At 36.2% G+C, this 72,089-nt stretch overlaps 2 protein-coding genes and 1 long non-coding RNA gene across 53 annotated transcripts; all 3 read right to left on the bottom strand.

Moving 5' to 3' along the window:
- Positions 1–14,203: 14,203 nt before the first annotated feature.
- Positions 14,204–18,305, bottom strand: LOC122052110. 2 transcript variants are annotated; one of them, XM_042613521.1, is made up of 12 exons: positions 17,874–18,297; positions 17,666–17,721; positions 17,459–17,596; positions 17,090–17,213; positions 16,763–16,882; positions 16,577–16,593; positions 16,366–16,507; positions 16,181–16,197; positions 15,574–15,715; positions 15,145–15,319; positions 14,712–14,773; positions 14,204–14,464 (listed from the first exon to the last, which is right to left on the bottom strand). In XM_042613521.1, exons 2-10 carry the CDS (start codon positions 17,704–17,706, stop codon positions 15,242–15,244), a joined length of 819 nt encoding a protein of 272 aa, XP_042469455.1. In that variant the 5' UTR covers positions 17,707–17,721; positions 17,874–18,297; the 3' UTR covers positions 14,204–14,464; positions 14,712–14,773; positions 15,145–15,241. The 2 variants fall into 2 exon arrangements, with proteins under 2 accessions (XP_042469455.1, XP_042469456.1); XM_042613522.1 differs by lacking the exons at positions 16,181–16,197; positions 16,366–16,507 and having other exon boundaries at positions 17,874–18,305.
- On the bottom strand, positions 17,666–48,866 carry LOC122052105. Of its 50 annotated transcripts, XR_006131819.1 has the most exons (26): positions 48,575–48,866; positions 48,411–48,493; positions 48,252–48,307; positions 44,220–44,334; positions 43,870–43,951; positions 41,601–41,738; positions 41,425–41,450; positions 41,173–41,355; positions 40,877–41,018; positions 40,697–40,722; positions 40,486–40,627; positions 40,299–40,324; positions 39,689–39,830; positions 39,508–39,524; positions 38,351–38,456; positions 37,107–37,245; positions 36,929–36,995; positions 35,989–36,078; positions 34,385–35,734; positions 33,699–34,026; positions 32,469–33,112; positions 31,709–32,111; positions 31,537–31,615; positions 29,392–29,657; positions 29,118–29,151; positions 28,911–29,048 (listed from the first exon to the last, which is right to left on the bottom strand). XR_006131819.1 is itself a non-coding variant. In XM_042613508.1 (18 exons), the coding sequence occupies exons 2-18, from the start codon at positions 48,446–48,448 to the stop codon at positions 21,179–21,181; spliced, it is 1,527 nt and encodes a 508-aa protein (XP_042469442.1). In that variant the 5' UTR covers positions 48,449–48,493; positions 48,575–48,866; the 3' UTR covers positions 21,139–21,178. The 50 variants fall into 50 exon arrangements, 2 of the variants coding, with proteins under 2 accessions (XP_042469442.1, XP_042469444.1); XR_006131830.1 differs by lacking the exon at positions 39,689–39,830 and adding an exon at positions 40,088–40,229 and having other exon boundaries at positions 31,709–33,112; positions 38,351–38,447; XR_006131841.1 differs by having other exon boundaries at positions 31,709–33,112; positions 37,107–37,250.
- A 15,617-nt stretch (positions 48,867–64,483) lies between these two features.
- Positions 64,484–66,112, bottom strand: LOC122052139. The gene is made up of 3 exons (XR_006131918.1): positions 65,718–66,112; positions 65,577–65,646; positions 64,484–64,877 (listed from the first exon to the last, which is right to left on the bottom strand). It is a non-coding gene; the product is annotated as an uncharacterized LOC122052139 (long non-coding RNA).
- Between the last annotated feature and the right edge of the window lie 5,977 nt (positions 66,113–72,089).

Below are 72,089 nucleotides of genomic sequence, written 5' to 3'. Positions count from 1 at the left end.
GATTCACCACTTATTCTTGGGTTTAGACACCAGTACTACATTTGCTAGCTAACTCAGGAACTACATTTAAGGAATATGTCTGGCCTCGAGTAATTTGTCCACCTCTTCTTGGATGATTCGGTTCTGCTCTGAAATCCCTCTTTCTTTGCTTAATGGGCCGTGTGTTTGGTCAAACGTGTAGCGAGTGTTCTATTACTGTCGGTGAGATACCCGGGAGCTCATGGGTGATGCAGGCGAAGATGTTGTTATTGCGTATTAAGCAGGAGATCAACTTTGCTTTATTCTCTAGGCTCATATCGGCAGCTATTTGTGTGATTGCCTCCGGTAGGCTAGGGTGGATTTGTACTTCCTCATTCTCTTCATAAACTAAGGTCGAAGGAGTTTCTTGAATTTCATTAACCTCCACTCGTTGAATCTCTCGAGCGGCGCGAGCCTCGGTCTTTACTACCTCTATGTAGCACTTATGTGCTACCAGCTGATCTCCTTTAACCTCGCCGACCGAGATATCCACTGGGAATTTTATTCCTGATAGAATATGGAGACGACAACTCTGAATTCATTCAGCAACAGTTGGCCTAAGATTGCGTTATATACCGACGGTGCATCCACCACGATGAAGTTCGACCAGCGAGTTCTCATGAGCAGCTGGCTCTTCTCCCAGAGAGATAAACAACTAGATTTGTCCGATCGACTGCACCTTGTTACCTGTGAACCCGTACAAAAGTGTAGTCATTGGCTGGAGCTCGTTTTTGTCTATCTGAAGTTGCTCGAATGCCTTCTTGAAATGAATGTTGACCGAGTTGCTTGTGTTAACAAAAGTACGATGAATATTATAATTGGCGATCACAACTTTAATAATTAACGCGTCATCGTGGGATATCTCCGCCCTCTCTAAGTCTTTGGGGACAAAACTGATCTCTAGTCCTTGCGCTTTCTCTTGGCTACACTCGACCGTGTAGATCTCCAGCCTGCATACATGTGATTTTTTGGCCTGATTGGAATCACCGTCGGTCGGGCCACCTATTATCATACCAATGTCACCTTGAGCGACATTGTTATGATTTTCTTTCTCCTGGGTGGGTCATCGCAGAGACCGCTCGATGGATGCCCGAGCCAATGCTTGGTTATTTCTTTGTTGGGGTCACTACTGGTTTCTGTCAGCTCTTGCAGGGTTCCGACCCGGGGGTCCGTTCGGTTGGTAGTGACGTTGGCGGTTAGGAGAAGGGGATAGTTTGCAAAATTCCTGATTAGCCGGTCGGTGCAACTCTTGATTATAATAGTAGCAATCTTCTATATTATAAGTTCCCGAGTGGTGGTAAGTACAAAACATAGGAGTCCGTTGTCGGGGCTCTAGGAAGCGCATGCGATTGACCTCTACATGTTGAACTACGTGCGACCTTGATTCATGATGATGTGGAGGAGGGCTCAGTCGGGGCCCTTATGGAGGCAGGGCATTGGGGGTCGCTCAACGATCAGGAGCAGCGAAGGGAGCAGTAGGAGCCACCTCTTTTTTCCGAGTGGACTGAGTTTCTTCAACATTGATGTATTTGGTGGCTCGTCCGAGGAGATTATCAAAATCCCTCGGAGACTTTTTGGTAAGGAATCGAAAAAAATCACTATCAATGAGTCCCTAAGAGAAGGCATTCACTAAAATCTCCTGGGTGGTCTAGGGGACGTTCATGACCACCTGATTGAATTTCTTGATGTAGGCCCTCAATATCTCCTTGGTCCCTTGCTTGAGTGAAAACAGACTTATCGTCTTCTTGTGATAACGATGGCTACTTGCAAAATGATGGACGAGCGCCCGACAAAAGTCTTTGAAATAACATATGGACTCAACTAGGAGTCGGTTGAATCATCACTGCGCCGAGCTGGACAGAGTGGTGAGAAACACTCGACACTTGACTCTGTTTGTATATTGGTGGAGGATAACATTTTCAAATTTAAGGAAGTGGTCCTCGAGGTCGGTTGCGCCTCCGTATTCCCCGATCGACAGGAGTCAGAAATGAGCCGACAGTTTATCTTCTAAGATTTCTTGGGAGAATGACATGCTCGCCCACTTAGGGGAGTTGCTGGTCATTGGCACCTGACCTTTACAACGGTCCTAGTCGGGCACATCTTCAAATGAAGAACCTTGGGGCCTTTCCGCTCGACTCATATTATCAAGAGGCATTCGGAACAACGCTCACTGATATGCAATTGGTGATGGGGACATGAGTGGACGCCCAGTTGGCTGCACAGGTACTTGAAGGAAGGCGACAAGGGGAGGATGGATCAGTTCGAACCCCGTTGAGCCTTCCACTCAGATCCCTCAGTCAACCTACTGGCCAGTCACAGATAGTATACGGGGTTGTTCAGCAAAGGGCACTTGATTACCGCTTGATGTTGTTGTATCATCCTTGTCGCTCGGGTGGTGATCAATAGGTGTAAATCTTCTTGCGTCAGAGTCATAGTGGTGAGTCGTCCAGTCTCGTCCATCTTCACATTTCGAATGCAGGTAAAGTTTCCACAAACAACGCTAAATGATCCTGTCCAAAAATAATGAATGTGACTGGTTGGGAAGATAACTCTGATGTTGACTAAACGGGGACTCCTCGATATCCTGCGTGTCAAAGGGAGCATTTGCAACCAGGCTAGGGAAGAGAACCCGATGCAGGCCTTCCGATGCAACGTGATTACATACGCTCATTTGCTACTGTTCATTCCACTATTCACTGTCTTCAAGCCGATCACTGACTTGAGCGTCGGAGGGCCTGCGCCAGAGATCTCTTCCCTGGCCCGGTTGCTAACACTCCTTTTGACACGCAAGATAGCGAGGAGTATTCGTTTAGTCAATATCAAAGCTACCTTTCTAGCCATACACCTTCACCGTTTTTGGACAGGATCATTTACCATCAAAATGATTCAGATTTTGTGCATATATGCTTCCTAGAAACCCTATTGAACTTAATTCAGGACTATGTTTTGAACTCTTATTGAGAATACTTGTGATTATACCAACCTTCCAGTGTTCCCCTTTGACCAGAAAATAAATGACAAAAGATCTCCTTTTCTTCCATCAGTATTTCCAAAACACTTGAGCTTCTCAAAAAAAACGTAAAGGTGTGAGTTTGTATGCGAGAGTAAAACTCCATTAGCAATTCTAAACGAACTAGGAACTCAGGGATAAATTGTTAATGAGAATTAGAAATTACTTCAAACATAGAGGCATATGCTATCACAACTAGGAAGAAAAGAAAAAGAAATAAATTTAACTCAGCTCAAAATCCATCAATTTTGATTTAAATTTCTCATAAACATAACAATTATGGCATTACTTGCTTCTTTTTCTAATTAAGATGGGCAAAAGTGGAGAGTGAAATAATGTAATTACTTTTTTGCTTTAAAGCAGGTGTCTTACTTTCCCTTCAAACTACATAAATAAGAAGCCATATGGGCTACAGTTTAGTGATGGGAACAAATTAATAACTGAACCATCAATTATAGAAAGAACTCGTTTTATTTCAAGGGGTAAGGCGCACCTAAGATAGAATAACTCGTGACAAATGTATCCTAGGCCATCCCCATTTTCTCCAAAATTAGTAATATCGTCTCGACCACATAGATAATTAAGGTTTGTTATCACAGACGAATTGGACATTTCCATGTTCACATCATCACAGTTACTACTATGCCCCTAGTTCTGGTATTTGTTGTTACTTTGACCATGCCTCTCAGCCCATCATGATGTTTTGGGCCGACACTTCATTCGTGACCATTACTTTCATCATTGTGTCCCGATTGGGACCTACAAAAAAACAATGACAAAGCAATCTAGCTCACATTCTTCAGTCAATATTTATAATTATAGCACTCTGGCTTTCAAGTTATAACAGTTTAAGAAAAACAATTAGCTTCTGATTTATGTAAAGATGTGACGTGTGAGAGAGTAAATGATCCAGTTGTCAATCTAAAAGGACTCGGAACTTGTGTATAAATTATTGGTAAGAATTAGAAATTACTTCAAAGATAATTAATTAATTATCCAACAATTTCACCTTTAGGCTTAAAAATAACATCCTTTCAGTATGGTCAAACTTCGTTGTGAGCTCGCCAAGGGGGTTGCAAGGAGCAGCACACCTTTGCTGGAGGTTCAGGGGCAATGCCCTTCAATATAGATAATTTCAGATGGGTCGGATCCAACTTAGAGTTCAACCTACCTAATCAGCTGGAGAAATTCAATCTAACCAACTTATGATGTTTTTATCGATCTATGTCCATCAGCCCATGTGCCACCCACCCTTGGCCCAAACTTGGATGGATGCATGAGCCTGAGTGGCCACCAATTCCAACGAGGAACTAGTTGACCGCTTTTTTCAAGGCATCACTGGGGTAAGCTTCATTTAACCTTCTTCTTACTTTGATAGTTCTCGGTGGAGGGCTTAGTGCTTTGCTAGAAATTGGCTACATTGAGCCACGAACATAAAGCTCTCCAAGGCTCGGTCGGTGAAGCCAGCACTTCACACAGCGCGGCCGAGCGGCTATCCACAGAGGTAACCCAGTTAAAGAAAGAATTAGAGAGCCAGGTGGAGATATTACCGACGGCCGAGCAAGTGCTCTCAGTAGAAAAAAAATAAAAAACATGATCATGCCATCCAGCATGAGAGGCTACAGAAGAAACATGCTCAAACTTATGATTCCCATTTCCAGTCGGCCAACGCTCAGAAGCTTAGAGCCATAGACGACTTAGACCTCAAGAACAAGGAGGCTCGAGCTTTGGCCAAGAAGTTAGAAGAAACTGAGGCCAATCTTCTCACAGAACAATCTAGGCAAGTGGCTGAGAAAGTGGCTAGAAAGCTTCAGGTCGAGGAACATCAACAACTCCTCGCTACAAAAAGATGCTGAGCTGGAGGCGCTAAAGGCTGAGCTAGAGGCATCAAAAGCAAAGTTTGCTAAATATAAAGAGGGAGAGCCCGATCAACGTGAAGCTTTCAGAGTGGAGTATCTGCGTTCCTGAAACTTCAATCAAATGTTGGCCGATCAGACCAATAAATTGTTTGTCTATGGCGCTAAGGGAAACATCAAGTAGTTAAAGGACGGAGGCTATCTAAGTATAGATGTTCCCAAAAATTTCATTAAGCATCAAAAGATCTTGGAGATCATTCCCGATGACACTTTTGCCAACCTTACTTAATGCTCTTTTCAAGTTCTTATGTGGTTCTATAAAGACTTCAACAGCTAGTATATTCTCCTTTATGGGTATTCAACATTTTTATGCCTTAGCATTTTGCAATGCTCCTTACTTCCTTTTACTTGTCAAGTTCATTTGAATGCTAAGAATTTGAGACTCAGTTGTAGGAGCCAGCTCACTTATAACTCAGTAATTCAATGAGAGAGGTTGGGACTTGGTCGTGAGAGCAATCTCACTTATAACTCGACTGTTCGGCACGAGAATCTGGGACTTGGTTGTGAGAGCAAGCTCACTTATAACTCAACCATTTGAGGCCAGAGTCTGGGACTTAGTCGTGAGAACAAGCTCACTTATAACTCGGCCATTCGACGCGAGAGTCTGGGACTTGGTCATGAAGCAAGCTGACTTATAACTCAACTAAACGATCTGAGAGTCTGAGACTTAGTCATGAGAGCAGACTCATTTATAACTCGGTCGTTCGGTGAGAGAGTCTGGGATTTAGTCGTGAGAGTAGGCTCATTTATAACTCGGTCATTCGACGCAAGAGTTTAAGACTTGCTTGTAAGAGTACGCACACTTATAACTCAGCCGTTAAGAGTCTGAGACTTGGTCGTGAGAGCAAACTCACTTATAACTCAGTCGAAAGGTCCGAAAGTCTAGGACTTGGTCATGAGAGCAAACTTATTTATAATTCGATCATTCGGTGCGAGAGTTTGGGACTTGATCGTGAGAGTAAGCTCACTAATAACTCGGTCAAATGGTCTAAGAGTCTGAGACCTAGTAGTAAGAGTAAGCTCACTTATAACTTGGTCGAATAATTCGAGAGTTTGAGATTTGGTTGTGAGAGCAAGCTCACTTATAACTCGACTGAACGGTCCAAGAGTCTGGGACTTGGTTGTGATAACAAGCTTACTTATAACTCGGTCGATCAGTGCGAGAGTCTAGGACTTAGTCGTGAGAGCAAGCTCACTTATCACTTGGTCGATTGATGCGAGAGTCTGGGACTTGGATATATCAATTTGAACTCGCCTACATTCATTGAGCATATAAGCTTTTACAAACTCTTAAATTTAGCGCAAATGCACTTTTAAGCTTGATAGGCTTGTAGATGATTTGCACTCCAAGGTCAGTCTAAGTTTTTCCCATTTGTATCTTGCAGGTAATAGGAACCCAAGTTGAGTTGCAACACCACCTTATATGCCCACCTGACTGTGGTTTCAATTTGCTGACCTCGCCGACCGACTTAATTCTTTTCCATACTAGGTCGCCGATCTGAAAAAATCTCAGGATGACCCTCCTATTATAGTTTTGCTTTATACGCTGTCGGTAGGCCATCAGCCGAGCTATTGCCTTGTCTCTGATTTCTTCTATAAGATCCAGCTCCATAAGACGACGATCGGAATTATCTTCATTATATAATTGTCTCCTATAAGACTCAACGTCAATTTCCACTGGTATAACTGCCTCTCCTTCGTACATTAAATGAAAATGGGTTATGCCTGTGGCCTCCCGAGGTATAGTGCGATAAGTCCATAATACACTGGAAGTTCCTCGACCCAACTTCCTCCGAGATGGTCAAGCCGGGTTTTGAGTGCTCTGATAACTTCTCTGTTGGTAACTTCTGCCTGGTCGTTGCTTTGGAGATATGCCATGAAAGTTAAAACTTGCAGAGTGCCAGAACTCGTGCACCATTCTCTTATCCTCCGCCCTTAGAACTGCCTTCCGTTATCAAAGATAATCTTGTAAGGAATACCGAACTGACTCACGATGTTTTTCCATAGAAACTTGATGATCATCTACTCTATTATTTTAGCTAGTGGCTCAGCTTCACCCACTTGAAGAAGTAATCTACTACTATGAGGAGGAATTTCCTCTAACTGGATGCTATTGGGAAAGACTCTACGATATCCATTCCCACTAGTGAATGGGTTGTTGGCACAGTGGCGGGGCCAACCAGAGGGCATGACATCTGTCAAAAAAAAACAAAACCTTTCCTTATTCCAACTAAGATTAGTAGTACTATCACAATAATTATAAACTCAAAAATGAACAACTAATATAATTAAAAGAGGCTAACAGATTTAACTTGGTTATAACCTTGGTGGTTGTTAATCCAAGGCGGTTGCAAAACTCTACTAGAAATATCTCCTTTGTGTAGGTGGAGAAGCCTCTTGCAATCTATGAAAAGCTCAGAAAAGACTAGGAAATTGATTATAGAAGTTATTAATTTCCTAGGTCTAGGAGTCTTTTTATAGCCTTTGGAAAGTCTTATCCGCAGGCGGGCCTCCATCGAGGCACAGTGGATAAAGCTTTATCCATTGCCAATGTCTAGTTTGACTAGCTGAAGGCGTCTTCCTTACTCATGGAGGGCGCCTTCCATACTCATGGAGGGCGCCTTCCATACTCATGGAGGGCGCCTTCCATGCGTATGGAGGGTGCATTCCATTCTTATGGAAGGCACCTTCCGCCCGAAAGTGGTGGAGGCGCTGGCACGCCTCGGAGGCGCTGGCACGCCTCGGAGGCGCTGGCACGCCTCGGAGGCGCCTTCTATTCCTATAGAAGGCGTCTTCAGTAGCCTTTACAGTCTCTCTCTGCTCCGTTGCTGCTCTGATCGCCTGGGTGATTGCGGCCAAACAAAATAGGGCTCACCCAAACCCAATTTCCAGCCTTCTCCTTGAGCATGCTTCCGCTTCGGCTTCTCATCTCTCGTACGTCACGTACGTTCTTCTAGTCCACCGGTATGCTCTTCCGCAACCCTTTCATCCCTTGGATGCACCGAGCCCGTTAGCTCCCTTCCCGTGCCATCCTTCTCGCTAGCTGCGTCTTCTGCTCGACTTCCTGTGCTCCTAAGCTCCTGCACACTTAGACACAGGGATCAAAGCCAAACAGAACTTAATCTAACTTGGTTGATCACATCAAAACAATTACGAGATCCAACATGGGCAAGTGATATTGATGTCTTCAATAATTCCGTGGGTCAATGCGATATGTTTTGATGTTTTTGACATGATAAACAAGTGATACAAGTTTAGTCGAGTCCGCTTGCAAAGTGGACCAAAATATCTAGCTAACAAAATCTTCCGTGCGAGTGACTGGCTGCCCGGATGGCTTCCACATGAACCCTGATGTACTTCTTGCAAAATGTACTGGGCATCGTCCGATTTGATACACTTAAGCAGCGGGCATGAAAATGCTCTCTTATATAAATGATCTCCAATAAATGTGAACTAACTGACTCACTTTTTTATGATACATGCTTGCTCTTGGTCGGCTGGTAAACTTCCCTGTCGGAGGAAGGTAATCAATGGTGCTCGCCAATCACTTTAGATTTCTGCTACAACTGGTCATTCGATATGAGCTACCAATAGTGTTTGCTCGATTGGATTATCCATCGACCAAGGGCTCAAGGAACTAGCCAACTTAGGTAGCTCATCTCCATATTCTCTGCTCGAGGAATTTTCTGTAACACCACCTCTTGAAACCCCAACTTCAAATTTTCAAATGTAGAAGCATACGACTTTAATCATTCATTATTTATCTCGAAATTACCCGAGAGTTGTTGAGCTGCTAATTGAGAATCCAAGTAAATTAGGACCCGGGCAGCTCCTACATGTCTCACTGCCTATAGACTAGCTATCACTGCCTCATGCTCTACTTCATTATTAGTGGATCAATAGTCTAATCAAACAAACAGTTGCATTCTATCTTCATGCTGTGGTATCAAAAGGATTCGAACTCCACTACCATGTAGAGTGGGCAATCCGTCCATATAAATTTTCCAAATTTTCTCTGGCTCAGGATTTTGCATCTCCGTCACAACATTAGCTACGACCTCAGTTTTGATGGTCACTCAGGGTTGGTATTATATGTCGTATTCACTTAACTCTGTAGTCCACTTGATTAATCTTTCGAATGCCTCTGAATTGATGAGTACTCGGCCTAGTGTGCTATTAGTTAAAAAAATTATGGGGTGAGAGAGAAAGTAAGGGTGTAACCTTCGAGCAGCTAAAATAAGCCCGTATGTCAATTTCTTGAGAGCAGTGTAGCAGTATTCTGCATGTTCAATAAATGACTTAAAAAATACACCAGCTACTATTCATTGACCAATGCTGACCCGATAGCCATTTTGGTGGAAGACAAGTATATCCACAGTGGCTCACCAGCGAAGAGCTTCTTGAGTACAGGTAAAGAAGATAAGTAATTATTAAGCTCCGCCAGCGCTTTATCACATTCAATGTCCCATTGTAATTTTATGGCTCGATGAAGTACTTTCTAAACTCTGATCGAATGACTTTGAGATGAACCGGGAGAGAGCCATAATGCATCCAGTTAGACGTTGAGCTTCCTTTAGATTGTGTGGTGGGGCATATCTTGGAGGGCCTTCACATTGCTTGGGTTGGCTTCAATTCTCCGATCAGTCACAATGTAACCGAGAAGTGTCCCCTCTTAGCCCCCAATAAGCATTTGTTGGGGTTGAGCTTGACTTCGTATTTCCTCAGAGTCTGGCATGTCTCCTTAATATTTGTACATAAATTAGCAGCTCGGAGGGATTTGATTAGTATGTCATCAAATCCTTGGATCTATAATAAGCCTTCTTATCATCTCTGTTGGCCACATGTCCTAGAATATCCCTTGACCACACATTGTTAAAGATTCAACTGCTATATATATTCTGTAAGTACCCCGTGTCGATTTTGATGTAATCAACCAAGTCAAGTTAGACTCCACGTTATTTGATGTCTTATGTCTGAGTGTTGAAAGACTTTGGAATGCTAGAAGTCGAGCGGAAGATGCGGCGAACGAGAAGGATGACACGGGAATAGAGTCGACAGGCTCGGTGCATTTGAGGAATAGGAAGTAGCGGAAGAGTACACCGGTGGAGCCAGAAGGACACGGGTGGCGCTTTCTAGGGACGAGAAACAGGAGTGGAAGCCTGCTCGAGGAGAAGGTCAGAGTATCATCCAAGCGACCGGAGATGAAGCCAGCGATCAGAGAAGGCGTTGGACGGTTAGCACGAAGTTGACTTCTCCGGGCGCCTGGACCAAATGGTCCGAGTGCTCAGACCGTCTGGGTGCCTGGACAAGATGGTCTAGCCGCCCGGACCACCAGGGTGCTCGAAGGGCTCCTTGTCGTTGCGGATCAACTTTTGGGCCCATGTTAACACCGATTCGGGTGCCCGGACATAGTCTAGGCGCTCGAAGATGAAAAATCAATCTCAAAGCCATTGCAAAGACCGTTGCATGACGATAAAGTTTGCCACGCTGGGGTGCTTGGAGAGGGTCCGGACGTTCGGATCGTGCCACGTTAGTAAACGATCATATTTGACCAGTGGGCTATAAATAGAGCACTGGTCTTCTTCATTTCAAACAACACTTTCTGTATTCAAATTATTACACTCGATTATTCATTTGTCTGTGCGTTAATGTTATGTACGAGGCTTCTCCACCTCCGATTTGTGTCAAAGGAGTAGAATAGTTGAACTTCATTTGCCTTGGATTAGCAACCTCCCCGGTTGTAAACCAAGTAAACCCTTTGTTTTTTATGCAATTTAGTTTCATCTTTTTACTGTTTATCTTACTTAAGTTAGAAGCTCCGAGAAAGGTTATTTTTGTTTTTTTAGGGCAATTCACCTCCCTCTTATCAACCGCACGAGACCTACAATTAGTATTAGAGCGAGGACACTTCAGAAGGACTAATCGCCAACCGAAGCACACAAGAATGATCGGACCAAGCATCTACCCGCCTAAGTTCGAGGGAGAGTTCGTCACTTTGAAAAGAAAATGAAGGTATTCTTCAAAACTGATTTTGATTTACTTTTAATTATGAAATATAATTTTGTAACACCTAAGGATCAGCAAGGAACTGGTAAAAAAGAATATTTTGTGGACGAAGCAGGTGCAAGCTAACTTCGTGGAAAATGGAAAGGCAGAATTCCATCTGCTAAGTATTTTACCACAACAAGAAGTCAAGCAGATTGGAGCTTACGAGTCAGCCAAAGAGCTTGGGAGAAATTCCTGGAACTGCACGAAGGTACCTCGGAGGCGAAACTCGCAAGATGGGACCTACTTCGGAACCAAATCATCAACCTCCAGATGGAAGAAGGCGAAACAGTCGCACATCTACACTCGAGGATCAAGGAGTTAATCACCAGACTCACGAATATAAGAGAAATGGTAAGAAACTAAGATTCGTTAAGGTATGCTTTAAATGCATTTCCGAGAACACCCGAGTGGACTTCGATAGTCGACTCGTTCTACATCTCTAAGGACCTTGAGATGAGTATCTTAGAAAATTTATTTTCTACTTTTGAACTTCACGAATCAAGATATGTAGACATAAAGAATAAAGAAAAGAAGGCTCAAAACCTAGCACTGAAGGCTAACTAGAAAGGCGAACTAGATTCAGACACATCGCTTGACGAAAACGAAGCTACTTTCATGGTAAGAAAATTTAGTAAATTTTAAGTCTAACAAGTCGTAGGCCAAGAAAATGTCAGGAAACAAACGAAAGGTGCGATGCTATAATTGACAAGAAGAAGGGCACATCAAGGATAACTGCCCAAAACTGAAGGACAAAGACAAGAATAAAAAATTGACCCAGAAAAAGTACAAGAATCTAAAGGTGACATGGGACAAAACGTCGTCATCAGAGTCGGAGATTGAAGCCTATGCCGGACTTGTGCTGATGGCAAGTCACCAAGATGATGACAAAGCGAGTTCATTCGAAATGAGTTTGGAGATCATTGACGAAGGAGGAGCCACTTCAGAACAAAATAGCAATATAGAGGGAGCATCAGATAACGAGATCGACAAGGTAAGTCATGTACGGTTTCTACCTCCTAGCAAATTATATAAATTTATAAAAATGCTACCTAAAAATTCTTGTAAATTAGAAATGGAAAATGAACAATTTAAAAAGGAAAATGAAGAATTAAAAATAACTTTAGCAATATTCTGTCGATTAGAAGATTTTGATAAGTTAAAAATTAAAAATAAAAAATTAAGGGATTAAATAGAACAACCTGAAAAGAATCAAGTTCATAGTTCTAGGAATTATTCAGGGCTAAATTGATATTTCAAATATCACAAGAGTCAAATTAAAAAAATTATAAAAAAAATTTATTCCTAGAAAGTAATTAATTAATCCAGTAGGTCGGAATCTATATTGAGTTTCAAAATCATGTTTATATTAAATTTTCATGCATGTGTTAATTTTAATTTGATTTAATATTTTTTATTGTCTAACTATTCAAATAAATTCTTTCACATCATTTCTCTTTGAAATTAATTACATCGTAATTTTTCTGAGATAAAGGATTTTATTACTTATATTTAGGAAAATTTATAAATTTTTTTGACTATTGTATTATTTTTTATGAGTTTTTAACAAAAAATATAATTTTAAAATTAAAATTATTTCACAAAATAATTTTTAAAAATTTGATTTTTTTTGTGAAAAACATCATGTTTTCTATAAAATAAAATTTTGTTAAAATTTCTTCTTATTTAATTTTCTTCTAATTTTTTTTTGTCAAAATACTAATTTTTAATATTATATATTCTCAAACATTTAGTTTTCAAAACTTTATTTTTTTTCAGAAATACTTTTGATTTTTACATTCTCAGCAAATTTTTTAAAAAATTTCAAGCTCAAAATCTATTTTTAAATATTTTTTCAATAACAAATCTCTATGAATAGAATAATTAAATTATCTACTTAATTTAATTTTGTTAATTCATGACAATTTTATCACTATTTTGGATAAATATATTTAACTGTTAATAAAATATAGAATTTTTCAATGATTAAAATAATTTTAAAATATGTTTTTCTAAATCAAACTTTTAAATCACAAAAATTCAGTTTTTTTAAAAAAAATCTCAAAATTTTTCTAAGTATTGATCATTGTTTTAGTAGCCCTTAGAATTTTTCACAGATTTTTTATATAAGTACCCCTATTTTTGATGCAATCAAAAGAGGAGAATATTAGATTAAGTCTAGGGAGATGTACATTTTTTTTTTTTTTTGCATATTAATTGTTTTAATTGCATTAAATGTTTATTAATTGCAATTATTATACTATTCTTTTTAACCCCAACTTAACTTGGGTTGATTATATCAAAAAGGGGGAGATTTTAAGTACCTCGTGTCAGTTTTAAAGCAATCAACCAAGTCAAGTTAGGCTCTGCGTTATTTGATGCCTTGCGTCTGAGTGTGGAAAGACTTACGAACGTACAAAGTCGAGTGGAAGACACGACGGACGAGAACGATGGCACGGGAATAGAGTCGACGGGCTCGGTGCATTCGAGGGACGGGAAGCTGTGTAAGAGTGCACCGATGGAGCAAGAAGGAAGCGCGCGACGCTTTCGAGGGACGAGAAGCCGGAGAGGAAGCCTGCTCGAGGAGAATGCCGAAGGTGGGTTTGGGTGAGCTCAACTGTGGAGGGTCAGAGCATCACCTAAGCGATCGGAGACAAAGCCAGTGATCATAGAAGGCGTCGGACGTCAACACGAAGTAGACCAGTCTGGGCTCTCAAATGGTCTGGGCGCTCGAACTGTTTGGGCTCCTGGACAAGATGGTCCAGGTGCTTGGACAAGATGGTTCAAGTGCCCGAACCACCAAGGTTCCAGAAGGATGCCTCGTCACTATGGATCAACTTTTGGGTCAACTTCAGCATCGGTTCGGCGCTCGAATATGGTCCAAGTGCCTCTTAAATCACATGCAGAGCTTTTAGAATCAGAATCGCTTTCCATTTGTGTTCTGCACAAGGAGATTGAACTAGTTTGTTCTATTGTTTTTCATATTTCCTTCACGTTTCTTGACTGTTCTTTGTACATAGCTTTTTTTTCAGCTTATTTCAAGTTAACCTATGCAAGCTTGGCTCACCATTAGTACATCAAAATTGATCCTCACGACTGGATTTGAAGCTATAAACGTTATCAGAACTTTGGTGAACTTGCATTGATGATTTTATCTGGAAGTTGTTCGCAGGGGCAATTCGATAATCTTGTTCCAATCAAATTGAATCAACCATGCAAGAGAAACCATTCAACTTAATGAAAGCACACTTCTAATACCAATGCATGCGAGATGACAAGATAATACCTACTACAGCAACTACCAACACTGTCCACGAACTAGCAAGTAAACTAGAGGTTTCACTCCACTCTGGTAAATCACAAAATAAAGACAAGACTAAACAGATATCTTTCAGTTTCTGTGAGCCAGTTGCAACTAGTTTGATCTGCATGTTTTGTTAGTTTCTGCTCTTGGATTTCTCCATGGCCCTCGGAGCTGCACCAAAATTTACTCAGTTAGGAAACAGGATACGAATTGTTGCGAATTCTATCAGGTGCAAGATCTGGTCAACCACAAGCTAACAGTAGGGCTTATCAGCTTAGATTAATTATTGGCAATTACGCATACTTCAGAGATATTGTAGGGTAAAAAAACTAAGCTTGTATGTTATCAACCAATCGGAATTTGTTTGATAATTAATGATTGCTGATTAAAAAACAGAGGACGAAATGGAAACATATACCAATACCAATTGCATCTGAACCTTTCATGATCCTCAACCTTCTGCATGAATCAGTAAACATGCTGCAACACCAACTACAAAGAATTAGTACTAGTTGAAGTATAGAATAGTTCCAATCCTGAATCCAATTGGAATATAAGACTGTCAAAATAAATCGCAAAAAAAAGAATGCGATAAATCAATTTGATGCAGTTTCGGCACAAAGGCCAGAAATGCATGGAATCTAAAACCATAGGAGACTCTTCTCTTCTATTCCTATTTGACATTGAAATCAAATGACCGACAGTTTTTTTCCAACTAATTGACTAGTGAAGATTCGCATAGAATAGATTTAGCAGATACGTTTATGTTCAACAACAACATTAAATTCATTGTTCAAAATAATAATGTGACAACAAGAAAACAAAACACAATAGAAAGAAATACCACATACCTTATGCAAAGTCAAGTTAATATCACTACGAACCATATAAATTTCAGCAAGAATTTCGTTACTACTTCTTTGCCCAAGGACCTCAATAATTGCAGGGTCATCCATGTGCCTCTGTGCTTGGACCTTCGTCATCACTCCCAAGCTCAAGAATTGCTTTTCCAAAGGTTCCAGCAACCTGCAAAGTCATAAGCCCTTCCTTATTCACAAAGATCCCAAAGATAACAAAATCTTAAACAAATCTTACCTTGAAAAGAAGATAGTCATCCATACATGCAGTGCCGCCAAACATAAAAAATATGAGATACATTTATGTTCAACAACAACATTAAATTCATTGTGCAAAATAGTAATGTGACAACAAGAAAAAAAAACACAATAGAAAGAAATACCACATAACTAATTCAAAGTCAAGTTAATATCACTACGAACCATATAAATTTCAGCAAGAACTTCATTGCGACTTCTTTGCTCAAGGACCTCAATAATTGCAGGGTCATCCATGTGCCTCTGTGCTTGGACCTTCGTCATCACTCCCAAGCTCAAAAATTGCTTTTCCAAAGGTTCCAGCAACCTGCAAAGCCATAAGCCCTTCCTTATTCACAAAGATCCCTGAGATAACAAAATCTTGTACAAATCTTACCTTGAAAAGAAGATAGTCTTCCATACATGCAGTTCCGCCAAACATAAAAAATATGAGATACGTTTAAGTTCAACAACAGCATTAAATTCATTGTGCAAAATAGTAATATGACAATAAGAAAACAAAACACAATAGAAAGAAATACCATATAACTGATGAAAAGTCAAGTTAATATCACTACGAACCATATAAATTTCAGCAAGAATTTCATTGCGACTTCTTTGCCCAAGGACCTCAATAATTGCAGGGCCATCCATGTGCCTCTGTGCTTAGAACTTCGTCATCACTCCCAACCACAAGAATTGCTTTTCCAAAGGTTCCAGCAACCTGCAAAGCCATAAGCCCTTCCTTATTCACAAAGATCCCTGAGATAAGAAAATCTTAAACAAATCTTACCTTGAAAAGAAGATAGTCTTCCATACATACAGTGCCGCCAAACATAAAAAATATGAGATGCGTTTATGTACAACAACAACATTAAATTCATTGTGCAAAATAGTAATGTGACAATAAGAAAACAAAACACAATAGAAAGAAATACCACATATCAGATGCAAAGTCAAGTTAATATCACTACGAACCATATAAATTTCACCAAGAACTTCATTGCGACTTCTTTGCCCAAGGACCTCAATAATTGCAGGGTCATACATGTCCCTCTGTGCTTGGACCATCGTCATCACTCCCAACCTCAAGAATTGCTTTTCCAAAGGTTCCAGCAACCTGCAAAGTCATAAGCCCATCCTTATTCACAAAGATCCCAGAGATAACAAAATCTTAAACAAATCTTACCTTGAAAAGAAGATAGTCTTCCATACATGCAGTGCCGCCAAACATAAAAAAATATGAGATACGTTTATGTTCAACAACAACATTAAATTCATTGTGCAAAATACTAAAGTGACAACAAGAAAACAAAACACAATAGAAAGAAATACCACATAACTAATTCAAAGTCAAGTTAATATCACTACGAACCATATAAATTTCAGCAAGAACTTCATTGCGACTTCTTTGCCCAAGGACCTCAATAATTGCAGGGCCATCCATGTGCCTCTGTGCTTGGACCTTCGTCATCACTCCCAAGCTCAAGAATTGCTTTTCCAAAGGTTCCAGCAACCGGCAAAGCCATAAGCCGTTTCATACATGCAGTGCCGCCAAACATAAAAAATATTAGATACGTTTATGTTCAACAACAACATTAAATTCATTGTGCAAAATAGTAATGTGACAATAAGAAAACAAAACACAATAGAAAGAAATAACACATAAATGATGCAAAGTCAAGTTAATATCACTACAAACCATATAAATTTCAGCAAGAACTTCATTGCGACTTCTTTGCCCAGGGACCTCAATAATTGCAGGGCCATCCATGTGCCCCTGTGCTCCCATCCTCATGAATTGCTTTTCCAAAGGTTCCAGCAACCTGCAAAGCCATAAGCCCATCCTTATTCACAAAGATCCATGAGATAACAAAATCTTAAACATATCTTTCCTTGAAATGAAGATAGTCTTCCATACATGTAGTGCCACCAAACAAAAAAAATATGAGATACGTTTATGATCAACAACATTAAATTCATTGTGCAAAATAGAAATGTGACAATAAGAAAACAAGACACAATAGAATACCACATATTGATGCAAAGTCAAGTTAATATCTCTACGAACCATATAAATTTCAGCAAGAACTTCATTGCGACTTCTTTGCCCAAGGACCTCAATAATTGCGGGGCCATTTGCCTCTGTGCTTGGACCTTCGTCATCACTCCCAAGCTCAAGAATTGCTCTTCCAAAGGTTCCAGCAACCTGCAAAGCCATAAGCCCTTCCTTAATCACAAAGATCCCTGAGATAACAAAATCTTAAACAAATCTTACCTTGAAAAGAAAATCGCCAAGAAGTTCAATAGAGCTGTCATATACACCAATTATCACTAAAAAAGTAATTTTATTACCCAATTAAAATTTAAAAAAAACAGAGTAAGGATGAAAGCAAAAATGTTTAGAAACAAAGGTTGTCACATTATGCTCAACAGACATGGCAAAAAGTTAGAAATGAAGAACATAATAAGAATAACAAGAATACCAGAAGTCCAAAACAGTTCTGACCGAGGAAGAGGAGTTTGATCCTTGGTTGGGAAGATGATAAGCAAAAAGCGTGGAATACCAAAAGTCCAATATATTGTGATTGGAGAGAGGAGCTGAATACCACGATCATGGGACAAGTAAAAATATTAAGAAGACCAAAACTCCGATCCATCCTAATTGAGAAGAGGTCAATCCCGAGGTTTGGAGGATAATAATAACTAGAAAGACAAGAATATCATAAGACCAATAACGACCAAATATTCGGATAACAATTGATTGACATGATGTTGAAAATGTATCATACATCATTAGGATATCTAGAACACCTACATCACAAATGCTGACAAATTTAAGCAACAAAAGATTTAATTGGTCAGCAGGAACATATACAAACAAGTGCATAAGATTTTTCTTTCTATAAGTTTCAACACAACATAAGTAGGACCGAGGCTAAGAGAATCTACTTAATTGTCATCGATTTCACACCATTATTGAAAGCAATGATTATTAATTTAGGAATAGAAAATAATTAACAACATGTGAATGAGAAGAGAACAAACAAAAATATCAACATCAAATAGGAAAGATGTAAAGTTAAAATGCAAATATACATAAAATTATAGGATTCAATAACCCAAAAATAATGGTAACAATTAGTTTGGTAGATTAAATATCAGCTACTACCTTGGAGTAAAAAAATCAAAAGGAATCTCTCTTTTCCCATCTTGCCCTAACCAGTGAGAGGAACTAGATCATTGGTCGTGAGGAAAATAATAAAAATGTTAAGAATACCAGAATATCCATTTCATTGGACCGAGATGAAAGGACTCGATCCCACGCTAAGAATAAGAATAAGCCATAATACAAGAATATCCATTTCATTTGGACCGGGGAGAAAAATAATAATATCTATATGTACCAGAATTATAATCCAACTGAGAAAGGGAGCTTGATCTCACGACCATTAAGAAGATCCATCCAGACCGATGGGAGGAGCTCATTATATCAGGCGGATAATAACAAGAAAGCCAAGAATACCAGAAGTCCAATATTGTCCCGACTGACGAAAGGAGTTTGATCCCTTGGTCGGGAGGATGATAACTAGAAAACCAGAAATACCAGAAGTCCAATAATATCCCAATAAAACATATCAATAGTGTCCTGATTGGAGAGAGGAGCTCATGTCGGGAGGATAATAATGAGAAAGCCAAGAATACCAAAAGTCCAATAATATTCCAACATGGAAAGAAGTTCGATCCCTTGGTCGGGATGATGATAACCAGAAAACAAAGAATACCAGAAGTCCAATAATGTCTTGACCGGGAAAAGGAGTTTGATCCCTTGGTCAGGAGGATGATAACCAGAAAATCAAGAATACCAGAAGTCCAATAATGTCCCGACCGAGGAAAGGAGTTTGATCCCTTGGTCAGGAGGATGATAACCAGAAAACCAAGAATACCAGAAGTCCAATAATGTCTCGACCGAGGAAAGAAGTTTGATCCCTTGGTGTGGAGGATGATAACCAGAAAACCAAGAATACCAGAAGTCCAATAATGTCCCAACCGAGCAGATCAATAAGGTATAATATTGAAAACACCAATAAGACTAGGAGACAAGTCACTTCTGAGGATAAAATACCAATAAGTTGAGAAAACCAATCTGCTAGGGATATTTGTGAAAAGAGCCTAGCCCAGGGGCCGTTATAGAATAATATAGCCCGAGGATATGTCGATGATATCAGAAAACCAAGATCACTAGACAATATTGAGAAGTCTAATAGGATAAGAATTTCAATTCCACCCGGAGATAGTTCGATATCTCAATAGAATTAAGTTATGCACATAAGGAAATTGATCAGTATATATATAAAGAATTATTGAGAATAGAGCCTAGCCCAGGGGCTGATATAGAATAATATAGCCCGAGGATATGTCGATGATATCAGAAAGCCAAGATCACTAGACAATATTGAGAAGTCTAATAGGATAATTTCAATTCCACCCGGAGATTGTTTGATATCTCAATAGAATTAAGCTATGCACATAAGGGAATTGATCAGTATATACATAAAGAATTACAACCCAAGAGAATAAAGTAAAAAAAATTATATAAGCAAAAAGTGGAACTAATGTTATCACATTAATTCACATCTATCCAATGAAATTTACAAATTATATCTACAACATGGATCGACTATTCTCTTCATTAGTGACTACCAACCACAATGCTCATACTCTACAAAGAAGTTTGTTAATATCCCTTGGACCTAGAAAAAGAAAAATAATTACCTTTTCAAAAAGCCAATTTCTTAATCCTCTTGTATTCGTCATGACCTGCGGTTTCCATTTAGCAAGTACTTCATTGACCAGAAGAAAATTCTGACAAAATAGGACAATGAACTAGTTAATGATTATTTTAGAGACAAAAAGGAAGTTTGGAAAAAAAATAGAAAAACAAAGAATAAGAATGACAATGAACTACACAAAACAAAATGTTGTAGTGTGATATGAGCTATACCAATCAAAGTGCAACCATAAAGTTTCAAAGCTGGACTCATACCAGAAGTAACCTCTAAGAAATAAATGACTCTTGTAGATAAATACAAGCTATAATTTCAGCTCCACGCATTTGATCCTAAGTGGATTGTTGATCGACAACCTATTATATAGATTACCTTCTTGCTAGAGTGAGTCTAATATGAGCATTATCAAACATCCCATTTGTAACTAGGGAACACCTTTTATCTAAAAGAATGATTAATAAAGAAGTTTATTAAGTAATAATTATTTCATTTAAGATAAGCCTAGACACCTCTTCTCATGTTGGAACATCAAACAATATGAAGAAAAATTAAAATATATTGAGCTACAATACATTAAAGAGTAGGATGGATACTAAGTGGATAGTTGATCGACAACCTATTATATAGATTACCTTCTTGCTAGAGTGAGTCTAATATGAGCATTATCAAACATCCCATTTGTAACTAGGGAACACCTTTTATCTAAAAGAATGATTAATAAAGAAGTTTATTAAGTAATAATTATTTCATTTAAGATAAGCCTAGAATTAGTTGTACTATTTTGAAAGATTGCTTTGGCAAAGTTTGAACAGCATAGCAATCGTAGTTCTAACCTCTTCTCATGTTGGAACATCAAACAATATGAAGAAAAATTAAAATATATTGAGCAACATTACATTAAAGAGTAGGATGGATAAAAACACTACCTGTCATTAAGCTTAAAGACTTTTTTCCATTGTACACATGAAGACCTTACCACACTGCATCCCCACACTGTACAATTAAACCGAAGACCTTTAACAACACATGGTTAGTTCACCAAAAACAAAGAAACAAATAGTCTAAATGTAACAAGAGAAATGACAAAAATAAACATTTCAGTACCAAGGCTTTTTCACGAGGTAAGAGTCAAACGAGTATTTTCTCATGGGCTGGGAAGGAAGAGGTGGAAATGGTACTTGAAGGATGAAGAGATGATGATACCAATCTCCCACATTTGCATTTGAACATGTTCTCGAAAGCATGCTTTGCTCCGGCAAGTGGAAAGGGTTACAAATATTTTTATATCAGGAACACAAAATGTATAGACTAATTTTAAAATAAATTTTGCACAGTCTATATCCAGTATAATAAATTTTAAAATTTTATTGCTTTTATTTTATTGTTTTAGATAATTTGGTTTATGTTGCACTAAGTCTCATGATATAGGATTTTAAATAATTTTATTTTATTGTTTTTATAAGGAACCTTTCCTTTTAATCAGAAATAAAAATTTGATCCTCCATAATTCTTTTTTCTTAGCAACGCATTTATTGAAGCACCAAACTGTGAAATTCACCAACAGAGGCAAATAGATTATTTCACTCTACTATAACATGACGAAGAAATTTCACATAAGTAAAAGGAAAGAATGTTTATCGATGATACATTGATACTAATGCCCAAGGGCATAATTATTATATGCTCAGTTAGGTAATCCATTTTTTCTAAGTGCAGTATCATAACAATTACTCACACATTCTAAGGTTATCTGACACCTAGATGCAACAAATGGAAGAACTAAGGAGGGATTCATTCTTGCTATACTACTGACCACGATCTATTGGTTTTAGCATCACTTCAACAAACAAAGCCCTTTCCAACTTTCCCAAGAAAAAGTCAGGGGATTTACTGTAAAATACTGAAAATTAGCGAATAGTGATAAGGGATTTTTCCGGAATTTTTAGAAATTTTTCGGGAATTTTTCGGAGCTCATATGGACGAGTTTACGGGGATTTACGGGGATAAAATAGGGCCCGGAAAAAGCCAGTTTAGGCTACCCATTTAATTGAGGAAATGTTTTATTTTCCTTATTTATTTCTTTACTTTTTCTTTTATTGCTTTTTCTCGTTTCTTTTCCCTATCCTCACCGAACTGTGCCTTTCCTCCCGATTTCCCCCTGCGACGCCGAGCCCTAACCACCTCGCGCCGACGCCTTCCTTCTTCTCCTCTCACGCGACGGTTCCACCTTCTCCTCTTCATCTTCTTCCTCTCCTCATCCATGCCGAGTCGTGCGCCAATCACCGGCCACAGGGAAGCCAGCACCGTTGCCTCTGCCCTAGCGTCGACGACCCACTCCCGACGCCACAGCCGTCGCGGCCGATCGCTTGCCACCCGAGCTCTCGTCTCCGGCCGATTCCCTGTGCGCTAGTTTGGGTTCACAGCACCGACACCGCCCGATCCCGCACTTCTCCCATCTGCTGATCTCCGATTCTTCTCCGATCAACAACGCCGTCTGCTATTGCCGGAGTTGCAGAGTCCCTCTATCGCGGAAGTCATGCCCTAGCCCCTCTGTTGCGATTTGGCAGCACTCCAGCCGAGCCCTAGCTTCTGGTCTGTGGTTTCCAAGGGTGTTCGGTTGCTTCGGCTGCACTTGGGGTCTCCTTCGGCAGATGTGAATCTGGATTGGGGGTGAAGCTTGCAAGGTATTGGATTTATAGGATTTGACTTCATGATTTGTACTGGAATTGTAAACTATATGATGGATATTTGACCTATTTGACCTATACAGCAGGATTTGGGAATTGTAGTGTTGGATTTGGAGGTTAGCGGTTCCACCTAGCTCCGAGCATTATTCTGGCAGTAACTTCTCCAGTTGTGATTCAACAGAGGATGACAAATTAGGTAAGTTTTAGAAGTGATTTCGATTGTACATTGGAGTTGGTTTGTTAATTGATAATGGTGTTATGTTTGGTGGTGTATTTTGTTTCAGCGGCTGCCCTTATTCCGACAGGAACCACCTGTTGTGGACCAACAGAAGAGACTTTGGTGTTGAGGTAAGGAATAGAGTTTTGATTTTTGTTATAGATCATGATGTAATCTAGATTATGTGATTACGTTGTTGTGAGGGATTATAATTGTTGCAAGTTCTAATTTGTATGAACTAGTTATGAAATGATTGAGGAGTTGATGATCCAATTAAGGTTTAAAATTTGATTTGGATTTAGGTTAGCTTCTCGGGAATTTGATTTATCTAATTAAGAAATATGTAATTAGCTAAATCTGTATATCGTGTTGTTACAGGACTGTGATTCGAGACGGGCGTCTCGACATCGGATTGGTTCGGTTCGATCTATATCGGAGGCGGGTACCTCTTGACTTATCTTTATGATATTGTCTATTGGATATGCATAGTATTTTATAGCTGCAAGCAATGATCATGTTTGCCTTGGTATGTCACGGTTTGATACCCATAGCATGATCTGTTGGCCGTTTGTTATGTATCCATGTTTACGTTTCAGGATTATTGCCATGAGTACCTTGGTTCCTAGAGTAAGTGGCATACCATACCTACTGAGGTTCGGACTAGGTTCTGGATTTTATTTTCTGGCATGTGTATCTAGATTATCTGATACCTAGGTTTTTATACCATACCTGACTTGTGTACCTCTATTTGTATATCATATATGGTTCGTGTACCTAGACCTTGATTCTTGATATGTGCATATTGTTGGTACATATGTTATGGAAGGAGATATGTTTAGGATCTAGGTTGCTATACCATAGAGGACCTGTATGCCCTAGATCCGTGGATTGACCTACTGATACTGTAGAACCCATTTTGTATATATGGATATGGTTATGTTGATCAGTTTTTGTTATGCATAGTGACATGCATCATGATTACATGCTGTGCGATAGTCGACTCCATTGTTGTTGAGCACATCGCCAGTTACATGGATCTGCACACACCACCACTCATGGGTTAGTGGTCGATTCAGGCAGTGTGTGTTGCAGCAGGGACTTTGTTTGGCTACGTTGGTCCGCTCATGGGTAGTGTGACACAACGTGTTAGCCGGCAGGGATTCCTCCCCGTCATCGTGTCGGGAGTTGAGAGCATTGAGCTCCCCATTTATGATTTGGGGTCACGGGGCAGAGTACTCGGCAAGATCCGTCCACTCGGTCCACTCATCGAGGCGATGTGACGAGTGCACGTTGTCACCCTACCCACTCGGTCTCGCCGTTTTGTGTGAGACTGGCGTCGGGGTGACCGGGACGCATCATTGACATCATACGCATTGATGCATTTATTTCTTGTGATTGTGCATTTATTTGCTGCATTTGGTTGGATGCATATGTTTGACATGCATACAGGATTTAGGGCACTTTCGGTTTGACGACCCTTTTGTTTGGATAGGAGTTCCTGGTGAGTACAGCTTCCTTAGTTACCTTTCAGTTTTGCATCTTTCCTAGATATATGATTAGGAAGCTGTATTCCATGTTTATTGCTGTTAGATATATCTTACTAGGCATGTCTATTGGTATTCGCTGAGTTGTTGAACTCACCCCCGTGGACTCTATATTTTTCAGGTACCAGGTTATTTATGGTGTCGCTTGGAGCATCCTGTCTGCTGGTCCCCACGTCACATCAGAAGACATATCGGTTTCACGTATGTTTTATTTGTTTATGTATCAGTTTGTTTTAGCTCTATACTCCGATTTTGTTTTTGGAGTGTTGATGTTGTTATGTGGTGTTTTGTATTTGTTATTGGTTGTGTAAGCCTAGCCGGCTAGCAGTTTTGTGTTTTGGTTTTGGTACAGCCGAGTGGGCTGCTTTATATTTAACTGCGTGGTTGTGTCAGCCAGAGGCTGAATTTGATATTAACTGCGTGGTGTTTGTTTTCTTTTATTGTTATTATTCCAGCCGCATGTGGCTGAGGTATATAGTGCTTGTAGAAAAGTTTCAGATTGTCCGCCGTACAGGGGAGATGCTGCCGAAATTTCTTCGGACAGAGACTCCTCTGGGGCGTGACATTTACTTTGGCTTGAGTTACTGAGAAGAAATAATTAGAGCTAAATGTTTCTATAAGGCAATCTGATATAACTTTCTTCATTTATATGAATATCATATAGTTTCTCAAGTTGGAGACACTTCTGGAAATTAATTATTAAGTATCGAAGAAATTATTCCAAGGAATAAATCCATCAACCTCCATTTGAACGATGATAATATCTAGAAAATCAAAGAATTTATCAGCAGAATGATAAAATAGAAAATTTAGAAAAATAATACTTAGAAATTAGGATAGCATAGACTATATTGTTCTAGAAGATTTGCCAAGCGCTCAAAGAGCTCTTGCAGGAATATATATGTATCAATAAGATAGAGTTAACTACGAAAGGATTAAAGTAGAACATAATACTATAGACTTCTGCTTGTGAAACTAGTGTGAAATAAACAATTGTTGAAAGTTAATGTGTTTTTTTATGAAGAATGAGTTACCAGCAAAAGAAAGGAAGTTCCAATCAAGGATTGGTCCAGATCAGAAATGAATTTTACATCAAGTGTCAAGTTGAACAAGAATTGGTTCCCAGATAACCTGTCACAATGCATTTAGCAATAATAATTTAGCAACATATAAAGCAAACTGCAATGACCAAAATGCCAATAATCTGACTTTATATACACAAGAATCAAAGCCATCAGAACCAAATTCAAAGAAACAAACATACCAAAATCTTGCTCATACCAATTTCATAGGGAGCCCACAAGCTTCCACTAACCAAACCATAACTCATCCATTATTGTAGCAAAAAATTAAATAAAAAATCCTTCAGATACATAACACAAACTTTGACACACCATAACAGTTGAGCATAGTAGACTGAGTTAAATGCCAGTTAACCAAAATTTTAAAAAAAGTTTCCTCCAGAAAAATTGCAAGCAAGTAGACTGAGTTCAATTTCAAGCAAAAGAAATCTAGTACATATCCCGAAAAATCATATCACATATATCAATAAAATTGTTACCTCCAACAGTTACAAAAATCTAAGATACCAACCAAGAAAAGAAAGTTTCCAAAAAATAAAAGGGCTAGTTCAAAAGGCCCGCAGTTAATGATGGAGTTAAAAATTCCCATCACAGCATAAGAACAACTCCATGCATGCATCCACTAGATGATTGCATTCCAAGAGTACCACAATTAGATACTATACTACATCAATATGAGGCACAGAGTTTTCTTCTCTTACAATTCAGCAGCCAAGGAAAACTCAAAAATTTTGCAAAACCAACTCAAGCATACTACAACACCCAAAAAATCAACATGAAAAACCATCATTGTGCAACATATTAATTCATTACTAAGCTTGCAATTCTAGAATATGAGCATTACAAAAGATACATGGAGTGAATACCATAATACCGTCGAATTTGCTAATCCATCATTTCTCAAATTCAATAGAAAACTATTGAAAGTGGCAGGTTCTAGAACACACGATGCACAAGAGCTAGTTGAAACAATACCGATTCTACCAAGTCAATCAAAATTTAGAGCTTCCTATGCAATACGATCCAAAATACAAAAGTAAATCCAAAGAGGAGTACCATCAATTAATAAATTGTTACCTGAAATAACAAAATCTTAAACAAATCTTACCTTGAAAAGAAGATAGTCTTCCATACATGCAGTGCCGCCAAACATAAAAAATATGAGATACGTTTATGTTCAACAACAACATTAAATTCATTGTGCAAAATAGTAATGTGACAACAAGAAAACAAAACACAATAGGAAGAAATACCACATAACTGATTCAAAGTCAAGTTAATATCACTACGAACCATATAAATTTCAGCAAGAACTTCATTGCGATTTCTTTACCCAAGGACCTCAATAATTGCAGGGTCATCCATGTGCCTCTGTGCTTGGACCTTCGTCATCACTCCCCAGCTCAAGAATTGTTGTTCCAAAGGTTCCAACAACCTGCAAAGTCATAAGCCTTTCTTATTCACAAAGATCCCTGAGATAACAAAATCTTAAACAAATCTTACCTTGAAAAGAAGATAGTCTTCCATACATGCAGTGCCGCCAACATAAAAAATATGAGATATGTTTATGTTCAACAACAACATTAAATTCATTGTGCAAAATAGTAATGTGACAATAAGAACACAAAACACAATAGAAAAAAATACCACATAACTGATGCAAAGTCAAGTTAATATCACTACGAACCATATAAATTTCAGCAAGAAGTTCATTGCGACTTCTTTGCCCAAGGACCTCAATAATTGCAAGGCCATCCATGTGCCTCTATGCTTGGACCTTCGTCATCACTCCCAACCTCAAGAATTGTTTTTCCTAAGGTTCCAGCAAACTGCAAAGCCATAAGCCCTTCCTTATTCACAAAGATCCATGAGATAAGAAAATCTTAAACAAATCTTACCTTGAAAAGAAGATAGTCTTCCATACATGCAGTGCCGCCAAACATAAAAAATATGAGATGCATTTACGTTCAACAACAACATTAAATTCATTGTGCAAAATAGTAATGTGACAATAAGAAAACAAAACACAATAGAAAGAAATACCACATAACTGATGCAAAGTCAAATGTTAATATCACTACGAACCATATAAATTTCAGCAAGAACTTCATTGCGACTTCTTTGCCCAATGACCTCAATAATTGCAAGGTCATCCATGTGCCTCTGTGCTTGGACCTTCGTCATCACTCCCAAGATCAAGAATTGCTTTTCGAAAGGTTCTAGCAACCTGCAAAGCCATAAGCCATTCCTTATTCACAAAGATCCCAGAGATAACAAAATCTTAAACAAATCTTACCTTGAAAAGAAGATAGTCTTCCATACATGCAGTGCCGCCAAACATAAAAAATATGAGATACGTTTATGTTCAATAACAACATTAAATTCATTGTGCAAAATAGTAATGTGACAATAAGAAAACAAAACACAAGAAAGAAATACCACATAACTGATGCAAAGTCAAGTTAATAACACTACGAACAATATAAATTTCAGCAAGAACTTCATTGCGACTTCTTTGCCCAAGGACCTCAATAATTGCAGGGTCATCCATGTGCCTCTGTGCTTGGACCTTCGTCATCACTCCCAAGCTCAAGAATTGCTTTTTCAAAGGTTCCAGCAAACTGCAAAGCCATAAGCCGTTCCATACATGCAGTGCCGCCAAACATAAAAAATATGAGATACGTTTATGTTCAACAACAACATTAAATTCATTGTGCAAAATAGTAATGTGACAATAAGAAAACAAAACACAATAGAAAGAAATAACACATAACTGATGCAAAGTCAAGTTAAAATCACTACGAACCAGGGACCTCAATATAAATTTCAGCAAGAACTTCATTGCGACTTCTTTGCCCAGGGACCTCAATAATTGCAGGGCCATCCATGTGCCCCTGTGCTTGGACCTTCGTCATCACTCTCAACCTCAAGAATTGCTTTTCCAAAGGTTCCAGCAACCTGCAAAGCCATAAGCCCATCCTTATTCACAAAGATCCATGAGATAACAAAATCTTAAACAAATCTTACCTTGAAATGAAGATAGTCTTCCATACATGTAGTGCCGCCAGACAAAAAAAATATGAGATACGTTTATGATCAACAACATTAAATTCGTTGTGCAAAATAGAAATGTGACAATAAGAAAACAAAACACAATAGAATACCACATATTGATGCAAAGTCAAGTTAATATCTCTACGAACCATATAAATTTCAGCAAGAACTTCATTGCGACTTCTTTGCCCAAGGACCTCAATAATTGCGGGGCCATGTGCCTCTGTGCTTGGACCTTCGTCATCACTCCCAAGCTCAAGAATTGCTCTTCCAAAGGTTCCAGCAACCTGCAAAGCCATAAGCCCTTCCTTAATCACAAAGATCCCTGAGATAACAAAATCTTAAACAAATCTTACCTTGAAAAGAAGATCGCCAAGAGGTTCAATAGAGCTGTCATATACACCAATTATCATTAAAAAAGTAACTTTATTACCCAATTAAAATTAAAAAAAAACAGAGTAAGGATGAAAGTAAAAATGTTTAGAAACAAAGGTTGTCACATTATGCTCAACAGACATGGCTAGCACTTAGTGTAGCATCACAAACCGATTCATTTTTATTAGCAAGCCTTGAAGAAGATGCTAAACATGAGATAAATGTACAAAGTTATGACTAATATAATCAACATACCATCCAAAATTACAGGTAGAACCACTTGTAGTTTTGAAAGATGACGCCCAAGGATCTTCGCAAATGTTGTGTCATCATTGAAATTAGAGTTAAAAAGCGTTGCACTGGATTAATTAAAATGAATGGAAAAAATAAAAAAACTAGAAATTTCCCTTAAAAAGTGTCAAATGCCCATCACAAAAAGAAGAAGACTTTTGGTGAGAACAATTTCAGATGATATCGAGAAGAAAGCGCTGAAAGTAATCCTTCACAAGGGCAATCAAAACCTATAAAAGAATGAATTGGTATTGATGAACACAAAATTATTGTGATAACCAAAAATTATTTGAAATTACGCCACAATTAATAAATATTGTAGACTATACAAGTTTCTTTCAAGTCAAATTGTAGGTTACCCTATTAAACAACACAGCAAAAAATCATACATGAATGGAAATAAAAATTCCCCTCTAAAGATCAAAAAATGAAAATCAAAATGAAACATTCAATTTATTTACTAAAATTCAAGACAACTGAGATGGGGAGATTACTAGAAATGCATACTCTCTATATTTGATTTTCTAAAGTTATTTGCACATCATAACAACTTTATTCTTCATTTCACATGCATGGAGTATAATCTTGATTATTAACAATGATAATGAAGTTACCAATGTCATTGAACCTTGTCATCCTAATAAACATTTGTCTCTAAGATTCACCTTTATCAATGATCGTTGATCACATAAAGCTAATTCGTCCACCAAAAGTGAAAATTTTACAACTAAGGAAATCATCTAAGTCTTTATTCTTTCACTATATGTGTGTTATTGTTTCTATTCTATTGTCCTTTACACCACCATCTATAAACCTCGATGTACTCTTTGTTGTTGTTGACCCACAACAAGAGGCAACTCCCTTATAGGTATATAGTCAACAATCACACAAAGAAGCCACTCCATCATCTTTAAAACTCTCCCATTCTTGAATCACTAATCATCATCCTTAATCCCCTACTAATTCTGACACTGTTTTTCCACAAATGTAAGCATTACAATTCCTATCCACTTTCTCATTTTATATATCCTATGAAATTGTCACCCAAATACTCTATCTTTGTGTCTTCTTTATGTCTTCTTTATGTCTATGATTAAATTGTAAAAAATGTTTCAGAAGTACTTTTAAATCCAAGGTGGCAAAAAACTATAATCAATGAGATAAATCTCACAATTCTAATTGCTCTTTAGGGTTGGTCCCTCTTTATCTAGGAAAGTCCACCATGGATAGCAAATGGATCTTCTTAGTTAATAATCACCAAAAAACATTGTTGATCATCTCAAAACTCGACTAGTAGCTAAGGGCTATACTCGCGTCTATGGCATTAATTGAATTGAAAAATTATATCTAGTGGCCAAGATCCACTCTGTCTAACCCTTCCTCTCTCTAGGATCTATATGAAACATTATACAAGATTTGTTGCTCAGGGAGATTGGTCTCATATGTCAACTTAAGAAGTCAATGTACATAAAAATGATCTTGGGAACTTTATTTGAAAATTTTAATTCAACTCTTTTTAATATATGACTATAAAGTGGAACAAGCAATCATAAAGATGTCCTTTTTTTACTATTTATATAGATTATAATTACAAGTGATGACTCCACTAGATTACACACTTGAAAGTTGTCATCATAAACACTTCTAGACTGAAGACTTTGTGATCTCAAATGCTTCCTTGGTAAAGCTAGGACCAAACAAGTATAGAAAAAAAATGATATATTTCACAAAGCAAGTATATCCCATTTGTTGACCCTGGAAAATATAGAAAAAATTGACATGCTAGGATCAAACAAGTAGATACCTCTATAGATCTTAATGTTAAATTAGCACTAGCACAATGAGAGCTATTAATTGGCACTGGGAAATATAGAAAGCTAGTAAGAAAATTGAACCGCCCCACAATCACCAAGATATCTCATTTCCAACACATGTTACCTCAAAATAGAATGCAAAGAAATTATTAGTAATTTAGTATACAAGAAAAACAATGACATAGCAAACACATTTGATGCTTGCAAGTGTGAATCTGACACCTCAGATCTTTCTATCACTCCATTTTAATGATAAGATGCATGGCAAGAAAAAGCTAGTTTCTTCATTGTTTACCTCAAAATCTACAAGAGTCACTTCATGACTGCCAATTCCACTAGAACAAAACTAAGCAACAGCCAACTCTATTGTAAAACTACAATTAACAAGAAAAACAAACGATATCTGTTAAGGAGAATAACATAAATGCAAGTTCACAATATCATAATAAGTTAGCAAACCATTGTACCTGAATTGTATCAAATCCCGAAGCTCGCATTATTGCTGAACCCATGTAGCTCCAAGAGGCACCTCAATGAACCCTCTTTCGATTTGACCAATCATTTTAAGAGTACAACATTGAAACATATCAATTAAAAGAATTGACACTCAATTGCTCATGATCTAAAACTAATATAAACTAAACTTACATTCTAGCAATAAAGAGAATGAAAACTAGTGAACAAGTTATATAGAAAAATCTGTTGGGAGAAAATATTTTAACAACAAACCAATACTAGAAAATATGTCAGAAGTGTTTGTCATATCAGATGTTCCCAGGTGTAGTAGCCATGGAGGCTCAGAAGTAGGAAGTGCAATCATCGTGAAATGCAAGCAGTCTTCTTGGGAGAAAGCAGAATATGCTCAATAACCTAGCAGAAATGAAGCTAGCAACAAGTAAAGTTGAATGATAACTAAATTTAGACAGAAAAATACTGGAAACATAAAGATAAACATATCTGCTGAAAATGGTCGAACTTTACATGACACTGATAGACCATTAACTATTTGCTCAAAAATACCCAATGAAAGGCCTTTGGGAACTTGACCTTCAGCATGTACATCTTTTGCAGAAATAAAACGCAAAGCAACAACTATCTCGTATGCCCAACTAGAAAGAGATGGGGCTAGAAATGAGCAAGACTTAGCATAGTCTCAATTCATGCTAAGTCTCAATTGATGAGTGCAGTATAAATTAAAAGACAAGTAAGAAAGAGAGAATAGGTTACCAAATTTGAGCAAACACCAACAATTTGTTTCTCCAAGAGTGGGCCCAGAATATATAAATACCGACCAAGAAGAGCTCAATACCCAAGAAGATAATAAATAAAAGAATGCGTAGAATGCCTAAATATCAATTATAATCTGATCGGGGAGAGAGTTCAATGCTACAGCCATGAATAAGGCATGAAATACCCGAATACCGATTATAATCCAACCGAAGAGAGGAGCTCGATTCCACGACCATGAAGATGATAAGCAAAAGAAATGAGCAAGACTTAGCATAGTCTCAATTGATGAGTGCAGTATAAATTAAAAGACAAGTAAGAAAGAGAGAATAGGTTACCAAATTTGAGCAAACACCAACAATTTGCTTCTCCAAGAGTGGGCCCAGAATATATAAATACCGACCAAGAAGAGCTCAAGACCCAAGAAGATAATAAATAAAAGAATGCGTAGAATGCCTAGATATCAATTATAATCTGATCGGGGAGAGAGTTCAATGCTACGGCCATGAATAAAGCATGAAATACCCGAATACCGATTATAATCCAACCGAAGAGAGGAGCTCGATTCCACGACCATGAAGATGATAAGCAAAAGAATTCCAAGAATATGTGAATATGGATTATAATTCAGCAGGGAAGAGGAGCTTGTGAAAACAAGAGAAGCCCATATTACACAAGCATATGGCTAAAAGCAAAGCCCGATGAACAAAACATTGAATATCATAGCCACTAGTGAAAAGCTAGAAATCGTGATCATAATAAGAATAGCGAGAATAATAAGCTTGTCATATATATATATATATAGTCATTTAGAACCTCATGAATACTATCAATGAAGCTAACTAATGATATTTTTACTGATTACTACCTCGAAGTCTAAATAGACTCAATCTACAAGTAAGCAAACATCAAATCATGTTAATAAATAAAAGTAAAAGACCCCTAGAGTAAGGAAAATTTCTGACATAGTTCCCTCATAATTTGATTGTAACTTGATTGAACTACAACACAAAAGTGTACAAAATATGAATATAGTAGAATTCTCAAAAATACATGAACATTCTCGAACAAATAAAGAAGATACTAGATATGGAACTTGTGAAAACAAGAGAAGCCTACATTACACAAGCATATGGCTAAAAGCAAAGCCTTAAGAACAAAACATTGAAACTCATAGCTAATAGTGAAAAAAGTTAGAAATGAAGAACATAATAAGAATAACAAGAATACCAGAAGTCCAACACAGTTCTGACCGAGGAAGAGGAGTTTAATCCTTGGTTGGGAAGATGATAAGCAAAAAGCGTGGAATACCAAAAGTCCAATATATTGTGATTGGAGAGAGGAGCTGAATACCACGATCATGGCACAAGTAAAAATATTAAGAAGACCAAAACTCCGATCCATCCTAATTGAGAAGAGGTCAATCCCGAGATCTGGAGGATAATAATAACTAGAAAGACAAGAATACCAGAAAACCAATAACGACCAAATATTCGGATAACAATTGATTGACATGATGTTGAAAATGTATCATACATCATTAGGATATCTAGAACACCTACATCACAAATGCTGACAAATTTAAGCAACAAAAGATTTAATTGGTCAGCAGGAACATATACAAACAAGTGCATAAGATTTTTCTTTCTATAAGTTTCAACACAACATAAGTAGGACTGAGGCTAAGAGAATCTACTTAATTGTCATCGATTTCACACCATTATTGAAAGCAATGATTATTAATTTAGGAATAGAAAATAATTAACAACATGTGAATGAGAAGAGAACAAACAAAAATATCAACATCAAATAGGAAAGATGTAAAGTTAAAATGCAAATATACATAAAATTATAGGATTCAATAACCCAAAAATAATGGTAACAATTAGTTTGGTAGATTAAATATCAGCTACTACCTTGGAGTAAAAAAATCAAAAGGAATCTCTCTTTTCCCATCTTGCCCTAACCAGTGAGAGGAACTAGATCATTGGTCGTGAGGAAAATAATAAAAATGTTAAGAATACCAGAATATCCATTTCATTGGACCGAGATGAAAGGACTCGATCCCACGCTAAGAATAAGAATAAGCCATAATACAAGAATATCCATTTCATTTGGACCGGGGAGAAAAATAATAATATCTATATGTACCAGAATTATAATACAACTGAGAAAGGGAGCTTGATCTCACGACCATTAAGAAGATCCATCCAGACCGATGGGAGGAGCTCATTATATCAGGCGGATAATAACAAGAAAGCCAAGAATACCAGAAGTCCAATATTGTCCCGACTGACGAAAGGAGTTTGATCCCTTGGTCGGGAGGATGATAACTAGAAAACCAGAAATACCAGAAGTCCAATAATATCCCAATACAACATATCAATAGTGTCCTGACTGGAGAGAGGAGCTCATGTCGGGAGGATAATAATGAGAAAGCCAAGAATACCAAAAGTCCAATAATATTCCAACATGGAAAGAAGTTCGATCCCTTGGTCGGGATGATGATAACCAGAAAACAAAGAATACCAGAAGTCCAATAATGTCCTGACCGGGGAAAGGAGTTTCATCCCTTGGTCAGGAGGATGATAACCAGAAAACCAAGAATACCAGAAGTCCAATAATGTCCCGACCGAGGAAAGGAGTTTGATCCCTTGGTCAGGAGGATGATAACCAGAAAACCAAGAATACCAGAAGTCCAATAATGTCTCGACCGAGGAAAGAAGTTTGATCCCTTGGTGTGGAGGATGATAACCAGAAAACCAAGAATACCAGAAGTCCAATAATGTCCCAACCGAGCAGATCAATAAGGTATAATATTGAAAACACCAATAAGACTAGGAGACAAGTCACTTCTGAGGATAAAATACCAATAAGTTGAGAAAACCAATCTGCTAGGGATATTTGTGAAAAGAGCCTAGCCCAGGGGCCGTTATAGAATAATATAGCCCGAGGATATGTCGATGATATCAGAAAGCCAAGATCACTAGACAATATTGAGAAGTCTAATAGGATAAGAATTTCAATTCCACCCGGAGATAGTTCGATATCTCAATAGAATTAAGTTATGCACATAAGGAAATTGATCAGTATATATATAAAGAATTATTGAGAATAGAGCCTAGCCCAGGGGCTGATATAGAATAATATAGCCCGAGGATATGTCGATGATATCAGAAAGCCAAGATCACTAGACAATATTGAGAAGTCTAATAGGATAATTTCAATTCCACCCGGAGATTGTTTGATATCTCAATAGAATTAAGCTATGCACATAAGGGAATTGATCAGTATATACATAAAGAATTACAACCCAAGAGAATAAAGTAAAAAAAATTATATAAGCAAAAAGTGGAACTAATGTTATCACATTAATTCACATCTATCCAATGAAATTTACAAATTATATCTACAACATGGATCGACTATTCTCTTCATTAGTGACTACCAACCACAATGCTCATACTCTACAAAGAAGTTTGTTAACATCCCTTGGACCTAGAAAAAGAAAAATAATTACCTTTTCAAAAAGCCAATTTCTTAATCCTCTTGTATTCGTCATAACCTGCGGTTTCCATTTAGCAAGTACTTCATTGACCAGAAGAAAATTCTGACAAAATAGGACAATGAACTAGTTAATGATTATTTTAGAGACAAAAAGGAAGTTTGGAAAAAAAATAGAAAAACAAAGAATAAGAATGACAATGAACTACACAAAACAAAATGTTGTAGTGTGATATGAGCTATACCAATCAAAGTGCAACCATAAAGTTTCAAAGCTGGACTCATACCAGAAGTAACCTCTAAGAAATAAATGACTCTTGTAGATAAATACAAGCTATAATTTCAGCTCCACGCATTTGATCCTAAGTGGATTGTTGATCGACAACCTATTATATAGATTACCTTCTTGCTAGAGTGAGTCTAATATGAGCATTATCAAACATCCCATTTGTAACTAGGGAACACCTTTTATCTAAAAGAATGATTAATAAAGAAGTTTATTAAGTAATAATTATTTCATTTAAGATAAGCCTAGACACCTCTTCTCATGTTGGAACATCAAACAATATGAAGAAAAATTAAAATATATTGAGCTACAATACATTAAAGAGTAGGATGGATACTAAGTGGATAGTTGATCGACAACCTATTATATAGATTACCTTCTTGCTAGAGTGAGTCTAATATGAGCATTATCAAACATCCCATTTGTAACTAGGGAACACCTTTTATCTAAAAGAATGATTAATAAAGAAGTTTTTTAAGAAATAATTATTTCATTTAAGATAAGCCTAGAATTAGTTGTACTATTTTGAAAGATTGCTTTGGCAAAGTTTGAACAGCATAGCAATCGTAATTCTAACCTCTTCTCATGTTGGAACATCAAACAATATGAAGAAAAATTAAAATATATTGAGCAACATTACATTAAAGAGTAGGATGGATAAAAACACTACCTGTCATTAAGCTTAAAGACTTTTTTCCATTGTACACATGGAGACCTTACCACACTGCATCCCCACACTGTACAATTAAACCGAAGACCTTTAACAACACATGGTTAGTTCACCAAAAACAAAGAAACAAATAGTCTAAATGTAACAAGAGAAATGACAAAAATAAACATTTCAGTACCAAGGTTTTTCACGAGGTAAGAGTCAAACGAGTATTTTCTCATGGGCTGGGAAGGAAGAGGTGGAAATGGTACTGAAGGATGAAGAGATGATGATACCAATCTCCCACATTGGCATTTGAACATGTTCTCGAAAGCATGCTTTGCTCCGGCAAGTGGAAAGGGTTACAAATATTTTTATATCAGGAACACAAAATGTATAGACCAATTTTAAAATAAATTTTGCACTGTCTATATCCAGTAAAATAAATTTTATAATGTTATTGCTTTTATTTTATTGTTTTAGATAATTTGGTTTATGTTGCACTAAGTCTCATGATATAGGATTTTAAATAATTTTATTTTATTGTTTTTATAAGGAACCTTTCCTTTTAATCAGAAATAAAAATTTGATCCTCCATAATTCTTTTTTCCTAGCAACGCATTTATTGAAGCACCAAACTGTGAAATTCACCAACTGAGGCAAATAGATTATTTCACTCTACTATAACATGACGAAGAAAATTTCACATAAGAAAAAGGAAAGAATGTTTATCGATGATATTAATGCCCAAGGGCATACTTATTATATGCTCAATTAGGTAATCCATTTTTTTTAAGTGCAGTATCATAACAGTTACTCACACTTTCTAAGGTTATCTGACACCTAGATGCAACAAATGGAAGAACTAAGGAGGGATTCATTCTTGCTATACTACTAACCACGATCTATTGGTTTTAGCATCACTTCAACAAACAAAGCCCTTTCCAACTTTCCCAAGAAAAAGTCAGGGGATTTACTTTGGCTTGAGTTACTGAGAAGAAATAATTAGAGCTAAATGTTTCTATAAGGCAATCTGATATAACTTTCTTCATTTATATGAATATCATATAGTTTCTCAAGTTGGAGACACTTCTGGAAATTAATTATTAAGTATCGAAGAAATTATTCCAAGGAATAAATCCATCAACCTCCATTTGAACGATGATAATATCTAGAAAATCAAAGAATTTATCAGCAGAATGATAAAATAGAAAATTTAGAAAAATAATACACAGAAATTAGGATAGCATAGACTATATTGTTCTAGAAGATTTGCCAAGCGCTCAAAGAGCTCTTGCAGGAATATATATGTATCAATAAGATAGAGTTAAACTACTAAAGGATTAAAGTAGAACATGATACTATAGACTTCTGCTTGTGAAACTAGTGTGAAATAAACAATTGTTGAAAGTTAATGTGTTTTTTTTATGAAGAATGAGTTACCAGCAAAAGAAAGGAAGTTCCAATCAAGGCTTGGTCCGGATCAGAAATGAATTTTACATCAAGTGTCAAGTTGAACAAGAAATGGTTCCCAGATAACCTGTCACAACTACATTTAGCAATAATAATTTAGCAACATATAAAGCAAACTGCAATGACCAAAATGCCAATAATCTGACTTTATATACACAAGAATCAAAGCCATCAGAACCAAATTCAAAGAAACAAACATACCAAAATCTTGCTCATACCAATTTCATAGGGAGCCCACAAGCTTCCACTAACCAAACCATAACTCATCCATTATTGTAGCAAAAAATTAAATAAAAAATCCTTCAGATACATAACACAAACTTTGACACACCATAACAGTTGAGCATAGCAGACTGAGTTAAATGCCAGTTAACCAAAATTTTAAAAAAAGTTTCCTCCAGAAAAATTGCAAGCAAGTAGACTGAGTTCAATTTCAAGCAAAAGAAATCTAGTACATATCCCGAAAAATCACATCACATATATCAATAAAATTGTTACCTCCAACAGTTACAAAAATCTAAGATACCAACCAAGAAATGAAAGTTTCCAAAAAATAAAAGGGCTAGTTCAAAAGGCCCGCAGTTAATGATGGAGTTAAAAATTCCCATCACAGCATAAGAACAACTCCATGCATGCATCCACTAGATGATTGCATTCCAAGAGTACCACAATTAGATACTATACTACATCAATATGAGGCACAGAGTTTTCTTCTCTTACAATTCAGCAGCCAAGGAAAACTCAAAAATTTTGCAAAACCAACACAAGCATACTACAACACCCAAAAAATCAACATGAAAAACCCTCATTGTGCGACATATTAATTCATTACTAAGCTTGCAATTCTAGAATATGAGCATTACAAAAGATACATGGAGTGAATACCATAATACCGTCGAATTTGCTAATCCATCATTTCTCAAATTCTATAGAAAAATATTGAAAGTGACAGGTTCTAGAACACACGATGCACAAGAGCTAGTTGAAACAATACCGATTCTACCAAGTCAATCAAAATTTAGAGCTTCCTAATGAATACGATCCAAAATACAAAAGTAAATCCAAAGAGGAGTACCATCAATTAATAAATTGTTACCTGAAATAACAAAATCTTAAACAAATCTTACCTTGAAAAGAAGATAGTCTTCCATACATGCAGTGCCGCCAAACATAAAAAATAAGAGATACGTTTATGTTCAACAACATTAAATTCATTGTGCAAAATAGTAATGTGACAACAAGAAAACAAAACACAATAGAAAAAATACCATATAACTGATTCAAAGTCAAGTTAATATCACTACGAACCATATAAATTTCAGCAAGAACTTCATTGCGATTTCTTTGCCCAAGGACCTCAATAATTGCAGGGTCATCCATGTGCCTCTGTGCTTGGACCTTCGTCATCACTCCCAAGCTCAAGAATTGTTTTTCCAAAGGTTCCAACAACCTGCAAAGCCATAAGCCCTTCCTTATTCACAAAGATACCTGAGATAACAAGATCTTAAACAAATCTTATCTTGAAAAGAAGATAAATAGTCTTCCATACATGCAGTGCTGCCAACATAAAAAATATGAGATATGTTTATGTTCAACAACAACATTAAATTCATTGTGCAAAATAGTAATGTGACAATAAGAACACAAAACACAATAGAAAAAAATACCACATAACTGATGCAAAGTCAAGTTAATATCACTACGAACCATATAAATTTCAGCAAGAACTTCATTGCGACTTCTTTGCCCAAGGACCTCAATAATTGCAGGGCCATCCAGGTGCCTCTGTGCTTGGACCTTCGTCATCACTCCCAACCTCAAGAATTGTTTTTCCAAAGGTTCTAGCAACCTGCAAAGCCATAAGCCCTTCCTTATTCACAAAGATCCCTGAGATAAGAAAATCTTAAACAAATCTTACCTTGAAAAGAAGATAGTCTTCCATACATGCAGTGCCGCCAAACATAAAAAATATGAGATGCATTTACGTTCAACAACAACATTAAATTCATTGTGCAAAATAGTAATGTGACAATAAGAAAACAAAACACAATAGAAAGAAATACCACATAATTGATGCAAAGTCAAATGTTAATATCACTACGAACCATATAAATTTCAGCAAGAACTTCATTGCGACTTCTTTGCCCAATGACCTCAATAATTGCAAGGTCATCCATGTGCCTCTGTGCTTGGACCTTCGTCATCACTCCCAAGATCAAGAATTGCTTTTCGAAAGGTTCCAGCAACCTGCAAAGCCATAAGCCCTTCCTTATTCACAAAGATCCCAGAGATAACAAAATCTTAAACAAATCTTACCTTGAAAAGAAGATAGTCTTCCATACATGCAGTGCCGCCAAACATAAAAAATATGAGATACGTTTATGTTCAACAACATTAAATTCATTGTGCAAAATAGTAATGTGACAATAAGAAAACAAAACACAAGAAAGAAATACCACATAACTGATGCAAAGTCAAGTTAATATCACTACGAACCATATAAATTTCAGCAAGAACTTCATTGCGACTTCTTTGCCCAAGGACCTCAATAATTGCAGGGTCATCCATGTGCCTCTGTGCTTGGACCTTCGCCATCACTCCCAAACTCAAGAATTGCTTTTCCAAAGGTTCCAGCAAACTGCAAAGCCATAAGCCATTCCATACATGCAGTGCCGCCAAACAATAAAAAATATGAGATACGTTTATGTTCAACAACAACATTAAATTCATTGTGCAAAATAGTAATGTGACAATAAGAAAACAAAACACAATAGAAAGAAATACCACATAACTGATGCAAAGTCAAGTTAATATCACTACGAACCAGGGACCTCAATATAAATTTCAGCAAGAACTTCATTGCGACTTCTTTGCCCAGGGACCTCAATAATTGCAGGGCATCCATGTGCCCCTGTGCTTGGACCTTCGTCATCACTCCCATCCTCACGAATTGCTTTTCCAAAGGTTCCAGCAACCTGCAAAGCCATAAGCCCATCCTTATTCACAAAGATCCATGAGATAACAAAATCTTAAACAAATCTTACCTTGAAATGAAGATAGTCTTCCATACATGTAGTGCCGCCAAACAAAAAAAATATGAGATACGTTTATGATCAACAACATTAAATTCATTGTGCAAAATAGAAATGTGACAATAAGAAAACAAAACATAATAGAATACCACATATTGATGCAAAGTCAAGTTAATATCTCTACGAACCATATAAATTTCAGCAAAAACTTCATTGCGACTTCTTTGCCCAAGGACCTTAATAATTACGGGGCCATGTGCCTCTGTGCTTGGACCTTCGTCATCACTCCCAAGCTCAAGAATTGCTCTTCCAAAGGTTCCAGCAACCTGCAAAGCCATAAGCCCTTCCTTAATCACAAAGATCCCTGAGATAACAAAATCTTAAACAAATCTTACCTTGAAAAGAAGATCGCCAAGAAGTTCAATAGAGCTGTCATATACACCAATTATCACTAAAAAAGTAATTTTATTACCCAATTAAAATAAAAAAAACGGAGTAAGGATGAAAGTAAAAATGTTTAGAAACAAAGGTTGTCACATTATGCTCAACAGACATGGCTATCACTTAGTGTAGCATCACAAACCGATTCATTTTTATTAGCAAGCCTTGAAGAAGATGCTAAACATGAGATAAATGTACAAAGTTATGACTAATATAATCAACATACCATCCAAAATTACAGGTAGAACCACTAAGATGACGCCCAAGGATCTTGGCAAATGTTGTGTCATCATTGAAATTAGAGTTAAAAAGCGTTGCACTGGATTAATTAAAAAGAATGGAAAAAACAAAAAAACTAGAAATTTCCCTTAAAAAGTGTCAAATGCCCATCACAAAAAGAAGAAGACTTTTGGTGAGAACAATTTCGGATGATATCGAGAAGAAAGCGCTGAAAGTAATCCTTCACAAGGACAATCAAAACCTATAAAAGAATGAATTGTGATTGATGAACACAAAATTATTGTGATAACCAAAAATTATTTGAAATTACGCCACAATTAATAAATATTGTAGATTATACAAGTTTCTTTCAAGTCAAATTGTAGGTTACCCTATTAAACAACACAGCAAAAAATCATACATGAATGGAAATAAAAATTCCCCTCTAAAGACCAAAAATGAAAATCAAAGTGAAACATTCAATTTATTTACTAAAATTCAAGACAACTGAGATGGGGAGATTACTAGAAATGCATACTCTCTATATTTGATTTTCTAAAGTTATTTGCACATCATAACAACTTTATTCTTCATTTCACATGCATGGAGTATAATCTTGATTATTAACAATGATAATGAAGTTACCAATGTCATTGAACCTTGTCATCCTAATAAACATTTGTCTCTAAGATTCTCCTTTATCAATGATCGTTGATCACATAAAGTTAATTCGTCCACCAAAAGTGAAAATTTTACAACTAAGGAAATCATCTAAGTCTTTATTCTTTCACTATATGTGTGTTATTGTTTCTATTCTATTGTCCTTTACACCACCATCTATAAACCTCTATGTACTCTTTGTTGTTGTTGACCCACCACAAGAGGCAACTCCCTTATAGGTATATAGTCAACAATCACACAAAGAAGCCACTCCATCATCTTTAAAACTCTCCCATTCTTGAATCACTAATCATCATCCTTAATCCCCTACTAATTCTGACACTGTTTTTCCACAAATGTAAGCATTACAATTCCTATCCACTTTCTCATTTTATATATCCTATGAAATTGTCACCCAAATACTCTATCTTTATGTCTTCTTTATGTCTATGATTAAATTGTAAAAAATGTTTCAGAAGTACTTTTAAATCCAAGGTGGCAAAAATCTATAATCAATGAGATAAATCTCACAATTCTAATTGCTCTTTAGAGTTGGTCTCTCTTTATCTAGGAATGTCCACCATGGATAGCAAATGGATCTTCTTAGTTAATAATCACCAAACAACATTGTTGATCATCTCAAAACTCGACTAGTAGCTAAGGGCTATACTCACGACTATGGCATTAATTGAATATCGATAAATTCTATCTAGTGGCCAAGATTCACTCTGTCTAACCCTTCCTCTCTCTAGGATCTATATGAAACATCATACAAAATAAATAATCAAGCACGGGTGTTCAAATTATACCAAGTAAATAATATTCATCAGGATACCATATCAATTTTAGCAAACAAAGTTTCCAGTTACTAACCTGCAATTTCCCCTATGATTTTTAAAAGTAGATCTGAATGAAATGAGAATATGATCAAGATTTTCTAAGAAATAAATGACAAGATGAGTAATCAAATCAAAAGACAATTTTTGACGCATCAAAAACATCACAATCATAATTCATAGCACAAAAAATGCTCATCAAATAAATTTGTAAAGAGTAGCCATTACTTCCAACGCAAGCCTGTGTTCTCAAAGCCCAAGGAATGGATTTTGGATATTAACTTAATAATTTCTAACTCGCCTGATTCAGCACCTGAAGCCTTGAAAAATCTTCTCGATATTCCAGAGATACCTCAATAATAGCTTTTTGAGCTTGGTGGGAGCTGCATAGATATGCAGTGTAGGTGAGATTCAAATACTGCAGCAGTAAAAGTCATAACATGGGGAAGATATAATATTAAAAACTAACCTAGTGATAAATGTTGTGAATAAAACTGCATTCTAATTCTAAATTTATATAGAGTGAAGGAATGAATGTGCATGGTTAAAGCAATGTATATAAGACAAACAACATAAACAAGATAATAGAAGAATACACTACCACAGCCAAATTCCTAGGAATAGTTTGAGTTGAAAGAACTGAGTAACAACCTAGTAGTCCTAAATGATTTGGATCTTTTGAATCCTGAAATTTTGCTCGGAGTGAGGACACACTTGGAAACTAACGACAGCCATCGCTTCAACATTTTTGAAAGATGTCGCAAGCCTAAAGATTTAGAAAACAATGAAAAAATTATCTGAATTGATTGTTTTAGAAGTGACAAAACACAACAAATATAAATAGTCTGAATAGAAATTAATGAACTAATAAACTTAAGAACTTCAACTAGTAAGGGTTTACTTTACATTGTACTCTTATCATACTCATGTTCAATGCCAACACTCTCCAAATGGATACTTAATATCACTATTGATCGTGCTTAAGAATTTTAAGAAATAATTTGTACAGAACAATTTCAATGCCACCATCGGGTGGAATGATTTCACACTCCTTGACTGTTAATAAAAACTAAATGGTTCCTACTACTTATCAATGGTCAGTTTCAAACCATCAATATCATTGCCATGATTATTCTGACATCGCATAGGGGGTGTTGGGGTAATTCTCTCACCTTAGTATCATTTTTAAAATTTCTCAAAAACTATAAATACACAAAGTATTAAGTTTAGGTGAAGATAAAAAATATTTATTAATATATATTGTCATCCGTGTAAAACCGGTGATATGATGATTGCGATAATCTCCACGTGTTTTGCATGTATGCTTTGTCAATAAGTGCCCATCTTGGCCTACAAGAATGCTATAGTAAGTCTCGATAATATTGAGTTTTGTATTCCAAAAAGACAAAGAATACATAAGAGCAAGTACCTTTTTTTCCAAGCATGACTCCAATTTCTATACCTAATTGTGACTTGACAAGAAAATCAACATTTGGAGCAGATTGAAATAATAGTGATTCTACCTAGTCAATCAACATTTGGAGCTTCCAATAGAATACGATCCAAAATACAAATATGTATCCTTAAAACCACATATATCAATTAAATTGTTACCTGAAGTAATTCTAAAAAACTTATATTTAAAAAAACAAGCTCCCAAATCACAAAAGGTCATGCAGGAAATTACTACTAAAAGCTCCAATAGCATCATGAAGACAGCTCCATGTATGCATCCACTGGAATCAATTCCACAACTTCGCCCTAAAAATATCTCTATAGTTAAATCAATGTAGAAAACTAATGTAATTGTTCTACTAGGTAAAGTAAAACCATCAAAGATCTTCAATCATCCACCACAAAGGGGTGATGATTTATTTTGTTGAATAAAATTGATAATTTTGTTATGGGCAAGTTATGTAGAAAATGTTATAAACATCATTTTAGACTAAAGATTTCTAAATGAACAATGAGAAACTAGCTAAAACATAAAGGAAGAATAAAAAATTGATCCCATTTTAAACCCACATATTCCTTATCTCCTCTTATACCCGATGGGTTCAATCATAATTTGTATTCAACAATTCAATTTATTTATTTTATTAAATTAAAATCCTAAAAAAAAATTAAAAACCTTTATAAAAATTTATACTTAAAATAACAAAGGCATAATAAAAAATCAATAAAAATGATAAGATACGAAGGAAAAGAGTGAATAATAATAGTAAATTAGAATACTATTAATACAAATTAAAAACACGAGATGCACAAAGATAAAGAACAATAATATGATAACGTTCAAATACACTCAAACAATAAATAAAAATAAGAAGTACTTGCTAAATGGAAACCCCAGGTGTGTGTGCAATGGAAGTACCTTCAAGTATGTCAAGATGTGGAGAAAGTACACACACCTAATAAGATGATAAACTAAAAAGGATGGAACTGCTTACAGATTCATAAAATGACAATACTATATAAAATTGGTAAATAAAAGCATAAATGCTCGATGTATGTTTATTTGTGTGTTTTAACTCTCATGTAAAATAGGATACTATATTCATACTCAATGGACTTTGTACAAATGTTTACTTTTTGTAAGTAATAAACATGGCTATTAGGGTGAAGGCAAGGATTACATTAAATTAATGTTTGCTCAATGAACATAAGAACCATGCTTCTTCTCCATGATCATATTTTTATAACATGAACAAATTCTTGGGAATTCACAACTTTTGCAATTCTTCCTAATGTTTGGTGTAACGACGGTTAGCACATTCAATGATTTTTAACTTATGGTTGCATATTAGCTTTACAATTTCATAGGCAATTTCTATTAAAATAGCTTTATAAGCTAAACCATAATCTGTGAACACGTAACTTCTGAAATCTACAAGATACTAAAAGAAAAAAAGTTCCATAATATTAGATGAGAAATTCTATTTTTAATCAAGGTGGAAACTATTTAAGATATTGATTACTTTTAGATAAGAGAGGAGCATAAATGTTCAATTCTTATATTAAAACAAACCCATAAATGTGTGCGCGTTTATGCATGTGTATTGAATTCAACTTGCAAGTAGACTTTAAAAGTAACAATTAATGTTTTCTCTGAAATAAGTAATAAATCATGTTAAAAATTATAGGATCAAGGCAACAATTGCATGAAATAAATTTTGCTACAGCAAAAATAAGAACCATGTTATTCTACAATGGCATCCATGCTTGGAAAGTTTTGCTACATTTCTTACCTAAATGTTCCGGAATTATATCTCCATAATTTACATTATTACCTAAACATATGTTAAGGAATTCACAACTTTGGACAGCTACTACTACCCTCTTTCTAATGTTTTAACAATGGTTGGCACCTTCAATGATTTGAAGCTATGGTTATGTATTAGCTTACAATTTCAGAAGCATCTTCCACAGTAATACGTTTAGAGTTTAGACCCTAATGCGTTCAGTGAAGATACTAAATAAACAAAATACTAGATGAAAAAAGTTTCAAAATATGAGATGAAAATTTTCATTTTTAAGCAAGGTGGGAACATTTTAAGATAGCTTGAGGAGTTTTAGTTTAGTTTTTACAATATTTATTATAGCTATTTAAGATATTGTATTAAGAAGTTGTAAACTTGCAGAATGGGTAATAAGTGATTGTGCTTGCTGAATAAATGCATAGTGAGTAATGTTCCTTTGAGCTTGCTTGGCCCAACAAGTGCAAAGGTAGCTCATCTTGAATAAATTTTCTGTGCCACTGTTGTTGCTAAGCTGTATTTGTACATAAATTTATATGAGAGGTCAATACGTGATAATATAACCACTTGGCCAACTCTTTATTAGAAAAAAAAATCACTTAACCAATTGATTAAAGGATCATGCAAGGAACATTTGAATCAAAGCCTCGAGGTGAGATGCCTAAGGCAAAAAAGTACTCAACCAAAAGAACAAATAGTATGACAAAAATTGATGGCCAAATCTAAAATAGTATATAGTCTAGGTGTTGAATATTTGGATTGAACTTAACTATTACCAACCACTTAAGTGAATGTTGGAATGATCTAGACTAAAAGTATGGTTAACTTCACAACTTACACGAATTAAAACCACCATTGTTATCGCAAATAAAAATGCTAGTGCACTTGCTACTCAATTTGAAACACCATACAACTGTTTAAATAATAGAAGTCCATTAATAAAATCCAAGAGTAAAAATAATTAGTTGTAAAGCCAAACTCAATTACTAAAGTGTAAAAATAGCAACCTACACTACTTATCAATTATACGATAAGCACAACCATATTTAATCTATCCATTAGAGTTTGTTCAGTTTCTCTGAATGTAAATTTTTTAAAACAAACGTAGTCAAATGCAAGTTACTGTCAGTAGCAAAAATGACTAATAAAACTAGTTTAGAAAAATAAAAACAACCAAACAAGTTTGTGTTCAAATGATCTCTAACAAAAATGTTAGCCCAAAAGTAAATGATCTAAAAAATAACATGTTCAAGATATTATGATCATATTTGATTTGCATAACATGCATCTTGACACTAGTCATACATAAGAGTTTGGATTTACTTAGAAGATCCTAACAGTTTGGATAGTTTCTTGATGAATTCTAGATATAGAATCTAGCTCGGTGCTACAGTAAACTGCAAATGGGCGAGTCAGAGTTCTTTACATAATTTTCTGTGAAACTTGGTAGGATAGCACAAAATCAACACCTCCCTCCCTGATCTGTAAATGGATTCAATTTCTTCAACGAATAACAATGATCCAAAAAGATCTCATTGATGGAATCTTAATCTGTGGCAGGTTTAGGGGGAGAAATTATGATTACCTGCTAATTTCTTCGATCAGTGAAACCAATAGAATCATCCATCACGGTTTAAAGAATTCTAGACCACCCTGGTCAATGAAAAACTAAAAACATTCCAATCAGTAAAGTCATATGGGAAAAAAACCACCAGCCAGATTAAATTTACGATAGCTGATATCTCTCACCGGACAAGAAATATCGTGGTCTGGAATGGGGGCACAACTCAGAACAAAAGATCTTGTGAGGAAGATGAACGGAGATTATCCATCGCCAGAGAGGAGAGGAGACTTACAAGTTGCCCGCGCTGCAAGGGGAGAAAACAGATCGACCATTCGCGAGATGAGGCGATCGCGTGACGTTCGGGAGCTCCAGAGAGGGCCGCTCGGGAGGAGAGCGACACGGGAGAGAAGGGTTTAGGGTTTAGAGAAGGGCATCAGGATGACTCAACGGCCACAATTATTATGGGTCGTAACAGGATGACTCAACGGCTAGGGCGTAACGGGTACGACGATTCTTATAGCTCGTATGACTAACGGCTACAATTCTTAAACTCGGTTTAATCATCTAATAACCTTAATGCCTAAATTCAACAGAGTTTAATTTTATCCAAAATTGGGATATTTTTATATAAACACAATTTTTTTTAGATAAAAAATTATCTCAAAATTTATAATAAAAAGATTTTTTTTAGCACACAATCATTAAGAATACATACCATATAATAAAATAGATATAGATTATATTTGACCTTCATGAGTTAGGGTTGAATTAGCCCCCACATTAACAATAAGTAAGTCAACAAATTAGTTAACCGTTAATTCAATTGGACGAATTAGAATTGTAATTAACTCATCTAGAGGGTCGCTTGGGGCGACACAGGGAGAAAAAAGCATCAGGATGACTAAAATTGGGGTTATAATTCTTAAACTTGATTCAATCAATTTGGTTTATAATAACCTTAATGGCTAAATCAAATTCAACCTTGGAGTTTGATTTTATCAAAATCAACCCTTATACATCGCCAAAGTAACCCTAATCAATCAAAAATATATTTACTAAACTCAATCAATACATTTAATATTATTTATTAAACTATGTTGTTATTTTCTTTTTTTTATTGTAAAATGTATATAAGAGTGAAACAATATTTAAAACAATTTAGTTAAAATTAATTTGAACAATTTGATATTTTTTTATATAAATGTTAACTTATTTAATAAAAAATTATTTCAAAATTTAAATTCTTTGTAATGATAAAAAAAAAGAAATTAAATTTTTAACACACAATCATTGTGAGCTCATACTATATAATAAAATAGTATAACTATGTTACATTAGGCATCCACTGGTTGGAGTCGAATCATCTCAGTTTGAATCATAATCTTATCGATAGATTGGTTAATCGTTGACTTAATTGGATAGGGGTTAATCAATCCATCAAATTTAAACATGAACTAATGGTTTAAATTATCGATTGAGAGATTTTTTTAAAAATAATTGTTGGACTATTTGAGTGATTATTTTAATGATCATAATTATTTGATCAATTTTCAATCAATAATTATATTTAATTGATCGTTGTTTCCCAAACTCTATAAATAAACTACTATATTCATTATTTTTAAAACAAATACTTTATTCTTATCTCTCAATTCTCAAAGCTCAATTATTTTCAACTTCTCATCTTTATTTCAAGTGATAGAAGTTCATCTTAATCTTAAAAAGGTAAGGTCATAAGGCGAAGGTAATTTTAAAATTAAACCTCAATTATTGAATTTAACAATAATGTGTTATAGTTTCATTTCCAATATTTGAGATGCAGAAAATATAAAAAAAATTCCAGATTCAAGAAACTCTCCCTTTTAAAATCATCTGTTTATATTAAATATTTGAGAAAAAACACTCTTTTGTTTAGAGATACCTACAAAATATAAATTTATAATGTATCTTACAAATTTTAATTGAGTTTGCAGTAAACCAGTTTCAAAAATAATTATTTAGATTTTTATCAAAAATATAGATGTGCCTATTCTAATTTATTGTAATATTTTAATATTGAATTAAGAGAATTATTAGTTATATTTATTTATATGGAATATCTTTCTTCTAGTTTTAATTTTAAATGTATATTTGAGGAGTTTTTACCAAGAATCATTTAATCTAGTTGTTAAATGTTGAAATTGTTTTTTTTTATATGTGGTCAATTTTAGTATGTTGAAATAATAGGTAGATATTATGAAATAGAGCATCTACATCAGATACCCTATTTAAAAATTTTACCTTAAATTTTGGATATGCTAGCTAAAAAATCTTTACATCATCTACCCTATCAATTCTCTAAATTATGCATTTATGAACAGTACTTTTTTAAATTTAAGGAATGGATTTCATTCCTTAAGCATCATAGAAGAGAGAAGAAATAGAGAAGTTGATATATGGTGTATTGAAATATGAATATTCAAATTTAATAAAGTAAATTTTACTCTAAATTATACATTTTAGATAGGGAAACTGATGTGGATGCTTTAAATAAAATCTAAAAATTTTCATATGATGTGTCAATACATATATATTATTATAAGATTCATTCAATATATATACTTGTATTTTTTTTAGAAAATGCTAATCATATAAATGTACATTTATTCTTGTACAAATAGAACATATGTAATAAAATTTATGAAATTTTAAAAGTTTTAGTATTATCCTACTTCTTATTTAGTTGCAATGAATTTTTACAATATAATTTTAATTTTAAATGAATGTAGCACTAATGATTTTTTTTTTTATTGTAGTATGTTAGCAATGAAAGTAAAATAAGAAAAATATTTTTATTATCATCTTAACATTTATTTAGTTTCATTTACTTAAATTAGATATTTTACATGAAAGGTTGTTATATATTATGATGATTTAATATCATTTAAAGATTCTTGTTTTTCCGGATTTGGCTTTTATTTTACAAAATATTAAACATAATTTATATGGTATTTTCAAAATTATATTTTAAAATATAAATTAGAAAGTAATGGATGTGGATAAAACACCGAGTATCAGTCACAAAAGCACAACTTCTATTATGAGAATGGACAAGATGTCCATGAATATCTAAAATTTAGATAAAAATTTAATAATGATTTTATAACTTCCTTAGATTTCAGTAAAATAGATAATGAGTGAGGTTTTGATATTATATGATAGTGAACATATAAGATCCAAAGTTATCTCATTATCTCTATTATAGCATAGGTTCCAACCATTTTAAAATAAATATTCAGTTCTAGGAATAATATCTTAGATGAAGGACAATTTGAAAGGAATTTTTTTCTCCTAGAATTCTAGGAACAAAAGGAATTCATACAGAAAAAATATGAATTTAGTTATATCAAAAACATGGTATAATAACATGAAGCATAAAACTTGATTGAAGAGTTATCATTATCTTTAACGTTGTCTAAGCAATCCAAAAATCCTCAAGTAAGAAGAAGTAGCGAAAGCAAAGAGAGAACATCTTCCAAGAGAATTAAGGAGTGACGGCGCCGCAAAACTTTTTGTTGATAAGGAACAAGAAGTTAAGTCAAGATATCTATGTTGGAATGTATACTAAAAGCCTAGCTTTTGTAAACATTTATTTTGAAATAAAGAATCACATTGGTCAAAATGTCTACATTTTATAGTTGTTCAATTAATTTATATTATTGATAACATGGTGTGTGGTGTCACACACAGAAGATCATGTTATCGGTTCTTTATAAATTATAAACAGTAGCTTGCGACTAAGATGGAAAGGAACAAACCATTGGAATAGTCGTAGTGTAATTGGGTATTGGTTTATCTTGACTAATAAATTACACTAGTACACTTTGAGTGTATTGAGCAGGACCATTTAAGGTAAGTTCTTTTTATACTGACTTAATAAAAGAACAAGACCTTAGTTATTATGGAAGTGTGTGCTCTTAATCCTAATATAATAACAAGCACATATATTTAGTATTTATTTCTTTGACTTATCAATGGGTGAGATTTAGCTCGACAAATCAATAGGTCAGATAAGTTGGGAAATGATATTACTTATAGTGTGTGTTGTTGATTATAGAATGAAACTGTGTCCTAGTAATTTAGGTTGAGAATGTCCCCAATAAGAGCTCATAAGGATTGTCATGTTAAACCCTGCAGGTGGACTTAGTCCAACATGACGATGAGGTTGAGTGGTACTACTCTTGGACTAAGATATTAATTAAGTGAGTTATCAATAACTTATTTAATTAGTGGACATTCGACATCTTAAATACAGGGAGACTAACACACTCATAATAAGAAGGAGCCCAAAACGTAATTTGGGATTGGTGCGGTAGTTCAATAATAATTCTTTAGTGGTATGAATTATTATTGATGAAATTAAGTTGGGTGTTCGGGGCGAACACGGGAAGCTTAATTTCATCGGGAGACCAAAACCAATTGCTCCTCTCGGTCCCTATCGTAGCCTCTTGTATATAGAGAAGTATACCCACCTATACCCACTTCTCTACCCACTCTTTGGTGGCTGGCCAAGCTAGCTTAGTACCCAAGCTAGGGCCGGCCAAGACCAAAAGATGGAGCCAAGTTGTGTGGCCGGCCCTAGCTTGAACCCAAGCTTGGTATGGCCGGCCACATCAAGTTAAAAGGATTATATTTTATGTAAAATCTTCTCTTGTGTGGAGCCCATGGTTTAAAATAAAGTTTAAAATTTAAAATCTTTCCTTATTTGGAACTAAAAGGAAGATTTAAATTTTGACAAAACTTTCTTTTTTAGTAACCATGTTCATGAATTAAAAGAGAGTTTTAAAAAATTATAATTTTTTCCTTTTATAGCTTTCTACAAAAGATTAAAAGAAAGATTTGAAATCTTTCCTTATTTGTATAATTAAAAGGAGGATTTTAATTTAGAATAAAACTTTCCTCTTTTGGAATTAATCTACATGTTTTAATAGAGAGGTTTTAAATTATAAAAGATTTCCTTTTTAACCAACCATGAAGGGAATTTTAATAGAGAAATTTTATTTTAAAATTTTCGGAAACAAATTCGGAAGTTTTAATTCTTGTGTGAATAAAACTTTCCTTGTTTGGAGCTTGTAGGTGGCCGACCATGATATGTGAGAAAAGGAAATTGGTTTTTAATCAATTAAATTTTCCTTTTCATGGTAAAGAAAATAAGGAAGCTTTTATTTAAATTTTCCTTATTTGCCAAGATCAATGATTATAAAAGAGAGGGTAGGGGTGCCTTCATGGGATATGACTTTATTCTTTTCTCCCTCCCTCTCTTCCTTGGTGGTCGGCTATTGTTTTAAGCTCTTCTCCTTTTCTCTTCCTCCTTTTAGCCGGCGGCATCAACACAAGAAGGAGTTTTTGGTGGTCGGTTCTAGCTAGGAGAAGAAGGAGAGAAAGGAGGCTTTGTTTCATGCATCCCTTGGAGTTTAGTGGTGGTGGTCGAACCTCTACATCCTTGGAGGAGTCTTGGTGACCGAAACTTGGTGAGGAAGAAGAAGGCCTTGGGTGGTTCTCATCTCGGTAGATCGTTGCCCACACAACGTCCGAGATAAGAAGAGGAATACGGTAGAAGATCAAGAGGTCATTGCATACAAAGAAAGGTATAACTGGTAATTATTTTCCGCATCATGCTAATTTTTCTTTGTATGAATTCCAAACACAAGAGGCATATGATTCTAGAGTTTCGAATTTGTGATTCGAGTTTGTTTTTTTTTTATTTTTCAAATTTGTGATTCGATTGTTCTTTTTTGTTAAACCTAATGTTATTTTAGGAAATTAAATATTTAATTTTGTTAAGAGGTTTTGTCGAGGCATTGGTGGATGCTCCTATACCCAAGAAGGTCATGTGTCTCGCCATGTTTGACTTGGGAACCGATTTCCGAAATAGATATTTAATTGAATTTGTAACATAGGTTGATTTGGATCAATAGTGTTAAGTTCCGCTTGCGATCCAAATCTAAACCATTAAGAACAGATAAGTTAAATTTGGAATCAATAATGTTAAGTTCCGTTTGCGATTCCTAATTTAATTTCTAAAAAATACAATAGGTTGTTTAGGACAGGTTCGACACTTGTACAAAATTTTTATACAGTGGAACCGGCACGATCTTCCTAATGACCAACCAACAATTGGTATCAAAGCTAGGGTTTGCCCTGTGTGTTTGGTTTTCAATTTAATTATGCACATGTCATACATAATTTAGGCAGGATAATAGTAGGATATGCTAACTCTGTGGTTGCAGACTCCAACTATTATAGCTTATAGATGTTGTGTGTGATTGGACCCTTAGACATGTCAAGGGCATTTTATTGTGTGTGCATGATTGTAATATTAAATACAGCAGGAGCTGTATTAGTTATTAGGATTTTACATTTTTGTTTCGATCTAGATTACATGTACATTTCCTTGTGGAATATAGGATCGATATATGTAAAATTCTATTTTTGTCCCGGATCGTATCCTTGCGAGGCGTGGTGCTATTAAAGGACCAGAGGCGCAGCGGAAAAGGAAACTTGATGGACCCGAGGACATGATTCATAGGGCTGGCAGCACGCGAAGGACAGTGATAGAAGAAGTCATAATAGTTGGAAAATTAATTTCCATATTTATTGTTTTTATTTACTTTAATGTGTGTGTGTGTGTGTGCATGTGATGTATGTTAGCATAGGTTAAAATTCCTCACTTTAAATAACTAAGTGGGAGAGAGATTTTTAAATAAATCCCACGGTCTCTATTATTGGCTTGTAAGTGATGCAACAAGCTTGCGTGTTGGCTCTGAGTGCCTCCCTCCACAACGGATGGGTTTGTTTGTCACGCCCCAGGTAGTCCCTGTCCGAAGAAATTTCGGCAGCATCTCCCCTGTACGGTGGACAATATGAAGCTCAGTATACATATATCAATACCTCGGCCACACTCGGCCGGAACAATACAGACAAATAGTAAAACAATCCACGCAGTTATATTCAATATTTCTACACATATATAATATATGATCAATCCACGCAGTTTAATAAGGAAAGACGATATAGAACCCCGAAGATATATGTAAACAGCCTACTCCACTACAACGAAGAAAACAAATCCACGAAGTAATGAAAATACAACCGCAGCGGAAAACCAAAAGTAGTAAACCCGAATGTTCAATGTAAAGTCCACAATACAAACCCACAATACCAGTATATAAGATGCAAAAGCAAAATATAATCCGACACGGAAAATCCTCGCGATAATGGGGCTAGCGACTGGAATATCTCCCGACGGCCTCAACCTGAAAAATAGTAACAACGGGGTGAGTTCAAAGAACTCAGCAGGTAATCCAATAGATATGTACAGCAACATATAACTACCAGTAATATCCAAGGTACAGTCTCCTAAACCATAGGACCTACAGTACAGTCTCCTAACAATATAACAGGTATGCATAGCTGAATAAACTGTAATGAGTAACCAGAAGCATGTAATACAGTTTACAGCAAGAATAATAAGAAATGCATAACTGAAATAAACTGTACTCACCTGCGAGGCTTGGGCGAATGACTGTGGACATACACAGATAAAGATAGTCAGAACAAATACGCATGTATCCTGTATGCATGTCAATCATATGCAGTCACCCAAGTGCATCATCCAATATGCAACAATCACAATAAATGCAATCTGTGCATATGATGCAATATGACATGGTCACCCCTGACGCCAGTCAGTATCTCACACACAATGGTGAGACCGCGTGGGTAGGGCTGTGACACCGTGCACTCTGCCGTCACTACCCCTGAAGAGTGACCGAGTGGACGGGATGCTGTCGGAGTACACCTATCCTCCTACCTCAAACATAGTGAGGGAGCGCAATGCTCTCAACTCCCGGTACGCGATGACGGGGAGGGATCCCGGCTGCAACCCCGCTGTATCGTGCTACCCATGAGCACCCCGGCGGTGCACCACCGAGCAACCTGCCATACACACCCTGAGTGCTGTGCCACTACCCATGCAGTAGACACGTTGTGTGCAGGCCCTCATGTAGCCGGCCGACGAGCTCAACAATAATGGAGTCGTCCATCGCCCAGCATGCAATCATGCGGTATGGTGCATGCGGCTACAGAATGTCATACCTGAACGTATCCTCCTCCATATACGTAGGTGCCAAAAAGGTAAACGTAGATACATAACAGAGATATAAACAACATGAATCCAACAATATATAACAAGTATCTCCAGCATCTAATCATGGGTAGATAAGCACTATAAGTAACCATAACCACGAACACATATACACATGGCAAGAGATAAAAGTAAACCAGACTAATGTAAAACATCTAACAGTAGCAGCATGTGATAGGTATCAACTAAGCTAGGACCAGGGAAGAAATAAATCTACCATCTATCACTAGTAACTATATATAAACTATACATATCATAAGACAGTATCAAAAGATAAGTCAAAGGGTACCCGCCTCAAATAGAAGGTACAATCCAAACCCGAAGTCGAGACGCCCGTCTCGAATCAGAGTCCTGTGTCAAGCAAACAGTATTATTTAGCTAAATCAAATGAATAGCCAAATAAAATCCCTAAAACTAAATTAGGGTAAAACCCTAATCAACACAATCACAACCTACTTAATTAAATCTAGCGGTCAATTAGGGTTAGTTACCTAATCCCTAATCACCAATAGATTAGAAATCTAAACTTAGATTAAATCAAATAGTTGATTAGGGTTAATCGTCTTAACCCTAATTATTTCATTAGATTAATCTAAGCAATTAAGTCTAATCACAATCAACATAACCCTACTGCAATTCTACACATCATGTATCAACTAATCATGGATTAATCCAATATATTCCTAATCCAATACATGCCTAATTCATCAACAATATGAATCGATTACCATACACCTTACCTCCAGCTACTGTTGATGCTGGATTAAGGTGATTGTTACTGCCGAACCCAAGCAATCCACAGAAATGACACCTTGCTGGAAATTCTTCCCACGGAACATATCAAGATGATATCAAGCAAGAGTATCACTGATCAGAACAAGATTGAAGATCACTTATCAACTAGTAGATCACACCATGGAAATCATAGATCAAACAATACCCTAACCTTACCTCAACCAATTGTCTCCAGAAGGTGTCGCCCGATTCGATCGAATCCGTGAAGCAACGTACCAAAGATTCCTCTGATCCTCAAATCAACAATCGACAAGGAAGAGAATCCAAGACCTGAGCTAGGATCGCCAACAATCAGGGAGGCAACGAGCAAGAATCGGGAAAGAAGACTCGATCTAGGGCACAACCAGAGAACAGAAAAGAGGAGTAAGGTTCGGATTGCTTACCTTTGAAGCCCTAATCGCCCCTTCACGTCGGCGATCATGTGGATCTCGCTCGATCCAGTGGCATCAGTGATCAGCGCAAGGAGACGCGAGTGTCTATAACCCGGAGACGAAAGGCGTCGACCAGATTTGAGCATAATCCAAAGGTGTCGGAACAAGAACTAGGGCTCGACAGGTAGGCGTGAGAAGACACAATGCTGTGAACCCGAAGAGGGAAACACCAGCCGGATCTAAGCTCAAACGGAGACGATGCCGGCGGAGAAAGATCGCCGGAGTTGGGGCATCACTCACATCGGCGTCGCTCGTCCGCGAGGAAGAACAGAGAAGGAAGGGAAGGAGCTCGGGTGAGGAGAGGAACGGGATCGGCGATTGGTTTAGGGAAAGAATAAGAAAAAGAAAAGTATTTATATTTAAAACTTTTCCTCACTTAAACAGGTATCCCAACCAGGCTTTATCTGTACCCGTGATTGATCCCCTCAAAACCCATCGTACGAGCTCCGAAAAATTCCCAGAAAATTCCTAAAATTCCGGAAAAATTTTATAAGGCTATTTCTGAAATAACCCTATTTATTTAAATTTTCCGAGATCTCACATTGTTGCGGATTACTAGATCAAACTTCCTTTATGGATGGTTATAAGAAATTATTTAGGAGCGTGTGATCTTCTCTAACTAAAAGGCACAATCTTATTTAATGGACTAAGGATCAAGTAATGATATACACTTAGACGCATTCAATAGTATCCTCCCCAACGGAGCCACTGCTATTGTTTTGCGTGACCAAAGGAATACCAACTATTAATTTGTCATAAAGCTAGATAAAACCCCCCTCTTACAAATGTTTGAATTTGTATACGTCCATACTAACGTGGCATACAAAATTCACGGTGTTTGAGGTAATTTTATTTGTCATAAAGTTAGGTTGACAAAAAATAAAATGGGTAATACCTCCTCTTACAAACAATTGAATTTGAATACGTCCACACTAACATGACATACAAAATTTATGGTGTTTGAGGTAATTTAAGGTTGACAAGATAATTTATGGGTAAAATACTCCTCTTACAAATGTTTGAATTTGTATACGTCCACACTAACGTGACAGACATAATTCCCGGTGTTTGAGGTGTTGGTGAATTTAAATAATATTATTTGAGGAATCAATGTTACTTTAAATTCGATGTTTTGACCAAATATTTGACCAAAGACAGACCAACTATTAATTTTATTCATCATAAAATAAGGTTGACGAGATAATAAAATTAATGGATAAAATCTCCTCTTTGAATTTGTATACGTCCACACTAACGTGGCATATAAAATTCACGGGAATTTTAAGGTGTTGGTTTTGACCAAATATTTTGTGATTCTTAGGATTTCAAATATTTGTCAATCCCCTAGTTGTTATACTATAGAATAGACTTAGTAGTCCCAATAATGATTGGAAACAGTACTTGGACATTAAGGTGGGTTGTCCTCTCAGAACTAAGAACAATATAGGTGTATTTAATTCATTAGTTGATGAAACATGTTTAGTGGTGTTATCTACCAGTACCTGGTGTGTAGATACGGGAGCTAATCATTTCTGTAATTCATTGCAGGGGTTCCAGAAAATCCGACAACTATATGAAGGGAAAATCACCGTCTACATGGGCACTGCTGTAAAAGTAGCAGCTGTTGCAGTGGGAGATGTTTATCTTTTAATAGGAATAAAACATGGATTTTGAGAAATTGGTTTTACGTACCAAGTTTAGAAAGAACTTGTTTTCGATTTCTAAACTATTAAAGAATAGATATTCTATCTATTTTGATAACAAAGTTGTTATCAAGAAAAATAAGGAAGTCATCTGTTCTGGTACGTTAGTTGGTAATTTAAAATCTAATAACTCCCACGTTGCAACAAATGGAAATTAATAACTCTAATAAGAGAAAGCAACTTTTGGAAATGAACCAATTATATCTTTGACATCTAAGGCTAGATCATATTAACTTGAGTAGGATTCAAAGGATAAAAGTCGATGAACTTTTGGGTTCATTGGTGGTGGAAAACTTTCTAAACCTGCGAGTCTTACTTGGAAGGAAAAATGACCAAGAGGGCTTTTAAGTCTAAGCGGTATAGAACCAAAGATGATTAGGAACTGGTTCATTCTGATTTGTGTAGACCTATGACTATCCATATAAGAGGTGGTTCCGAATATTTTGTCTCTTTAATAGATGACTATTCGAGATACAGATACATTTACTTAATGTGCTGCAAGTTTAAGTGCTTTGATTAGTTCAAAGAGTACGAGGCTGATGTGAAGAAAAGTCAAAGTAAAAGTATCAAGACACTACGGTGAGATCGTAGTAACGAGTACCTCTTAGGAGAATTTAGGAGTCACTTATCAGAAGTCGAAATTCAATCCCAACTGACTGTACCTGGTACACCCCGACAGAATGGTGTAGTAGAACGAAGGAATATGACTCTTATGAAAATAGTTAGATCAGTGATGAGTTATTCAGTTATTACCAAATTCATTTTGAGGATATACACTGAAAATGGAAGTGAACATAGTACCTTCTAAGTCAGAACTCTTTACTCACATAGAATTACAGAATAGGCGTAAAGCTTATTTTGAAGCGTATTCGGATTCAGGGTAGTCCATGTTAGTTAGAGTCCTAGAGCCAATCATATGATGATTGTTGTATGGACTCGATGTATCATATTCCTATATATTTATAAAGGCATTTCTTTGTGGTTATTATACTTACTTGTATTGGTGCCAAATAACTTAGTATAATAACATCCTTGAGTAGAAGGTTATTATCTATAGCAATGGAAGGCGACAAGGAGGTGCGAATGGATGTGTGATGCCTGGACTATAGAAGCCTTGGGATTTAGCATAAGAATTTATTAACAAAGAGTTGAGTAGAATGTATTAGATGAGTCATTTAGTCTTCCGCTGCTAGTTAATTGTAAGTTTTGAGTTCTCCGAGAGTTTTAGGAATTACTATCAACATGTGTGCAATGTTAGTTAAGATAAGTTAGTAGTCCAGTAGCGCCCCGTCCTCACAGACCAGTAGTGATGAGAGTGGGGTGTTACAACATCTATGTGTTAGATACATCTAGTGGCACATTCAATATCGATACAAGCAATAAACACACTTGATTAGATAATCAATTAACCTCTTACTCGTGGTATTGTCGCCATGGACATATAAGCAAGAAACGCATGTTCAAATTGCAAAAGATTACAATTCTCGAATTATTTGAATTAGATACATTTGATACATGAGATTTATGCTTAAAAGGTAAGATGACAGAGTTACCTTTTTCTGGAAAGGGTGAACGAGTTGATGAGTTACTTGGGCTCATACATACCGATATATGTGGACCAATGTCAACTCATGCATTAAAAGGTTATAACTATTTCATTACTTTTGTTGATGATCACTCTCATTATGGGTATATGTATCTAATGAAATATAAGTCTGAAGCCTTTGAAAAGTTTAGAGAATTTAGAAATGAAGTAGAGAAACAACTTGATAAAAATATCAAAATACTTTGATCCAATCGAGGTGGTGAGTATTTAAGCCAAGAGTTTAAGACTATTTAAGGGCCAATGATATATTGTCTCAATGGACTCCGCCATATATGTCACAACATAATGGTGTATCGGAAAGGTTTAACCAAACCTTGTTGGACATGGTTAGGTCAATGATGGATCGTGCAAATCTTCCCAAAATCTTTTGGGGTTATGCACTCATGATAGCTGTTTATTTGCTAAACAGAGTTCCGACGAAAGCAATCTCAATTACTCCATATGAGGTATAGACTAGTAAGAAACCCCTCATATCTTATTTGAAGATATGGGGATGTCCTGCTCATGTGACGAGGACTATATCAGACAAGTTGGACGCTAAGTCTGATAAGTGTTTATTTATTGGATACTCTAAGGAAACTAAGGGTTACTAATTTTATCACCCCTTGGAACGAAATGCATTTGTTTTAAGGCATGCTACCTTCCTAGAGAAAGAATTTCTCTTACAGGAAGCAAGTGGGAGTATGATTGAACTTGATGAAGTTCAAGAGACTCCAATAAACACTAACGAGATACCAAGTCAAGAACCAAAACCAATTATGACATAACCTCCTCGTAAATTAGGTAGGACACACAATATTCCTGAGAGATATAGATCTCTTGTAAGAGAATCAAATGACGTGTTACTAATTCAGGATGAGGAACTTGTTGATTACAAAGAGGCTCTGAATAGTTCAGAAAAGGACAAGTGGCTTACAACCATGAAGTTGGAAATAAATTCTATGTATGAAAACCAAGTTTGGAATTTGGTGGACCCACCTGAGGGCATAACGCCTATAGGGTGTAAGTGGATTTTCAAGAAAAAAATCGACATGAATGGTAATGTAATTACTTACAAGACAAGGTTGGTAGCAAAAGACTATCGTCAAAGGCAAGACATTGACTATAATAAAACTTTCTCACCTGTAGTCATCCATAAATCCATTCGGATACTCCTGGTCATATCAACTTATCATGATTATGAGATATGACAAATGAATGTGAAAACAGTTTTCCTTAATATAAATCTGCTCGAGGATGTGTATATAATACAACCAAAGGTTTCACATCTGTCAAAAAAAATAAAGTATGCAAGCTTCAACGGTCTATTTATAGACTAAAGTAAGCATCTAGGAGTTGAAATATCCTTTTTGACGAGGCAAAGAATTAAATTTCTCACAAAATACAGATGATTCCTGTGTGTATCAAAAGGTTAGTGGGAGTGTGGTCATATTCCTGATATTATATGTTGATGACATATTGTTTATAGGAAACAATGTGTCAATTCTACAGTCTGTTAAAATTTAGTTGTCTAAAATATTCTCTATGAAAGATATGGGAGAAGCAACTTACATCATCGGGATGAAAATCTATAGAGATAGATAAAAAAAAGTTGCTTGGTCTTTCACAGTCGACATATATATATAGACAGAGTGCTAAAATGGTTTAACATTTCTCAATCTAAGAAAGGTTTCATACCTATAAGACATGAAATTCATCTTTCGAAGTCTATGAGCTCACGCATAGAAAACGAGAGGATTTGCATGGATAAGTTATCTTATACGTCCACAATTGGATCTATCATGTATGCTCCGTTATCTACAAGATCTGATGTATCGTATGTTTTGAGTGTTACGAGCAGATACCAGTCTGATCTAAGAATGGATCACTGGATGTTATCAAGATGATCCTTAATTACTTGAGAAGATCTAAGGATATGTTCTTAGTATAAGGAGATGATGATATGATCATACCCGGATATACAGATGTAAGTTTCCAGATGAAGAAGGATGACTCCAAGTTTCAGTCTGGAATCATATTCATATTCATATTAAAATGTGAGTGAAATAAATTGAAAAGGTTCCAAGCAAGAAACGATCTAAACATGTGCTTCGTTGCTATCATATGATCAAGAGATCATGAGTAGAAACGAAATACAAATTGAGAGAAATTTCCACATAAAGGAACCTAGTGGATCCTTTCATGAAACCTCTATCTCAAAATGAGTTTGAGAAGTAGAGACCTACGGTGTTAGACACCATGGCGATTGACATTAGGCTATGTGGGAGTGTTAGATTTTGAGGGATGTTCTAAGGCAATGACCTTATGATATTTAATAAATATAGATTCACTATTTGAGTATATCACTACTACAAATTGAGGCTAAGACATCACCACTAAAGTGTTGTTTTTGGCCATATAAATGTTGCATTATACCTAAGGTAACGTTTTTCATTCTATCTTATCAGGTCCTGTCATGTTAGATATAATGTAACGCTTTTGCCATTTTATGCAACACTTTCTTAAACTGTTGTGATATATACCAAAGGCAACGCTTGTCTATATGCAACACTTTTTTCTTCCAGCAACAACACTTTTTTTTTGTTACTCTTAAGCTATTACAACACTTTTTTCTATTAATAGCAACACTTTTTACAATTATTTTAACCCAATAATACAACGCTTTTTTCATTAAATGCATCACTTTTTATTAAACTTTTCACATCTTATACACATCACTTATTGATACATATGCAACACTTAGATTTGTGTTTTATTTTTAAAATGTAGCACTTTTACCGGTTAACAGTAACACTTATTTTTTCACTAATATATTATTGATATTACAATTTTACTATCCAATCAAACACATTTGTACAAAATATATTATTCAAAATATGATCATTGTATTACAAAAGTTATATCACACTATATTCTGATTAAAAATTTTACAAAAACCCAACAACTAGCATCAAAAAATATACATAAGTCATCAATTAATACTTAGCTTCATGAATTCCCCCAAAAAAGGCAACTAAATATATTCATTTACAAAAAGCCAATAGATGGTAATGTGTGGTCGGCTTCATTAATCCCCCATAAGTCATTTGCCCATGCATTGAACGTGCCCACCAAAAAAGATATAATAATGTCCTGCTAGTCATGAAAAAAAAAAACAACAACACACATTAATCAGTAAAGCACGTTACACAACATAAAGAATATATAAAGAAACAATTCAATTCTACCAATAAAGATAAACATACCTTTGCAGTTTCAATATTAAATTAGACATTAATATTGCACATACTAAAACCAATAACAGGCTATCAACAATTTTTTTTTAAAAAAATAAAAATCACCAACTCAAGATTATAAGAAGAGGAAAAGCCTTTTAACTGAACAAGGAAAGGGAGAACTTAAATGGAGCTCAACCAAGAAAAAAAAGTTCTTTCAGTACTTCAAAAGCTGTCAAGGCATGTCACTTTCCAAATTTTGAGGTTACCATTCCTACAAATTATTAGAAATTTATCATCCTCATGCAAAAGTAGCAATCTCCAAAAGTACTGCCAAGTTAATTATTACCAAATTCATATAAATTTGCAAGCACGAGCAGGGGAGGAGTATGCCTATGCTACTAAAGTTTCAATAGTGGAATCACAACACAAACTCTTTGCTTGTCTCAAAAAACATAGAAGATTAAGCAACAAAACGAGAGAACTATGAAAAAACGTAACCTGACAAACAAACCATGGAAGAATCTTTTTTTTGCTGCATTTCTTGACAAATCTGTGCAAATTGCAATGGAAGATTTCATGTGTTGCAACTTGCAATGATGACAAAATACCAATTCAACAATAAGAACGTCATGAACCAAAGATAATACATTAGTCAATGGGCATGGTGGCTAAGATAGAATAAGATAATAAAGTATATCACTCATCAATTTACTAATGCAGGAAGAAAAAAAGCATCATGGTTTCAAACAAATTATGCCCTATAAGAAAAAAAGGTAAGTGATTTAGGAAAAATAATTTCTTTATATTTCTGGAGGTAGTTTTGCAAGAAAATGGTTACTTTCAATTTCCGGAGGTATAAAATACACTAGAGTTTTGCAAGAAAAGGTAAGTGACTTGGTAATTCATGAATTGCCATGAAATGAGTTTTCAGCATTTCAGAAGGAAAGATAATTGCCTTTACAACAATGTAAATTAATATAAATTCCTTGAAGTTAACTATGCATAAGTTCCTTAACGTGACCATGACTGTGAGCATACTTGAAATAAACAAATTCCAAGCTCTAAAAGCATATTAGAGATCATGAACGCCACCTTCAACATAATTTGGAAGATAGAAAATCATGATGCGAAACAATCACAGCCAATTCTTCCAGACCAAAATCTATCAATTTTCATGTATTTCTAAATATATAGTAAGGCAGGATTTTCTAACAGCAAAGAAGTTATAAGTAGAACAATCATTTTCTACCTGCCTGTGTCTTATCAGGCAAACATGGCATGTAAATGAAAGATTTGAAGAGGAATAGGCAATCCACAAGCTGGACGGAAAGTAACCATATCTTAAGAAAATACATAAACTAAAGAAAATACATATACAACTATAACATACCTTAGGAAAAATATTTTCTTGCAATTTCCGGAGGTAGTTTTGCAAGAACCTTCTGGACTGTATATCATATGCAATATTTAAGTCTCAATGGTTTGAGACAATATGATCAAATACCTCATCAGTGTTCAATCTAAAGTTGTGGTATCATTTTACATAACTCATTTCGTAAATCTGAAAATAGAAGATCCAACCTTAGAAGAAAAACAATATAATACAAGAAAAATAATGCAAGAAGAACAAGGATTGGGAAAAAAAAGAAGCTTGAGAGAGCTAGAAAAACACAATACCCTTGGTAGCAGTCCATCGACAACAAAATACAAGAAAAACAAAATACAAGAAAAACAAAAGCAATTAAACTAAACAACCTTAACAACGATTAACCAAAACTTAATTATGCATAAAAGTTAAACTTGTACCACATTATCACCCTATGACACAAGATCAACATTCATGCATAAATGAAACTAACCGAGTGCGATAACAAACAAACTATCATGCATAACAAAACTAATCAAAGTGCAATAACAACAATCAAACATCAATAAGAAAATAACACAATCAACAAATAAGTAAATCAACTAAGCTAACCAAACCCTCTTCCGTGATCATACACCAATCGACTACCCCACTGTCACATGGAGACCCGGATTTGGAACGCCAGCCCCGGTGAACTGTAACACAACTACTGAATCTCTGATCTACAGCTCCCGATGGCACAAAGTTGATAGTTTAGATGGAATAGGAAATAAATTGCAGCATCAACAGAAACTAAATAGAAATCAAAAGAGAATTTGCTCTGTCGGAATTGCATACACCACTGAGACTGAGGTTGCTGGAATTCCTACCTTCGGAACGCCGTCCACGGGAGTTCACCGTAGCATCAGCCTTGGATTTGCTTTAGTAAGTTTTACCGGAATTGAAGAACAGAGGCTGAGCTTGAAGATGATGAGCTTCTGCCAGAGTTGGATGCACCACTGAGGTGGAGGAGACTTCTGCTTTTGGAACACCGTCCACAGGAGAACACCGCAACATCCACCGGAGAAGATGATGATGAATCGGCCGACTTCCTCCTTGGAATCTTCCGCTTTCACAACGCCATCTGCAGGAAGAACATCCACTGAGGAAGGAATGGAAAGGGATGCCTCGCCGGAGGAGAACGCTCCACCGTCAAGGATACCCTAATTCTGAGCTCACTGTGCCGTCGCTGCTCACAGAGGTCCACCGGAGATGCTGCTGTCCGTTGCCGGATTGAGGAAGATCGCGAGAAGAGGAACTTGGGTGTAGAGGACCAGCTGGCGGCAGTGAAGAGAAGATGAGGCACCGCCGGCCGGAGAGAAGAAAAGAAACTGTTGTGCCCTAGCCGCCGCTGGAAATCGCGAACAGAAGAAACGCGAGGAGATTGGGGGCGAAGCACTGTGCCATGCGTGAGGAAGAGATTTCTTAACGGGTTGCCGGGTTTGGGTTAAGGAGGTGAGGAGTTTAGTAAGATCCGGATCCAATAAGAGAAGGCAAATTGAGTTTTTGAAATTAGGCTTGAAGAGTGGGCTTTTGGATTGGGCTTGAGGATTGGGTTTAAAGAGTAGGCTTTTGGATCAAATTTGAATTAGAGCTCCACTTATTAGATGAACTCTTGGATGCTTTGATCTCGATAAACAGTCCAGATCGTTTTAAATCAGAATGAAGGGTTGGATCACTTAGATCTGAATTAAGGAACAAGATCTCTCTAGATCAGGATCAACGGTCCATATTGATTCAGCTTGATCTCCTCCATTTGACCTCCAAATCAAACCAAATTCGATCCGGCTTGACCCTAATTTATGGCGATGAGTTTGGGAGGAGAAAAGGATCAGAAGATTAAAACCTAACGTAAATCATCACATAAGTTTATATATAAAAAAATGTCAAAAAAATTTACCCCAAGTGCCTAATTAAAGAAATTGGCAACACTTTAAAAAATGTTACATATATAATATAAAAGTGTTTCATATTCTTATAATTATTGCAACACTTATAAAAAGTGTTGTATTTATACAATAAGTGTTGCATTTTCTTATATAGGCAACACTTATTTAAAGTGTTGCAAATTTTTAAGAAAATTTCTTCTGTTGTAACAGTTTATAAAAGTGTTGCTTCTAAAGTGATGCCTTACCCTCAAATTGTAGTAGTGTATATTATATGTTTGATTGTCTTAAACTCATTTACTAAATGTCCACAATACAATTCATAACATGGGAGAAATTGTGATTGGATCACAACTAGTGATTATCTTTACATGTGTAATTATGAACATATTTGAATTTCCCTAGTCGTCGAATTGATGCATTTGAACATCATCAATTCTGTAAGACTAGCACGGGTTATACTCGTTGGTTCACTAAGCAGCTATTTTCTCACTAGCTGGAGACATTGGGATGCTGAGAGTTAAATGTGAATGCTACTTATGGTAATTAGTTCATTGGAGTGATTCATTGTAAGACTTCATATGATTATATATATTGATCCGGCGGTAAGAACAGGGGACCCTCGTTGTAAGGGGTCAACGCCACGTGGAAGTCAAAGAGCCGAGCGGTCCATCGAAGAAGGTCGGACCAACTACGCCGACCGGAGAAAGGGGTCTGACCCACCGGGCGGCAGCCCGGTTGTAACAACCCAATTTTCCCTATTTCGAGTTCTAAAAGTCCTTATAAAAATCTAGAAATGCTATAGAAAAATTCTAGAGATTTTTAGAAATTTTTAGAGTATTTTTATGGAATTTTTGGAGTTCGTTTGGTATTTTTACCAAGAGAAAGAAGTTTTAAAAAGAAAGTGTTGAAGCCGGGTTTTGAACCCAAGACCTCGGACCCGAACCAGGTTCTAATCGGATGCAGCCAACCATCTGGTCTAAGCAAGTTTTGTTAAATATATATGGTGCGAAATATTCTTAAGCCGTAGTTAGATAATAGAAATAAAAGGAAGAAAAAGATGTAGCAGCCGAGAATTGAACCCGGGGCTCTTGACTTGGTCAAAACCGCAGCCAACCAACTCTTCCGCGAGTATTTCGTGAAAAGGTAGGGTGCGAGATCTATATATATATGTTATGATTGAAACCCTAGTTATAAGAAAAGAATTAAGTTTTCTTTTTTTTCCCAAATCCTTTCCCTCTCTCGCGCGACAAGGGCAGCCCGGGAGGAAACAAGCCGCAGCTAGGGCATCCCTCCGGCGGCCGGCGAGGGGCGAACTCCAGGAGTTCTTCGTCAATCCGAGGTCGCTCGTCAAGAAGGAAGCCGTGAGCGAGGAAGAGGCCCCGATTTCAAGTTCACCCGAGCCCTAGAAGCACTAGAAGGTTCCTCCTTCGGCTGTGAATCAAGGAAACGAAGGTGAGTTGCTACTCACCTGCAGTAGGATAGCTCCGATTATTCCTTTCTTTTCCGAAAGCTTTGGGATAAATTGTAGGTGGTTTGTGTTTTTGATCGGATTCTTGTTTTCCATGATTTCGTAGCATGTTGTTAAGGATGGTTGGTTTGGTTTTCTGCCGTGAATCACATAAAGAAGATAGAAGGGTTCTTGTTTTGGTGTTTCCTTGCTTGTTCGAGTTTCGCTGTGAAGCATGTTTAGGAACTTTGTTTGCTGCCGTGAGGTTCAGGGAAGAACATGAAATGGTTTAATTCGGAGCATGCGGTTTAGTGGCATTGGGAAGCATCTTAGTTTAGATTTTTCCTTTGTTTTGGAACTGGCTGTACAGAATTGAGGAATTGATAGAGCTTTAGTTTCCTTTCATGTTTTGGATCATGCTATATAGAATTGTTGCTAGGGATTTAGTCTTCCTTTCATGTCTTCGGAACAGTTTTGGATTGGTTTCAAGATTGTTTTTATTTCCTAAAGATTCTTTAGACTTATGATTTAGCATGTTGTTGGACTTTTCTATTTGTTATTAGTTAAGCATGTGTAGTTTCTTTATTACTAGAAGAGCACGAGCAGTATTGAATTATAATGTTTCTCCTTACTATTAGAATAACATGAACAGACTTAGGTTTGGTTTATCTTGAAGCTTGCTGCCATAAAACCAGATTTAGTTGTTTAGATTCGGAAATGAGAGCATGAAACATCCTAGTATTTGATTTTCTTCTTTGCTGCCATGTGTAGGAACAGGCCTTTTAATGAGCATGCAGTAGAGTGGTTTTGTGTTGTTAGCATTTCCATTGCTTAGTTTTGATACAGATCCTTCCTTATTAGTTTTATGCATGCAGACACCAAGTTTATGTAACTCCAATGAGTAGGAACAACTATGTCAGTTCACGTTGCAGTTTGGGGTTTCCTTTGCATTCATTTTAGCATGCTTAAAGATCTCAGAATTGTTTCCTTTGTTTTAAATCTGTTGTAGCATGTTTAAGTTGTTCTAGTTTCCTATTTGCTATTGGAATAACATGAGCTGTTCTATTTTTATAGCATGCAGATTTTTTATAAGTAAAGTATGCAGATTTTGTTAAGCTTTGCATGCAGATTTATGTTAAGCTTTGTATACAGATTTTCAGCACGTAGGGTGTGTTCTAGTGCACACAAAGTGCTTGATAAAATGCTTAGCTCAATATAATGCTACAGTAGGCATTTTAATAGCTCAGTAAATGCAGTAGAAGCATTTAAAATAACTTATTTAGTCTTGCTTCAGCTTATATGGGACTACGGTCCAATGGGTGAGCTCCCACAGTCGCCTCTAGGTTCAGATAACCTAGTTCTAGGTTCAGATAACCTAGTAAAAGCAAGATAAGAAAATTAGCTATGAAATCAGTATTTTCATTGGCACTGTACTGGATTAGATATCCATTGGGTTGGGCTCCCACAGTCGTCCCTAGGTTTAGATAACCTAGTAAACCCTAATAGACTCGGAACTTGCAATCCCGGGTTTAGTTAGGGATGCGCGCACAACAAGTACAGTTGCCGGGCCCATCAACAGCATGATTATTATTTTAATCTATTATGTAAATAGTTTTCAAAATTTCGCAAATTAGTTATGTGAATACAAGTTAGACTCAGTTTAGCATTAATTAGTTTAGCTTAGGTATCAATTCAGTTTCTTATTGATACACATGATAGTTCTATGATTAGCTTTACATGTTAGCTTTTCAGTTAGTTCCTTCGCTATTTATGAGCATGAGTAGCTATACATGTTAGTGTTTCAGTTAGTATGATTCCTTTATTGGTTTATGAGCATGATTATCTTTACATGTTAGCTTTTCAGTTAGTTTCTTTGCTATTTATGAGCATGAGTAGCTTTACATGTTAGCATTCAGTTTTAGCATGTTTTTATTTATATACATGCATATCGAGTTTTTGTGAGTAGGATAGCGCTCACTAAGCTTTTAGCTTATAGATACTATTTTTCCTCCTACTGCAGATAAAGGAAAAGGAAAAGTATAAGAAGGAAGGCGACAAGGAGATGCTGTGACAGTGTGTGTGATGACTGGACTATGGAGAGATCCAGAATTAGCTGGCAAAATTGTCAAGACTTTTCTTTTAGTTCTCTTTTAATGTTATATTGAAATTGAGTTTATTTCCGCATTTGTAGTTTGATACCTCCTATTGTTGGAGTGATATGGTTGTTTGCCATTGCTAGAGTAGTTCATATTTTTATTGTGCTATTATACTGCGTGGTTGTGAAATTATATGTTCCAGCCGCCTGTGGCTGAGTATACTCTGTATGTATTTACGGATATGGTCACCGGTACAGGGGAGACTCTGCCTAAATTTTTCGGTAGGGTTTTCCATGTAAAGATTTTTATCATACCGGTTAAGTAGAGTTAGTAGTCAAGTAACGGTCATCCTTAGAGTGTAGTAGTAAGGAGGATGGTCGTTACACCGGTGTTTAGCCGATGGCAAAAGGCACCCCTATGGAAGTCGGGGTTCCGGCGCTCATTGAGCAAGACCGTAGGGCCGAGCAGACCTCACGCTCGGCAGAAGACATGAAGCATACTGCTAACAGTCGCCACAAAACACAATACCGATAATTTCTCGAGTGGACCATCATATATGACCGGTCGGACGGAAGGTGGACGTGGGCCGGTCGGACGCCCGGCATGAGTTCGGGGAAAAAGACAAGGGACATCTTCTGACAGCTGGCATGATTCGTGATATGGTCATACTCCAAATCATGTGACAGGGGGTTCCGCTGTCCCATCGAGGACATGCTTGGACTGTAACAGTATGGGTCAGGTAAGCTCACTGACAAGCCCTTACAGGGGTATGGGCTACGGACACGTGTACACCTCGATATGTGTGCACTTACTTCTCTGCTGCCCTATATAAAGGCCCTCATCCTTCGCCAGAGGTACGCGTTCTAATATTTCGAGAGCCACTTTTCACTGCTTGCTTGCCTGACTTGAGCGTCGAAGGGTCGCC

Source organism: Zingiber officinale, chromosome 3A (assembly GCF_018446385.1).
Source record: "Zingiber officinale cultivar Zhangliang chromosome 3A, Zo_v1.1, whole genome shotgun sequence".
NCBI lineage: Eukaryota > Viridiplantae > Streptophyta > Magnoliopsida > Zingiberales > Zingiberaceae > Zingiber > Zingiber officinale.
This window is presented reverse-complemented; position numbering and strand designations above follow the sequence as displayed.

What these genes read in the sequence shown, in the direction of transcription:
- LOC122052110 (XM_042613521.1), bottom strand. Translation starts at nt 17,706, where the DNA reads ATGACAGCTCTATTGAACTTCTTGGCGATTTTCTTTTCAAG. An exon ending in TTGGCGATTTTCTTTTCAAG is followed by an intron (nt 17,597 to 17,665) that starts GTAAGATTTGTT and finishes ATGGCTTTGCAG; the next exon opens with GTTGCTGGAACCTTTGGAAG. An exon ending in TTCTTGCTGAAATTTATATG is followed by an intron (nt 15,320 to 15,573) that starts GTTCGTAGTGAT and finishes ATGACTTTGCAG; the next exon opens with GTTGCTGGAACCTTTGGAAA.
- LOC122052105 (XM_042613508.1), bottom strand. Translation starts at nt 48,448, where the DNA reads ATGATTCTATTGGTTTCACTGATCGAAGAAATTAGCAG. An exon ending in AAGACTATCTTCTTTTCAAG is followed by an intron (nt 40,628 to 40,696) that starts GTAAGATTTGTT and finishes ATGGCTTTGCAG; the next exon opens with GTTGCTGGAACCTTTCGAAA. An exon ending in TTCTTGCTGAAATTTATATG is followed by an intron (nt 25,757 to 28,910) that starts GTTCGTAGAGAT and finishes GCATTGTGACAG; the next exon opens with GTTATCTGGGAACCAATTCT.